Raw genomic sequence first — 71641 nt, 5'->3', positions numbered from 1 at the left:
GTGTGTGAAGGTGAGGTGAGGACAAGAGGATCTTTTCAAAATTCGAAATATAAAGCGTTTGGAGATACCGGGGATTGAACCCGGGACCTCATACATGCAAAGCATGCGCTCTCCCACTGAGCTACATCCCCACGCAAAAAAGCCCTCCACTTTCGAATAAAAAGTGGGCTTTCCGCTCTGTCTCTCCCGGACAACGCGATGCCCAGTCGTTCCACGAGCTCACAATGTTCAACCTCTGCTTCAGTTCACGGGGTTTCTCCTCCTCTTTACTTCGAACTTTCCAAAAAAAAAGTCAGCGGAAATAAAAAAATACAATTGCCAATAGTCAGTGACGAGGCTGACATCCAACCTCTGAATCATAAAGTGAGATGGATGAATGACACAGCGTCAAACAAGAGCTGGGACTGCTCGCTCGACATTGCACCGTCACACATTCCAGTCATGTCGGCGGCTGCTGTGAGCTGAGCTGCTGAGGGGACCGTGAGATGAAGTCCTGCTCCGAGACAATTTAATGCTTGTGGAGCCTCAGAAGTTGGAACTCGCTGCGCTCAGAAAGCGCGATACGCCTTACCGTGCGGACTTCTGATGAAAAATGTTGCTGGAGATGCTGGGGATTAAACCCACGTTCTCATACATGCAGAAGCAAACGCTCTACCACTGAGCTACATCCCCAAATGAAAATTCAGTCTAACCAGGGAAAGAAGAGCTGATTGTTCTCATTTTATGAGACCACCCAAGGTGGGTCTGCCACGTGAGAAGAAAGGCTGGGAGAGGGGGAGAGACTCCTTTGGCTGTGCTGTAACCATCCTCCCGATTTCAGGGCACATTTTAACGAACGCTCCCGTTATCAGTCACTTTGCTTACGGTTGGACAGGACTGGAAATGCTCAGGCACATTGTGGTAGAGGCCGGCAAAAATATTTCGAGTCCCTGAGCTTGAGAGGAGGGTAAGGTGAGGCACAGACAGCATTGAGGATAATTTCACTATAGACGGATGCAGGACTTGCCCCAGGTGTGATTTTGTGTTTAACGATCACTTCACTGAAAACATCTTGACGATCTGGGGTTACAGACGGACACGATGGTCAGGAAAAGACCAGTTGGTTCATCAATCCTGCCCCACATGCCTGGAGCATCGTGACCAGACACTTCCTACCGACACCACCCGCCCCTCCCACCGGAAACATGAAATCTCCTGGGCGCGGCGACAAACTAGAAACAAATCCAGCGCCAATAAGGAGGGGAAATTCTGGGAAATTCCTCCCCGACTCCCTCAGGCGATCGAATCGAGTTCAGTGGATCACACTGATCATGCGTGGGTTAACTGTAAAACCATTCACCTTCTATATGATGCGATCTCTGCCTCAGTCAAGAACTGGTCCAGATCCATCCAGAAGGCAAAGAGAGAGTCAGCACCCACCACACCAGCCGGCAATGCATTCCAGAGACTCAGTACTCTCTGGGAAATGAAGAACCGCCTCACATCCAGACTATTCCTACCTCTGTGTAGTCTGAACGCCTGTCCGCTGCTCCTCCCCGATCTGTGAAACTGGGAATAATCTATTTCTTCACTCAGAGGGTGGTGAACCTGTGGAATTCTCTCTCACAGATGGCTGTGGAGGCCAAGTCACTGAATATATTTAAGAACGACAGATTTCCACACACAGAAGGCATCAAAGAGTATGGAGAGAGAGCGGGAATGTGGAATTGAGAAAGAGGATCAGCCATGATCATATATAACGGCGGAGCAGGCTCGGAGGGCCCAATGGCCGACTCGTGATCCTATTTTCTCTGTTATTATTACTGGGCCCGCTCTCCAGCCCCGGGATGGGAGCCATTTCAAAGGCGCGTGCGTGCTTCCATTGAATTTTATCGGGTGCAGAGCGTTCGGTTTTTCTCGAGGTGAAGAAACCCTTTCCTGTCCTTGTGTGTGAAGGTGAGGTGAGAACAAGAGGGTCTTCTCAAAATTCGAAACATAAAGCGTTTGGAGATACCGGGGATTGAACCCGGGACCTCATACATGCAAAGCATGCGCTCTACCACTGAGCTACATCCCCACGGGCACAAGACCTCCACTTTAGAGTAAAAGTGGGCTTTCCGCTCTGTCTCTCCCGGACAATGCGATGCCCAGTCGTTCCACGTGCTCACCATGTTCAACCTCTGCTTCAGTTCACGGGGTTTCTGCTCCTCTTTACTTTGAGCCTTCCAAAAAAAAAGTCAGCGGAATTTTAAAAAATACAATTGCCAATAGTCAGTGACGAGGCTGACATCCAACCTCTGAATCATAAAGTGAGATGGATGAATAACACAGTGTCAAACAAGAGCTGGGACTGCTCGCTCGACATTGCACCGTCACACATTCCGGTCAGTCGGCGGCTGCTGTGAGCTGAGCTGCTGAGGGGACCGTGAGATGAATTCCTGCGACGGGACAATTGTGGAGCCTCAGAAGTTGGAACTTGCTGTGCTCAGAAAGCGCGATTCGCCTTTCCGTGCGGAATTCTGATGAAAAAAGATTTTTTGGAGATGCTGGGGATTGAACCCAGGACCTCATACATGCGAAGCATGCGCTCTACCACTGAGCTACATCCCCATATGCAATAAATAGCTAACCAAGGAAAGAAGAACTGACCGTTCTCATTTTCTGAGCCCGTCCAAGGTGGATCTGCCACGTGATAGATTATTTGCAGTTTCAAAGATTGGGGCGGAGCACGGGACAGGCGTTTAGACGACACAGAGGGAAGAATAGGCTGGATGTTAGTCGGATCTTCATTTCCCAGAGAGTAGTGAGTCTCTGGAATGCATCAGCTCTTCTTTCCCTGGTTAGACTGATTTCTTGTGTGGGGATGTAGCTCAGTGGTAGAGCGCATGCTTCGCATGTATGAGGTCCTGGGTTCAATCCCCAGCATCTCCAAAAATATTTTTCATCAGAATTACGCACGGAAAGGCGAATCGCGCTTTCGAAGCGCAGCGAGTTCCAACTTTTGAGGCTCCACAAGCATTAAATTATCCCGGAGCAGGACTTCATCTCACGGTCCCCTCAGCAGCTCAGCTCATAGCAGCCGCCGACTGACTGGAATGTGTGACAGTGCAATGTCGAGCGAGCAGTCCCAGCTCTTGTTTGACGCTGTGTCATTCATCCATCTCACTTTATGATTCAGAATTTGGATGTGAACCTCGTCACTGAGTAGTGGCAATTATATATATTTTTTATTTCCGCTGACATTGTTTTTGGAAAGTTCAAAGTCAAGAGGAGCAGAAACCCCGTGAACTGAAGCAGAGGTTGAACATTGTGAGCACGTGTGACGACTGGGCATCGCGTTGTCCGGGAGAGACAGAGCGGGAAGCCCACTTTTGTTATTCTAAATTTGAAGTAGTTGTGGGTAGGGGATGTAGCTCAGTGGTAGAGCGCATGCTTTGCATGTATGAGGTCCCGGGTTCAATCCCCGGCATCTCCAAACGCTTTATGTTTCGAATTTTGAAAAGAGCCTCTTGTCCTCACCTCACCTTCACACACAAGGACAGGAAAGGGTTTCTTCACCTCGAGAAAAACCGAACGCTCTGCACACGATAAAATTCAATGGAAGCACGCACGCGCCTTTGAAATGGCTCCCATCCCGGGGCTGGAGAGCGAGCCCAGAAATAATAACAGAGAAAATAGGATCACGAGTCGGCCATTGGGCCCTTCGAGCCTGCTCCGCCATTATATATGATCATGGCTGATCCTCTATCTCAATACCACATTCCCGCTCTCTCTCCATATGCTTTGTTGCCTTCTGTGTGTACAAATCTGTCTTTCTTAAATATATTCAGTGACTTGGCCTCCACAGTATCCTATGGTGGAGAATTCGACACGTTCACCACCCTCTGAGTGAAGAAATAGATTATTCCCAGTTTCACAGATCGGGGAGGAGCAGCGGACAGGCGTTCAGACTACACAGAGGTAGGAATAGTCTGGATGTTCGGCGGTTCTTCTTTTCCCAGAGAGTACTGAGTCTCTGGAATGCAGTGCAGGCTGGTGTGGTGGGTGCTGACTCTCTCTTTGCCTTCTGGATGGATCTTGACCAGTTCTTGACTGAGGCAGAGATCGCATCATATAGAAGGTGAGTGGTTTTACAGTTAAACTACACATGGTCAGTGTGATCCACTGAACTCGATTCGATCGCCGGAGGGATTCGGGGAGGAATTTCCCAGAATTTCCCCTCCTTATTGGCGCTGGATTTGTTTCTGGTTTGTCGCCACTCCCAGGAGATTACATGTTTCCGGTGGGTGGGGCGGGTGGTGTCGGTAGGGAGTGTCCGGTCACGATGCTCCAGGCATGTGGGGCAGGATTGATGAACCAACTGGTCTTTTCCTGACCATCATGTCCGTCTGTAACCTCAGCTGGTCAAGGTGTTTTCAGTGAAGTGATCTTTAAACACAAAACCACACCAGGGGCAAGTCCTGCATCCGTCTGTAGTGAAATTATACTCAATGCTGTCTGTGTCTCACCTTACCCTCCTCTGAAGCTCAGGGACTTGAAATATTCTTGCCGGCCTCTGCCACAATGTGTCTGAGGATTTCTAGTCCCGTCCAACCGTAAGCAAAGTGACTGACAACGGGAGCGTTCGAAAAATGTGCCCTGAAATCGGGAGGATGGTGACAGCACATCCAAAGGAGACTCTCCCCCTCTCCCACCCTATTCCTCCCTCTGTGTCGTCTGAACGCCTGTCCGCTGCTCCTCCCCGATCTGTGAAACTGGGAATAATCTATTTTTTTACTCAGACGGTGGTGAAGCTGTGGAATTCTGTCCCACAGAAGGCTGTGGAGGCCAAGTCACTGAATATACTTGAGAAGGCGATAGATGGATTTCCAGACACAGAAGGCATCAAGGGGTATTGAGAGAGAGCGGGAATCTGGGGTATTGAGATCGAGAATCAGCCATGATCATATCCAATGGCGGAGCTGGCTCGAAGGGCCAAATGTCCGACTCGTGATCCTATTTCCTCTTATTATTACTGGGCCCGCTCTCCAGCCCCGGGATGGGAGCCATTTCAAAAGCGCGTGCGTGCTTCCATTGAATTTTATCGTGTGCAGAGCGTTCGGTTTTTCTCGAGGTGAAGAAACCCTTTCCTGTCCTTGTGTGTGAAGGTGAGGTGAGAACAAGAGGGTCTTTTCAAAATTCGAAACATAAAGTGTTTGGAGATGCCGGGGATTGAACCCGGGACCTCATACATGCAAAGCACGCGCTCTTCCACTGAGCTACATCCCCTCAGGAAAAAACGCTGCAACTTTAGAATATGAAAGTGGGCTTTCCGCTCTGTCTCTCCCGGACAACGAGAGGCCCAGTCCTCACACGTGCTCCAAATGTTCAACCTCTGCTTCAGTTCACGGGGTATCTGCTCCTCTTTACTTTGAACTTTCCAAAAAAAAAGTCAGCGGAAATAAAAAAATACAATTGCCAATAGTCAGTGACGAGGCTTACATCCAACCTCTGAATCATAAAGTGAGATGGATGAATGACACAGTGTCAAACAAGAGCTGGGACTGCTCGCTCGACATTGCACTGTCACACATTCCAGTCAGTCGGCGGCGGCGATGAGCTGAGCTGCTGAGGAGACCGTGAGATGAAGTCCTGCTCCGGGGCAATTTAATGCTTGTGGAGCCTCAGAAGTTGGAACTCGCTGCGCTCAGAAAGCGCGATTCGCCTTTCCGTGCGTAATTCTGTTGAAACTTTTTTTGGAGATGCTGGGGATTGAACACTGGACCTTGCGCTCCACCACTGAGCGATATCCGCAGATAAAATGCTTTTTTGAACAGGGAAAGAAGAACTGATTGTTCTCATTTTATGAGACCATCCAAGGTGGGTCTGCCAGGTGGTAGATTATTTCCAGTTTCAAAGAAGTGGAAGTGTCCGGGGATATGCTTCTGACAGGCAACATGTCAGAGTCCATGAGGAAAGGCATCATCATCCTCATCTACAAGCGGAAGGGCGAGAGGGAAGAAATCAGAAATTAGGCACCCGTTTCCATGCTAAATGTTGACTACAAGATTCTGTCTGAGGTCCTCCCACCCGGCTCTGCTCTGGAGCTGCTGATCCACCCGGATCATACCTGTACTGTACCTGGCAGGAAGATGCCTGATAGCCTGGCACGACTCAGTGATACGATCGCCTACGTGCAGGATGCGGGGTGAACACCTGGCTCATCAGCCTGGACCAGCAGAAGGACTTCGACTGAATATCCCACATGTACATGATGGACGTGCTCTTTAAAATGTAGTTTGAGGAGGCAATCTGCGATTGGATCCGAACGCTCTACACAGAAATCTATAGCGCAGTCCTAATCAATGGTTGGGAGTCCGAGAGCTTTCCATTCACATCTGGAGTCAGGCAGGGCTGTTTCTCTCTGTGGTCTTGTTTGTGTGTTGTATCGATCCGTTCGCTGCATCCATCAGGAAGGTCGCAGGCATGGGGGAGGGGGTGGGGGGTGGGGTTGGTGACGATCCCAGGCAGTGGAGGCTCTCAGGTTAAAGGTTTCCGCTACATGGACGACGTCACCGTCTTCTGCTCTGATCAGCGGTCGGTTCACAGACTGATGGGCATCTGCGACTGTTTCGAGCTGCCCTCGGGGTCTAGAGTGAACCGAAATAAAAGCGAGGCCATCTTATTTGGCAAGTGGAGGCCAAGTCCTTTGTCCCCTTCACTGTTAGGTTCGACTATATGAAGGTGCTGGGCATGTTGTTCGGGGGGTCCCTGGCCTGCACCATGAAACGGGGAGAGCGGGTCGCCAAGTCCAAACAGAAGCTTGTTATGGAGGTGGGGCTCTCCCTCTCCATAACCGGCAGGGACCTGGTGATAAGGTGTGAGGTACTCGCAGTTTTGCTCCACGTGGCCAGGGTGTGGCCCATACCCCGCTGATCCGCCGTCACAGTCACCCGAGCTATCTTGCACTTTGTCTCGAGGTCCAAGGCAGAACTTTTCCGCAGGGACACCACGTCCAAGACCCCTGACAAAGGGGGGAAGACTGTCCCCAAAACTACTCTGATGCTGATTGCCACCTTTGTGTGTGGCTGCCTGGGGATATGTGTAGAGCCCCAGTACGCAAACACCAAGTGTCACTACGTGCTGCGTTTTTACCTGTCCCCCACACTGAGAAGGCTGGGTCTGGCCACGCTGGCCGAGCAGACGCAAGACGTCTCGGCCAACTGAACCGTAATCCCCCAACCCCACCTGTCCCAGGTGGAGAGGACCCTGACGACCACAAGGCCGCCAGACAGTGGGAGTCCTGCAGGTAAAGGAGAGGGCGGATCTGATCCAGCAGTTCCCCGACCAGACCGTCGATGCCATTTGGCAGAATGACTCATTGCCAGAACTGACCAACCGGCGCCAGGATGTAGCCTGGATGATGGTGAGAAGGGCCCTGCCACTGCGGTCCTTCCAAAACTCACGCAATCTCAGAACCACCGCGAGCTGCCCTCGAGACTGCAGCAAGGAGGAGACCATCGTCCATCTCCTGGTGGGCTGACCCTTGGTGCAGAAGATGTGGAGACAGATGTATTTTTATCTGTCCGGGTTCATCCCCAACACCTCAGTAACACAGGACATTGTGCTCTACGGGCAGTTCCCCAGGACGCACACCAAGACAGAAATCAACTGCTTCTGGAAAACCATCAAGTCGGTGAAGTTGGCCCTTTGGTCCGCCCGAAACCTGCTGGTCTTCCAGCTGAAGGAGCTGTCCATGATCGAGTGTTGCCGACTGGCACACTCCAAGTTCCAGGAGTATGTGCTGAGGGATGTAATGAAATGAGGTGCGGCCTACATAAATGCTCTATGGGGAAAGGCCACTGTATAAGGCCATTTCACATTGTATTGTACAGCATGCATTAGAAGATATGTTCTGTGATTTGAATTATAATAATGAGGTCATTGTGTGAACGATCTGTATTGTTTTGAACGGTAATTGTGATTTACATTGAAATGTGTATATCCTTAAATTTTAAGAAATAAAGTATATTTTGAAATTTTAATAAAATCTTCGGGCACAAATACACAAATCACGAAAAGTAGCGACGCAGGTGAAAAAAAGGCAAATCAAGCACTGGGTTTCAAATCTAGAGAAATAGAATTGATAAGCAAAGAAGTTACGTTAAACCTGTATGAAGCCTTGGTTAGGCCACACTTGGAGTATTGTGCACAGTCTGGTCGCCATATTATAGGAAGGATATAAAGGCATTGGAGATGGTGCAAAAAAGATTCACAAGGATGATACCATAACTGAGAGGTTATCCTTATCAGGAAAGGCTGAACAGGATGGATCTCTTTTCCGTAGAAAAGAGAAGACTGAGGGGTGACCTGACAGAGGTCTTTAAGATAATGATAGGTTTTGGGAGGGTAGATGTAGAGAAAATGTTTCCACTTGTGAGGGAGACCAAAATTAGAGGTCATAAATATTAGATAGTCACTAATAAATCCAGGAATTCAGGTTAAACGTCTTTCCCTAAAGAGTGGTTAGAATGTGGAACGCGCTACCACAGGGAGTAGTTGAGGCAAATAACGTAGATGCATTGAAAGGGAAGCTAGATGAGGAGAAGAGGGAGAAAGAAATATGGTGTCCTGATAGGGATAGATGAAGTAGGGAGGGAGGAGGCTCGTGTGGAGCCTAAAAGCTGGCATAAACCAGTTGGGCCGAATGGCCTGTTTCTGTGCTGTGGTTTCGATGTAACTCAATGTACTGTTTTGAGGGCGGCGGAAGAGAAGTCGGACCTGGGGGTGCATATTCACAAATCTTTGAAAGTGGCAGGGCAAGTTGATAAGGTGGTTAACCAAGCGTATGGGATACACGGGTTTTTTACATAGGGGCATTGAATACACAAATAGGGAAGTCATGTGAAACCTTCACAAAAAGACTGGTTAGGCCTCAGCTGGAGTATTGTGTACAGCACTGAGCATCACACTTTAAGAAGGATGTAAAGGCCTTGGAGAGGGTACAGAGGAGACTTACCAGGGTGATGCCAGGGATGAGTGACTTCAGTTATGTGGAGGGATTGGAGAAGCTGGGATTGTCCTCCTTAGATCATAGAAGGTTAAGGGGAGACCATGAGTGGTGTTCAAAATAATGAGGGTTTTTTATAGAGCAAGTAGTGGAAACTGCATACTCTGGCAACTGGATTGGTAATCAGAGGTAATAGGTTTAAAATAATTGCCAAAAGAATAGAGGGGAAATGTGGAGCATATTTTTTACACAGAGGGTTTTTAAGCACTGCCTGAAAGGATGGGGTCCCTTTTAGAGACTGTCTTCGTGTCAGAGACTCAAAATTCATACTTTAACTGGGAAACTGCAGGAACAGAGTGAAACGGGTTTACTTGTGTCCCTGGATTCAATGCACATTGTGGAGAAATCTGTAAAATTTATAATTGAATCGGCAGGAGTGAACATGGTCAATACAATTATATGAAAACTGTAAATGGAGCCGCTCATTGTTGGACCAGTCCTTTCTGAGCACAGCTTTTAACTTTATTCCTGAGAGAGGTCTCATTAAGACAAGGTTCTGAACTTTGAGATGTTTGTGATATATCCACGTCATCATTTACAAGGAGTCAAAGCTGCTGATCTAATGTTTGTTCAAATGACTGTAACTAATAGCAATGATCAGGGGTACAACCGTCTCAGTGGAGATTTACCCCCTGTATAAATCAGGGATCGCTGTAATGAATCCACACAGACTGCCTGCCGGAGCTGCGCTTTCCAGGCCAACAGAAGTCATTGCTTCACAGGGAAATGGGATATTCAGTAAGGTATCAGATAGAATGTATCTATTTTCCTGTTCTTGCAGCCGTTGGAGTTCCAGGTAAGCCATTATCTCAGCTGTTCATGGTGCAAATCGGTATTAAATCTGCTGCTCCACTTGGCACTCTTTTTCTCCCATCCTGTATTACACAGTGGACTGTTCTGTACTATCAGTTGATCGACTGTCCGAAGCCCCTGGTCTTTTTGTCTTGTGGCAGCTGCATTGTATGCGGCATGATCTTGTATATCTAACCTTGGCATTGTTACTGGATTATTCTCTGTGCTGATTGTATTGGAATCAGGTGTCTGGGCTAAGAGCTGGTCTCAGACCATCAGGAGCTGTGAACAGTTTCATGTTGTGGAACTAACCTGTCCTGGAATATTTTTTCATCAATGTGTTTTCAGTGATTGTTCATGAGACAGCTCACGGTCTCGGTGTTACAAGGAGGCAGCGCAATGTCCTCCCTCCCCGATAACATGGTTCAGTTTAACAGGGTTTTCAATGTATTTATTGGTTATCACTGTTATGGAAGATTATTTCATTGTGTGTGTATCCGACGCCGCTTCAGATGTCTGGTTACTGAACTGAGTTTGCTGCTGAATCTTTCACATCTCATTCTCTGATTCACTGTGGATAAATTCACTGTAAAATGTCATATTTTGAGGTTATGTTCTATCAGTTTGCACTTTATCAGTTGGAATCAGGAGCCCTTCTATTTATCTGCAGATTATAAGCAGCAGCGGTGATGTTGGCGTTTTGTTCATTGAACAATGCCGCCATCTAACGCTGTACTTTGTAATTACAGGAGAAGGAATTTCAATTATTGTGAGGTGTGTCTGGAAGAGGGATTCGATTCTGTTCATTCCATGCATTGTAGATGAAGTGAACAGTGTAGGTGAACAGGTGGAGACTTGTATGATCTGCAGAAACATTAAACTGTTCACAGAGGCTTCACCATTTAACAAACTGACACTAAGAATAGGATCGTTGGAACACGGGGCTGGTGAAGAGAAAATAGGCGCAGGATGTTAGGATTTACTCGGATGTGAAAAGCGACATTGAGAAAGAGAGTAGAGACAGTGCGGAGACATAGAGAGGAGCGATAGAGAAAGAAACTGAGAAGGAAAACGAGAGGGAGGGGGAGAAGAAACGAGAGAAAGAGAGAGACAGAGAGAGAGATACACACACAGAAAACGAGAGATGGGGGGAGAGAGAGAGCAGCAGCGGTGTGAATAATTCATCGGAATGAACTGCTGAAACTTCCAGTACAATTATGAAGAGGAAACGTGATTGAAGGTGTTATTAGGATGTTGTCAGATTGTGAGAGTTTTATTGTACTCGCGCCGGGTGTGTTTATCACTATCAGGTCCTCAGTCTGTTTATGTGAATGTTACATTTACTTGTTTACTGATTGAATAAATAAACATAATTGAAATGTAATTAAAGAACAAAATCAGTGATTTCTCTATCGCATTGCATTATTGTGATACTGTATTCTAGAAGCTATGTGTCAGCTAAACTCAATAAAGAACGATGCTAATTCAATGAATGCATTTTAATGTAATTTTAATTGAATATGCAAAGTAAATTTATTGAACACATTATGTAACCAACGAGCAGCTCATTGACACCAATAACCACAGAAATGAAAGGTTGAATTTATTGAATGGATTGTCTTACTGGGACCTATAGATCAGATTTCCTCCAACACTCTGCTGCAGTCTCTCCCTGTGAATCCCAGCCTCTCCTCACACTGCATTCAATCCTCTGTCTCCTCATCCGTTGCTTCTGTTTATTCGCTTCCCCAAGCAATCTGCTACTGACTCCCCACCAGCTCCTACATGTCCTTCTCCTTGTCTTCCTCCCAATCTCACTCACTCGTTCGGCCTCCAGCTGCCTCTTCCAATCCAATCCGAAGCCTCAAACTCACCCCCACGGATCTCGGTCTTTCCCGTTTTGTGCCGGTCCGTGTCGGCTCTCTTCACCCAGGGCGTGATGTGGAGATGCCGGTGATGGACTGGGGTTGACAATTGTAAACAATTTTACAACACCAAGTTATAGTCCAGCAATTTTATTTTAAATTCACAAGCTTTCGGAGGCTTCCTCCTTCGTCAGGTGAACGATGTGAAATGAAATCCTCGAAATGAAATCGCATTTATAATTCACAGAACAATGCTTGGTGAGTACAGACAGTTTTTTCAACTGCCCGTTGCCAAGGCAATCAGTGTGCAGACAGACAGGTGTTACCTGCCAGGTCTGATTGCCTTGGCAACGGGCAGTTGAAAAAACTGTCTGTACTCACCAAGCATTGTTCTGTGAATTATAAATGCGATTTCATTTCGAGGATTTCATTTCACATCGTTCACCTGACGAAGGGGGAAGTCTCCGAAAGCTTGTGAATTTAAAATAAAATTGCTGGACTACAACTTGGTGTTGTAAAATTGTTTACAATTGTTCACCCAGGGCAACAAACCAGCAGCACCTTCTCCTGTCATCTCACCTTTCCGGCTCTACGCTCAATTTCTCGTTCACCTGGAGCCCAAATCCGGCCTTTATCACTGGATTCCCGGTGTGTAATACTCCGACTCCCTTCCACACCGGCTCGACGCCCTCATTTGGCCCTTCCAGAGGATCCGGTGTTCACTTTATTCACTTTCAGCATCAATTTCCCAATTCATTATTGATAATAGTTTTTAAAAACATTTCTCTGCCCGAAAGCGCTGCCCAGGTCAGTGAATAAGTTTCCACCGTTTGATGCAGCAACAAAGCTTGAAAATTCACCCCAGATCCTTCAAACTGCTGCTTTGGCTCCAGGTCTGATCAGTAATTTCTCTGCATCTGTTTCTGTCTCTTGCAGTTAACTTGATGGCGATTGTGATCCTGTCCCGAGGAAAGTGCGGACTCTCCAAATGTATCACTCGCTACCTGGTGGGAATGGCAGCGGCCGATCTCCTACTAGTTATCACCGATGTCATACTGTGGCGAATTGTTAATATTTATTTCCCAGTTTCATTCTTGACCATTACCCCCGTGTGCCGTCTCATTGTCACCCTGAGTTTTGCAGCCACAGCGGCCTCTGTCTGGTTCACGGTGGTTTTCACCTTTGATCGATTTGTGGCCATTTGTTGTCAGAAGCTGAAAACAAAATATTGCACCAAGAAAACGGCGGCTGTTGTTATCGGGGTGGTGAGTGCGCTGAGCTGTTTACTAAACATTCCCTGGTACTTTGTAATTGGCCCGGAATATATAATGGACAATGTACCCCGGGGTTGTGTCTTCAAACCGACCTTATTCACTTCACCCGCATGGGCAGCGTTTGACTTGTTTAATCTTGTGTTAATGCCTTGTCTCCCATTCATTCTGATTTTGCTGTTCAATGTTCTCACCGCCAGGCACATTTTAGCGGCCAATAGAGTCCGCAGGGGACTCCGGGGCCGCAGCAATGGAGAGAATCACAAGGATCCAGAGATGGAGAACCGAAGTAAATCCATCATTTTACTCTTCAGTATATCAGGCAGTTTTATACTGTTATGGAGCACACTCGTTTTCTTTGTTATCTCTCTGCATATAACAAACGCCCAGTACGATACGGCCAATGATATTGAGTCAGCCGGATTCATGCTTCAACTTCTCAGTTCCTGCACCAACACGTGTATTTATGCTGTGACCCAGACTAAATTCAGAGAGGAGCTGATAAACGGGGTGAAATACCCACTGAATCTAATTGTTACATTCGTTAAATCATAGAAACGTCTCAAGACTTTTTATCCGACATTAAATAAAGATTCAATTGGATTAGATTTTCCGGTTTGGCGGTGGTGCAAGACGGGCGGTAGCTGATCGGCCGCCTGTTATTCACTACGCCTGATTTTACTATCCATTGACATCAATGAGTTCACGAAAGTAACTGATATCAATCTAATACTTTAAATAAATTTGGAAATACCAGACAGGAATTATACTTTACCCGACAAATGCGGTGTTGTGAAATGATACAAGATGTGATTCCAACATGAAATGGTTTGCTGTTATTAATCTGGAAATAATATGATTTCAATATTAAATGTTTAATCCTGAAATGAATGAAATCAAATCCTCCTTTTTGTTTGATGATTATTTCCCATCACACACACTGCCCGGTGGGATGGACTGAGGGTGAGCTGTCAGGGTCAGACAGCGTCCTGTTCATTGGGACATTTGTTTTGACCAGAACAGAATAATAATGGACCAACACTCAATAACTGGTAAAATATTAATGTAATTTCAAACTCCAGTGGAGAGTTCCGGAGATCGTTTCCTCTCTGAGCTGCTGTGCAGCAATGTTTACTCACTGAAGGGAGTTTAATGGGATATGAGGCTGGGCCTGGTTACACAGATCTACAAGGAAACCTTCTGATACATTTCTGAGATGATCAGGGGGCGGGAGATTTCTCACGGCCGCAGCAGGCCAAGGGAAAGCTCTCCTGCTCCTCCTTGCCCCACAAAATATAAGTTAAAAAGAAACTTCTCAGTGTTCTGGATCACTCAATGCCCATCGAAAGGGCGGCTCCTCCTCCCATTTGTCACCAACATTAAATGGTGTCCCGTGTACGTCATAAATATCCGATTTACTTATTACACGTGGCCTGACCGGAAACAGGTGGGTGTTGCTCCGGCCACTCTTCTTAGGACTCTAGCAACCATGGCAGAGGCAGGAACGCCAGCGTTAAATGGGCGGTAAGTGGCCTGACACCATTTACAAGCCTTGTCCACCCAACTTCCGTCAGGTGGGGATATCTAGAATCGGCCACAACTTTCCTGATCTATGCACTGGTTCAAACTTCGAAGCCCACAAACTCGTCCATTGTCTCAAACTGCCTCAGTTCGCAACACGTAGAGGGAAATTTTCACCATTGCTGAGGGCTGAACTGGTCGAGCGGATCACCCGCCCCTGACAGAACCGGCCCGATTTTAATTTCTGCTCCATCAGTTTACGGCCCAAGCAGTGAAGGTGAAATTATCCCCTACGTCTCTGACTCCAAGTTTTGACAGGTTTGTGGAAGACATCAGACAGTGTTTGCCAAACACGAACATGAATGTGGGCGAATGGGTCCGTGTATTCGGGTAAAAGGTGATAACCCCCCCTCCACAGAGACAGCACCCCTATACCATGGAGTCGGAGAGGGGTTCACCCCTCAACAGCTGTGGGACACACTGAAGCGAGGTGCGGCTCACACAAAGGCTCTATGGGGAAATGTCACTGTGTAAGGCCATTTCACTTTGTATTGGACATCATGTCTTCGAAAATATGTATTGTGTATTGAATTGTAAAAATGGAATCCGTAGTGCGTACGATCCGTATTGTATTGTTTTGAATTGTAACTGTGATATTTACATTGAACTGTGTGTATCTAAAAAAAATTTATGAAACAAACTATATTTTGAAATACAAAAAAAAGTTCCAGTCTCACCGTCTCTGTTTTCAGTGGACAGTGAAGAGAGTAAAGACTAAAGATGTGGGGAGTAATAGAAAGAGTATCTATAGGGACTGTAGAGCAGCAAAGGGGTTTTGGTGTCCAGGTACACCAAACAATAAAGGTCTGTTATTATTGGATGGTGAAGAGTGGAAAGCTAGCGCACCATGTACCAAAAATAACATTGAAGATCCCAATTTCTAGGCTGTCATATCCCAAGGAATGGAAATATATGCTGATAGGGTGAGATGAAGAAGGGTGACAGGAGGCTCATGCAGAGCACAAACCCCGGCATGGACCTTCTGTACATTCTGTATAATTCTACTGCTGGCACCAAGTGAGAAATAGTAGAATTTTCTTAATGGTGAGAAATTGGGGACTGTAGAGGAGCAAAGGGGTTTAGGTGTCTAGGTACAGCAATCACTAAAAACTAGTGCACATGTACCAAAAATTATTTTAAATTTCGAGGCTGTCATTTCCCAAGGTATCACTATCAGGTACTTCGCCAACTCTCTGGAATTTGCTGATACAATCAGGCCCCACTGCCTCCCTCGCTGGTCCATTCCATCCATCCAGCACCCTCTGCATTAAAAAAGTTATATTCAAGCATTCTGCTCATCCAATGCCCCAGGGAGAGAAGACTAATAGTGGCGGGAGGACCCAGACCATCAGCCAGATGTGAGTTTAGACATTTCTGTTTTAAATTCAGCTTATTATATTTGCAGTTTTTTTTTTCCTTTTTTGGTACATTTCTAATTTTATTTCATTCTTGCACATTTTGCATTTTAAACAAATTCTCCAAACCCTGTGCGCAGTGAGTGCTGAATCCGGGCCCTTTGATTGACAGCTCTCTCCTCCCCCCGTCTCCTGGGCTGACACCTTCGACCACGTGACACTCTGAAGCGTCACCCACCTTTGCGCGCTGACGTCACGAGGCGTAGGTGCCGCTCGGGCCAGAGGGATGCCGCACATGCGCCGCGCGGTTCCTGTGCCGCGTTCCCTCAGCAACAGGCCGGCGCCGGGAAGATGACGGCGGGCGGGCGGTGCTGTGGGCGGGGGCGAGGCCGACAGAGGGAGGGCCCGCACCCGGGAGTGGCCTGAGAGGGGAGGGTGGGGTGACGGGGGAAGTTACTCGGGGCCTCCTGCGGGCCCCGTGAATCTCCACTCTGGCAGCGGCCGGTGTCGAGCTGGGCTCGGGGGGGAGTCACTCTCCCGCCTCCCCGTCAAACGGGCCGTGGGTCGGAGCCCAAAAGTGAACGAGAATCAAACAGCACAGAGAGAGGCCGCTCGGCCCATCGCGCCTGTGCCGGCCCTGTGAAAGAGGCCGCTCGGCCCATCGCGCCTGTGCCGGCCCTGTGAAAGAGGCCGCTCGGCCCATCGCGCCTGTGCCCGCCCTGTGAAAGAGCGATCCCATTAGTCCCACTCCCCCTGCTCTTTCCCCACAGTCCCGCAAATTTCCCCCCTTCAAGGATTGACCCGATTCCCTTTTGAAAGTTATTATTGAATCTGCTCCCACCGCCCTTTCAGGCAGTGAATTCCAGATCAGAACAACTCGCTGCCTAAAAACATTCTCCTCATCTCCCTCTGGCTCTTTTCCCAATTCCCTTCAATCTGTGTCCTCTGGTTACCGACCCTCCCGCCAGTGACAACAGTTTCTCCCCATCGACTCCATCAAAACCCCTCCTCATTTTCAACCCCTCTATTAAATCTCCCCTTAACCGTCTCTGCTCGAAGGAGAACAATCCCAGCTTCTCCAGTCTCTCCCGGTAACTGAAGTCCCTCATCACCGGTCCCATTCCGGTAAATCTCCCCTGAACCTTCTCTGCTCCAAAGAGAGTAATCCCAGCTTCTCTATTCTCTCCACATAATTATTATTATTTATTAAGTGGGTTGTGTTGGGTATCTGGAAGCTGTAATTCGGTGAGTAGAAAGCAGTGGGAGGATAAGTCTGCAGATTGATTTTGGGAGATGGTGAAGACGGCGATCGTGGATTCAGACAAGGGAGGGAGGTGGTCTTTGAGACCGTCCGTGCTGTGTTGTAAGATCTCACTGTGTGTGTCTTGTTCCAGCCGTTCCCATTTGTACCTGTGACCTGACTGGCGGAGTCTGCGAACTCGACTGCTGCTGTGACCCTGACTGTTCCTCCGCGGACGTCAATGTCTTCTCCACATGTCTGCCGGGCAGTGAAACGTAAGTTTCTGTTCGTGTGTTACTACATTGGCTCCCGGCCCGGCAAAGCCGAGATTTTAAGACCCTCATCCTATTTTTCAAATCCCTCCATGGTCCTCGGCCTCTCCCTATCTCTGTAACCTCCTCTAATACCGATTTAATCTCGACCAAAAACCCGATGTCACTCCACCCTATCATGGATTCTACCCCACCCATTTACCTCCTCCACAGCCCATGTACACTGGAAGAACAGTCAGTGCTGGGACACTCAGTCCTGTTATACACACAGTCAGTGCTGGGTCAGTCTGTCCTGTTATACACACAGTCAGTGCTGGGACATTCAGTCCTTTTATACACACAGTCAGTGCTGGGAAACTCAGTCCTATTATACACACAGTCAGTGCTGCGACACTCAGCCCTTTTATACACACAGTCAGTGCTGGGACACTCAGTCCTGTTATACACACAGTCAGTGCTGGGACACTCAGTCCTGTCATACACACTGTCAGTGCTGGGACACTCAGTCTTATTATATCACGGTCAGTGCTGGGACATTCAGTCCTGTTATACACACAGTCTGTGCTGGGACACTCAGTCCTGTTATACACACAGTCTGTGCTGGGACACTCAGTCCTGTTATACACACAGTCTGTGCTGGGACACTCAGTCCTGTTATACACACAGTCTGTGCTGGGACACTCAGTCCTGTTATACACTCAGTCCTGTTATACACACAGTCTGTGCTGGGACACTCAGTCCTGTTATACACACAGTCTGTTCTGGGACACTCAGTCCTGTTATACACACAGTCTGTGCTGGGACATTCAGTCCTGTTATACACACAGTCATTGCTGGGACACTCAGTCCTGTTATACATACAGTCAGTGCTGGGACAGTCAGTCCTGTTGTACACACTGTCAGTGCTGGGACAGTCAGTCTTGTTATACACACAGTCAGTGCGAGGACATATTGGATATAATGACCTTGGAGGGGGTACAGTGCAAATTCACCAGAATGAAACTGGGGCTTGAAGGGTTCAATTATAAGGACCGGTTGTATAGACTTGGTTTGCATTCCCTTGAGTTTAGAAGTTTGAGGGGTGATCTGATCCAGATATTTAAAATTATAAAGGGATTCGATAGGGTAGAAATAGAAACTATTTTCTCTGGTGGGGGAATCCAGAACAAGAGGTCATAAACTTAAATTTAGAGCTGTGAGGTCCAGGAATGAAATCAGGAAACTCTTTTTCACACAAGGGTAGTGGAAATCTGCTCAGGCTGATTGAAGTGGACCGTGTGATATAATAAAATTTTCTGTCCTGTCAGACTTGGACATCTTGTAGATCCATCTTTTAAAATGGTGGAGGAACTCAGTTCCAAGATGGATTCCACTCACTTCATCATCAGTCCTCAATCAGCTTGTCTTATCATCGAGATATCAAGCACTAGAAATACTGTGTTTAAAAGAAAGCTGATTTATTTGACACTTGTACAGAATATTAAACGCCAGCCCAGTTAAAGGGATCATTAACATCAGAAACAAACCCCAACTGTCAGAATGAACATGGTTCAGTCCTGGATGTGATTAACATCAGCAATAACAGCAGAATCCAACCCCTGCAGTCACATGTGAACTCGCTGGTGACTCAGCAGGTGGGATGATTGAGTGAATCCCATCCCACACACGGAGCAGGTGATGGGCCTCTCCCCAGTGTGAATACGTTCATGTCTCAGCAGATCCCACGTTCTTTTAAAGCTCTTCTCACAGTTTGAACATTTAAAGGGTCTCTTATCAGTGTGAACAAGTTGGTGTTCAATGAGGCCGGATGAACAAGTGAATTCCTTCCCAGACACGGAGCAGGTGAATGGCCTCTCCCCAGTGTGAACTCGCTGGTGTGTCAGCAGGGTGGATGACTGAATGATTCTCTTCCCACATATGAAGCAGGTGAACGGCCTCTCCCCATTGTGAACTCGCTGTTGTGTCAGCAGGGTGGATGACTGAGCGAATCCCTTCCCGCACAGGGAGCAGGTGAATGGCCTCTCCCCGATGTGAACTTGCTGATGTCTCAGCAGGTGGAATGATTTTGTGAAATTCTTCCCACACACGGAGCAGGTGAACAGCCTCTCCCCAGTGTGGACTCGCTGGTGTATCAGTCGGCTGGATGACCGAGTGAATCCCTTCCCACACACGGAGCAGGTGAACGGCCTCTCCCCAGTGTGAGTACGTTGGTGTGTCAGAAGATCACTTTTTCTTTTAAAGCTCTTCTCACAGACAGAACATTTAAAAAGTCTCTTATCAGTGTGAACAAGTTGATGTTCAGTGAGGTGGGACGACTGAGTTCATCCCTTCCCACACACGGAGCAGGTGAACGCCCTCTCTCCAGTGTGTCTGCATCGATGAGTTTCCAGCCGGGATGAGTAACTGAATCCCCTCCCACAGTCCCCACATTTCCACGGTTTCTCCATGGTGCGGGTGTCCTCTCTCTCCACGTTGGAGATCAGTCGAAGTCTCGTCTGCACAGAGAACACGTGTCTCGTTTCTCCCCACTGTGAATGGTATGATGTTTTTTTCAGGCTGTGTAACTGGTGAAAGCTCTTCCCACAGTCAGTGCACTGGAACACTCTCAATCGGGTGTGTGTGTCTCGCTGCTATTGCAGTCACAGTGATGTTTGAAATGTTTTCCCACAGATCGAACAGATCAACATTTCTCCTATATTTTAAGGCCGATAATCTTCAGGTGCTGGTGAATGGAGTCAGATCTTGACGTGATGTTTGGTTTGAGTTTCTCGTCTGCAAATCCTCCCTTTTGTAATACCCTGTAAAAGGAGATAACAAAAGTCCTCACTGTGAATACAGGATAGAAATTCAGAACAGGCAATTCCAGTTCCTATGGAACATTCTTCCCGCTCATTCCCCCAGACTGTAAATCCCCGTCCACACACTCACCCTCCTCCCTCTGCTGAAAGCCAAACCGATCGCACCACCTCCAACATTTTTCCTTCTATTTAAGTTTTCGCTCTCTCCTGAAGATCCCGACTGTGACTGGGTTCAGTTCTACACTCAGTGGTTCCCCTCCCTCTCCTCCCCTGAAGGTGCTGACTCTGACTGGGTTCAGTTCAACACTCACTGGTTCCCCTCCCTCTCCTCCCCTGAAGTTGCTGACTCTGGTTGGATTCAGTTCTACACTCACTGATTCCCCTCTCCTCTCCTGAATATGCTGACTCTGGCTGTGTGTATATGCTCTGCCCCTCATTTCCACACAATGTCCCTCCCTATAGCTGCCTGTATGCCGTCCATCTCCCAATTTTGGCGACAGACTCTCCCTGACCAGTCACCATTTCTCCTTCATTTAAAGATTTTCCTTGACCTATCACAATTTCTCCTTCATTTTCAGACACTCCCTGATCAAACACAATTTCTCCTACATTTATAGACGCTCCCTGACACTTCAGCATTTCTCCTTCATTTGCAAACTCTCCCTGACCCGTCAGCATGTCCCTTCATTAATAGACACTCCCTGAGCCATCACTTTTTGTCCTTCAGATATCGACACGACCTGACCTGTCAACAATTCTCCTGCATTTACAGACACTCCCGGACCAATCACCGTTCCTCCTTCATTTACAGACTCTCCCTGACAGTCATCATTTCTCCTTCATTTACAGACACCCCCTGACCAATCACCATTCCTGCTTCATTGACAGACACTCCCGGACCAATCACCATTCCTGCTTCATTGACAGACACTCCCGGACCAATCACCATTCCTGCTTCATTTACAGACACTCCCGGACCAATCACCATTCCTGCTTCATTTACAGACACTCCCGGACCAATCACCATTCCTCCTTCATTTACAGACACCCCCTGACCAGTCACCATTTCGCCTTCATTTACAGGCACTCCCGGACCAATCACCATTACTGCTTCATTTACAGACACCCCCTGACCAATCACCATTCCTCCTTCATTAACAGACACCCCCTGACCAGTCACCATTTCGCCTTCATTTACAGACACCCCCTGACCAGTCACCATTTCGCCTTCATTTACAGACACTCCCGCACCAGTCACCGTTCCTCCTTCATTTACAGACACCCCCTGACCAGTCACCATTTCTCCTTCATTTACAGACACCCCCTGACCAGTCACCATTTCGCCTTCATTTACAGACACTCCCGGACCAATCACCATTCCTCCTTCATTTACAGACTCTCCCTGACCAGTCACCATTTCGCCTTCATTTACAGACACTCCCTGACCAATCACCATTCCTCCTTCATTTACAGACACCCCCTGACCAGTCACCATTTCGCCTTCATTTACAGACACTCCCTGACCAATCACCATTCCTCCTTCATTTACAGACACCCCCTGACCAGTCACCATTTCGCCTTCATTTACAGACACCCCCTGACCAATCACCATTTCTCCTTCATTTACAGAAACCCCCTGACCAGTCACCATTTCGCCTTCATTTTCAGACATTCTCTGATCAAACACAATTTCTCCTACATTTATAGACGCTCTCTGTCCCTTCAGCATTTCTCCTTCATTTACAAACTCTCCCTGACCCGTCAGCATTTCCCTTCATTAATAGACGCTCCCTGACCAGTCACGATTTCTCCATCATTTACAGACTCTGCCTCCTGTCACCATTTCTCCCTCCTTTATAGACACTCCGTAACCCGTCACCATTTCGCCTTCATTTTTAGACACTCCCTGACCTGTCACCATGTCTTCTCCCATTTATAATACTCCCTTACCAGAAACCATTTCACCTTCATTCATGGACAATCCCTGACCTGTCACCATTTCTCTTTCATTTATAGATATTCCCTGACCCTTCACCGTTTTTCCTTCATGTATAGACACTCCCTTACCAGACACCATGTTTCCTTCATTTACAGACACTCACGAACCAAACAATTTTTCCTGGCACTTTACATGATTGTGGGGTTTATTCTGTATCTGTCAGTCTCTGATCCTGTACAAGAGTTTGGTGTTTATTCTATATTTTTCAGTCTCTGGTACTGTGTATGAGTGTGGGGTTTATTCTGTGCCTGTCTGTCTCTGGTACTGTGTGTGAGTGTGGGGTTTATTCTGTGCCTGTCTGTCTCTGGTACTGTGTGTGAGTGTGGGAATCATTCTGCATCTGTCTGTCTCTGGTACTGTGTGTGAGTGTGGGGTTTATTCTGTATCTGTCAGTCTCTGGTACTGTGTGTGAGTGTGGGGTTTATTCTGTATTTATCAGTCTCTGGTACTGTATATGAGTGTGGGGTTTATTCTGTCTCTGTCTGTCTCTGGTACTGTGTGTCAGTGTGGGATTTATTCTGCATCCATCTATCTCCGATACTGTCGATGTGTTTGTTGTTTATTTTGTATTTATCGGTCTCTGGTACAGTGTATGAGGTTGGGCTTTATTCTGTATCTGTCAGTCTCTGGTACTGTGTGTGAGTATAAGATTCATTCTGTATAATTCAGTCTCTGATACTGTACATGAGTGTGAGGTTTATTCTGTATCTGTCAGTCTCTGGAACTGTGTGTCAGTGTGGGGTTTGTTCTGTAATTGTGTGTCTCTGATACTGTAGATGTGTTTGGGGTTTATTCTGTATCTGTCTGTCTCCGATACTGTGAATCCCAAATTCACACATTCCGTATCTGTCAGTCTCTGGTACTGTATATGAGTGTGGGGTTTATTCTGTATCTGTCAGTCTCTGGTGCTGCATATGAGTGGGGAGTATATGCTGTATCTGTCTGTCTCTGGTGCTGCATATGAGTGTGGGGTTTATTCTCTATCTGTCAGTCTCTGGTGCTGCATATGAGTGGGGGGTATATACTGTATCTGTCAGTCTCTGGTGCTGTGTGTGAGTGTGGGGTTTATTCTGTATCTGGCAGTCTCTGGTACTGTGTGTGAGTGTGGGATTCATTCTGTGCCCATCAGTCTCTGGTGCTGTGTGTGAGTGTGGGGTTTATTCTGTTTCTGTCAGTCTCAGATACTGTACATGAGTGTGGGGTTTATTCTGCATCTGTCAGTCTCTGGTACTGTGTGAGTGTGGGATTCATTCTGTGCCTGTCAGTCTGTGGTACTGTACCTGTGTGGGGTTTATTCTGTGTCTGTCAGTCTCACTGTACATGAGTTTGGAGTTTTTCAGTATCTGTCTGTCTCTGATACTGGAAATGAGTGTGTTTTTTGTTCTGTGTCTCTCTGTCTCTGGTACTGTTTGAATGTGGGGTCTATTCAGTATATGTCAGTCTCTGGTACTGTGTATGAATTTGGGATTCATTCTGTATCTGTCTGTCTCTGTCAGTCTCTGGTGCTGTATGTGAATGTGGGGTTTATTCAGTATATGTCAGTCTCTGGTACCTTGTGTGAATTTGGGATTCATTCTGTATCTGTCAGTCTCTGGTACTGTATGTGAATTTGGGATTCATTCTGTATCTGTCTGTCTCTGGTACTGCAAATGAGTGTGGGGTTTATTCTTTATTTGTCTGTTTCTGGTACTGTATATGAATGAGGGTTATTCTGTATCTGTCAGTCTCTGGTACTGTGTGTGATTGTGGGATTCATTCTGTGCCTGTCAGTCTGTGGTACTGTACGTGTGTGGGGTTTATTCTGTATCGGTCTGTAACGGGTACTGTATGCGAATGTCAGGTTTATTCTGCTTCTGTCTGTCTCTGGTGCTGTATATAAGTGTGGGGTTTATTCTGTCCCTGTCTGTATCTGGTACTGTACATGAGTATGGGGTTTATTCTGTATCTGTCTGTCTCTGGTACTGTATGTGAGTGTGGGATTCATTCTGTTTCTGTCTGTCTCTGGTGCTGCATGCAAATGTGGGGTTTATTCTGTATCTGTCAGTCTCTGATACTGTATATGAGTTTAGGATACATTCTGTATCTGTCAGTCTCAGCTAATTTATCTCAGTCTGGGTTTCATTCTATAATTCAGTCTATGAGACAATGTGCAAGTCTGGATTCATTCTGTATTCTTATTTCAGTTTATATTATTGTATATGAAACTATATCTTTAATACTTTAAAGGATATGCAGTTTTTTATCAAGTGTTTAATTTGTAAATATTGATACACTTTTGGATTTTCTTTAATCAAACAATGTGTGTGAGTTTTGGAGTAGTATTACATCTTCATCTCTGAACTCTGTTGTGAATGATAATGTACCTTTCAATCTGTCCATGGTGAAATTACTGGACTAGTATGTCATGTATAGTTCAGTCTGCAATAATGGGATTAATTCTGTATCTGAGTCTGACACTGTGAGATTTTTGGACTGGAATGTAATATATAGCTCAGCCTGCACTAATAGAATTGATAATGTATCTATCAATCTGTTACTGTATGAGATTTTTGGACTGGTGTGTAACATGTAGCTCAGTACATGCTAATGGAATTGATGTTGTATCTTTGAGTCTGATAAGGTCTGACAGTGTTGGACTGCTATATAATGTTTGGCTCAGTCTGCACTAATGGAATTGATACATTATCTTTCAATCTGACACTAAGATTTTTGGACTGGCATGTTATGTGTAACTCAGTCTGCAGTGATTTGACTTTGTGATTCATTCTGATTCTGTCAGCCTGTGGTACTTTGTGTGAGTGTGGGATTCATTCTATATATGTCAGTCCCTTGTACTGTATCTGAATGAGGTTCATTCTGTTCCTGTCAGTCTCTGGCACCGTGTGTGAATTTGGGATTAATTCCATATCTGTCAGTGTCTGGTGCTGTATGTGAGTGAGACATTCATTCCATTTCCATCAATCTCTGATACTGTATATGAGTGATATATATATACTGTATCTGTCAGTCTGTGCTACAGTGTGTGAGTGTGGGATTCGTTCTGTATCTGTCAGTCAGTGGTACATTGTGTGAGTGAGGGATTCATTCTGTATGTCAGTCTCTGGCACTGGATCTGAGTATGAGATTCATTCTTTATCTGTATCTAATTTGTATCTCAGTTTACAGCATGGCGTTCAAACCTGTATCTTTAATACATAAATGTATAAATAATTTTTCCCAGTGTTTAAGTGGTAGATAATTATATACTTTAAAATGTGATGCTGTAGGTTATAATCAGAGAATCACTGCACTTTTTGGCTACTATTAAATCTGCATCAATGTGAACACAATTGTGATTTAGTGTATCTTCCAAACTGAAATGGTGACATTTTTGAACTTATATACAATGTGCAGCTCAGTCTGCATAAATGGAATACTGTATATTTCAGTCTGAATCTGTATTGGTCTTTTGTATTGGTGTTTAATATGTAGCTCAGTCTGCACTAATGGAATTGGTACTGTATCTTTCAATCTGACACTGAGATTTGTGGACTGGTCCCTAATTTGTAACTCAGCCTGCACTAATGTAGGTGACTGTGAGATTCATTTTGTATCTCTCAGTCCGTGATACTGTGTGGGATTCATTGTGTATCTTGTCAGTAGTGTGATTGAGTTTGCGATTCATTCGATATATGCAGTCTCTGATGCTGTGTGAGTGTGGGATTCATACTTTATCTGCCAGTTTCTGGTACATTATGTGAGTGTGGGATTAATTCTCTGTCAACTGTGGTACCATACATGAGGATGGGATTTATTCTGTATCTGTCCGTAATTATTCTCTCAGATTACATTACGGTGTTCAATACTGTAGCTTTAATATCTTCATGTTTAAATAGTTTTTCTCATTTTATTGATAAATATGGATAAACTTTAGGATTTCGTGCTGGAGGTTTTTAATCAGATAATTTGTGTGCTTTTTGGACTACTATTAAATCAATTTTTTTGTGTACTATTGTGAATGATAATATATATTTCAAACTGATAGTGATTTTTGAATTGGTGTATAATGTGTAGCTCAGTCTGTTCTATTGTAATCGATACTGTGTCTTTCAGTCTAATATTGAGAGAGATTTTTGGGCTGGTATGTAATGTGTATCTCAGTCTGCACTAATAGAATTGATACTGTGTATTTACATCTCATACTATGTGTATTATAAACTGGTTTCTAATTTGTTTCTCAGGTTACACTGTCACAGCATTTCTCAGTCTGATACTCTACATGAGTTTTGGACATGTCTGCAATTTGTATCTCATGACACACTATTCGAATGGATGCTGCATGTATTACACTCACATGTGTGAGTTGTGGGGTGGTATTCAATTCGAATCTCAGGGTACATTATTGGGATTCATTCTGTGCCTTTCAATCGGGTACCATGTGTGATTTCTATCTGGTATTTAATGTTGCCCTATTGTGAGATTGACACAGTGCCTTTCAATCTGAGAGTGTGATTTTGACTGGGATTTTTGTATTTCCCTGTCAGCGGGACTGAGTTTGGGAGAAATGGAACAGTATCTACTTCACCTGCTCTGTTGGATTGAAAATGTGTCTCTGGAATTTAAGATCAGTGTGGGACTGACTACTTCTGCTCTCTGAGACTGTGGAACTGATGACCTGTCTGTGACTCCGTGCTCTGTGAGTGATAATGTACTTACTGTGTGTGAGAAGGAGCTGGCTGCACTGTTTCCAGTGCCTCGGGTGGAGGAAACATCACATTTATTCTGGATCCTTCTCGGATTTGCCTGTAGAAAGAAAATTATCTCTTGTTACTCAGGAACAGGTGAGGTAGAAAATACAAAAGTGATCAGTTTAATATCTCTGTTAATGATCATTTTGAATATCCACAAATGAAAACCAGTGATAGAAACGGTGTCAATGTCTGACTCCACTGCAGTACTGCAGCACTCAGCTTCTGCACACCAGGTGTGCTGGACGATTTTAAAACAATTTAGTGACATCCAGACACAACCCAACCACTGCACTGGTCCGTGAATGGGACTACCCGATGGGGCAGGGACCTTTTTACCGGTCAGGTTTCTCAACTCCTCTCCCATGGGACTAACCGTTCACCCGAAACCAAACAACCGCTGTTTAAAATGTGTCCTTCACACTTCTCACTTGATGCCTGCAATGGATACTGCTTGTTTCACTCCCCACATCCTGACTGTTCACTGTCCAGTAACAGGGTGAGACTGGAACTAAACCAGGAACATTCACTTCTGGTTTGGGGAGAGAAAGCAGCAATGATTTTAAATAGCAGGTTCTTCCCATTCTGTCTCCCTTACCCTGGACACACCATGTACACACACAGCCCGAGAATGACCTCTCCCTTCCCCCGCTCACTCCATGTTCCGGGACCAGTTCCTGATCCACTCCGCCTCTTACAAACAGCCCCCGGACTCCCCCTGACCTTCCCCCGGACTCAATGCCGATCTCTGAGCCCATCTGCGGACACGGTCCCGAAGCGATGAGCTGCTGTAACGAGGCTGCTCTTTGCTCCCTTCCCCCGGGGGCCGTGATCTCTCCATTCCCGGCTGTTTTAAACCATCTTCTTCCGCTCACTGAGGGAATGGCGCCCACAGGCCGAGCTGGGGGAGGGCAGCGCGCATGCGCTCTTCTGCTCACCAACAACCAGCGCTGGGGGCGGGGCTGAGTCACGCATGCGCAGATATCTGGTTTAATTCCCAATACAAAAATCGATGGAAACTTTCCCCAATTGGAATTTTTCAGAGTCTGAGCAAAGGAAGTGGGTCTGGGGGAAAGGTCAGAGGGAATGGGGTCCACAGGCAGTGCAGGAACAGGCACCAGAATGGGAAACAGATGGGATTCCACCAGTGCCTAACGCTGGAATCCAGACTGACTTTACAATCTCTAACTATTAAACTAGATGTTTCCATCCCTGCTGTTTCTCTCGGTATCTTTTGATGGTAAAGAGTCTTTCAGTGATAAAGTGGGCGGCTGTGAAATGAGCCTGTGGCATTCTGTTCATTCTTGGACTCTTTACTGATCAAACTGACGCGTGGCTACGAAACTGGAGGGAGGATTTCTCAAACCAATCCTGGAGAAACATGGGAGGAAAGTGTGAGTCGGTGTGTCTGTTGGTACCGTGTAGGATTAATATCAGACAGCAACAGTCCGAGATTAATTTAATCAGACTGAAACTCTCGATTACTGAGTGTAACACCGAACGTCCCTGTGCTGCAAAACCGAATATAGTAGAAGAGGCAAGAGAGGGTTAAATGTTGCCCATTGTTTTTGTCATTCTCTGCACTGTCCCTGAGTGTGGGTTTAATAGTATTTCTGTCTCTGGTACAATATCAGTGAGAGATTAGATTACATCTTCTCTCTCTCCAAAAAAAATTTTCTGGATAAAGCTTAACTTTGCAGGTCAGTCTGATACTGTGGCACTGTGTCTCTCCGCTCTCTCTCTCACCGTGTCTGTCGTCCCCTCTCTCTCTGGTGCTATATATTAAGGATGACACTGCTATTGCGCGTGATATGAGCACACTGATAAGAAGTGTAAGACTGACAGAATGTGTGTGTCTCTCTCTTGTGCTGGAAATGATGGTGGGATTCTGTCTGATAACCCAAAGGCTCTTTTCAGAGCCACCCACTGTATCTGTGAAAGGGCCGGTTACTGTCTGAAGAGAGTCAGGAATCAATTTAATAAGGACTTGATTCCGATTGCAGAACTAACAATAACTTGTTAAATACAAATGATCCATATCGGTCTGTGGAAGTACTTGCTTCCGGACAGCAGATGTCGCCAACCTCCAATTGATTGAGATTTGCAGTTTGTGTGGGGAATGAGACAAAATACCAGAATTGTCATTAAACTGGGCGGGTGGGATACAGAAATAACAGGGACGTTTGATCAACGGCATCAAGCCGGGCCGGGCTTCACTGTAACTGGGGGTGTGTTCGGCTCCAGTTCCAGTTCGTGGTCATTATCTTTTCACAGATTCAGGGTGAGCGTCTCTGTGAGACGGTAACACTGGCGGAGAAACTCCGCGTCACAACTCAAACCCCGACACATGAGATTCTCCAAATCAGCTGGAATAAAGTGTTTGTAAACTGCTGAACCCGTCTGGGAGGGGATGTGTGGGGAGATGGAATCGGGTCTGGGACTGAAATGGAAGGAGGCGGGTTGACTTGTTATAGAAGGGACTGTATTTAGGCAGGAATATTACTGACTGTTAATTGTAACGGGGTTTATTTAAAAGCTCCGGGTATCTGGGAATCCTTGAATATGAAGCCCGAGTCTGTAAGGGTTTGTGCGGAGCGCTGTGTTTCGGTTCAATTATCGATAAACGGTTTGAAATTGGCGGGTGGCGAAAGCTGGAGGTGGAGCTGGAAGATCAGAAGCCGCTCTCCTCTCTGTCCGTCACTCTGACTCCTCCCCTCCCGCTTTCTCTGTTTAATCCCCCACATGGAACCAACGCGGGTAGGTGGACTGTAAACACGGTTTACTTGTTAACAGGACGAAAGGCGAGTAATGTTTCTGATCTCCTGGGCACCAGACAATTCACTGTTATTTGTTTCTGTGATTCCCAGTGAGTTTGATGCGTTATGTAAATAATCCAACAAAATAGAACAGAAATGGAGCGAAGCGCTGAATTCCACAGATGTAGAAAGGTTAGTTGATCAGTTCTGGTGATGCTTTTAGAGACCAGCATGGCAAGTAGTTTAAATAAATACAAGAAATCTGGTGATGTGCAGACTGGGGTCCATAAGTCACCATTTAAATTACCGGACTGTGGTCGGTGCCCCGACTCCAGTCCCATTAATACCTCATCTCGTCCACAACGAGAATAAAGCTGCTCAAAGCAACACTGGTAGCATGATATCAGCGTCTGCTTTCAGACAGTAACCAGTCCTTTCACACATGCGGTGGGTGGCTCTGAAAAGAGCCTTTACATCGAGTTACATCGAAACTACGGCTCAGATAAAGGCCATTCGGCCCAACTGGTCAATGCCGGCTTTTATGCTCCACACGAGCCTCCTCCCTCCCTACTTCATCTAACTCTATCAGGATACCCTTCGATTCTTTCCTTCCTCATGTGTTTATCTAGCTTCCCCTTAAATGCACCTGTGCTATTTGCCTGAGCTGCTCCTTGTGGCAGCGTTTTCCACATTCTAACCACTCTTTGGGTAAAGCAGTTTCTCCTGAATTCCCTATTGGATTTATTAGCGACTATTTTATATTTATTACCTCTGGTTTTGGACTCCCCACAAGTGGAAACATTTTCTCTATGTCTACCCTATGAAACCCTATCGTAAGACCTCTATCAGGTCACCACTCAGTGTTCTCTTTTCCAGAGAAAACACCCCCAGTCTGATCAGCATTTCCTCATAAGAATATTCTCTCATTTCTCGTATCATGAGATTCATTTTCCACCTTCTCCAATCCCTCTCCGTCCTTTCTATAATATGGAGACCAGAACTGTGCACAATACTCCAAGTTTGGTCGAACCAAGGTCCCATACAAGTTTAACATAACTTCTTTGCTTTTCAATTCTATCTTTCAATAAGTGAATCCTAGTGTTTGAGTTTCCTTTTTATGAACTTTTTGAGCTGCGTCGCTACTTCTAGTAATATTTATATCTGTACCACCAGATCCCTTTGCTCCTCTATCACGTTCAGACTCTTATTATCCAAGCAGTGTGTGACCTCCTTATTCTTCATTCTGCAAGTTTATTAATGTCCTCTTTGCATCTTCCTTTGTATTAACTACATCCCCCAATTTGGTATCGTCCACAACTTTTGGAATTGTTCTTCCGATTCCCGAATCCAAATCGTTAATGTAAATTGTGAACAACAGTGGTGCCAGCAACTGAAACATCACTTCCCACCTTTTGCCAGTCTCAGTCGCGACCCGTAACCTCCATTCTCAATTTCCTGTTTTGTAGCCAACTGACTATCCATTCTGCCACCTGACCCTGACTCCACGTGCTCTGAACTTAGCCATGAATCTACAATGCGGTATCTTATCGAAGGCCTTCGGAAAATCCAAATATATTGCATCTACTGCATTAATCTCGTATTCAATTTCTTTTCCTTCTACAAAGATTTCTATAAAGTTGGTCCTGTCCTTTGGGTTATCAGATTAATTCTTGGCCGCTTTACTTGCTCTTGGAGCTCACATTGCTGGTTTTCTTTGGCAGCAGCACGTCCTGGATATCAGGCAACACCCTGAGCAATGGTCACCCGTCCCAGCAGCTTGTTGAGCTCCTCGTCGTTGCGGATGGCCAGCTGCAGGTGTCTGGGGATGATGCGGGTCTTCTTGTTGTCGCGGGCCGCGTTGCCGGCCAGCTCGAGGATTTCAGCCGTCAGATACTCGAGCACAGCAGCCAGATAGACCGGGGCTCCGGCACCCACACGTTAAGCGTAGTTCCCCTTACGCAGGAGCCTATGAACACGGCCCACAGGGAACTGCAGTCCGGCTCGGGATGAGCGAGACTTGGCCTTGGCCCGAGCTTTACCGCCGGTTTTTCCTCTTCCAGACATTTCCACAATCTCACAAACACTTTCACAAAGAATGAAGAAATCCTCCCCCACTCGCCCTTCTTACACCTTCTGGAGGAGTACAGTGGGGACATTTGTGATGGGTCTCTCTCAGAGTGTTTACACTGCCCGCTCACCCTCACTGATATTCTATCTTTGAACTGCTGTAATATTGTCCTTTAGCAATATTGCTGCTCCTCCTTCTTTCCCTACTTCTCTGTCCTTTCTGAAGATCTTATAGCCTTGAATATTAAGCAGCCATTCGTGCCCAACTGGTAGTCCGGTCTCCGTAATGATTTAATATAATTATTTAACCTCACTGAATGGGTGATGCGGCCGATATCAGGTGAAGAATTACTGGCTGTTGTGTAATTTCCATTGATTGGGGGTTGGCGACATCGACTGGGCGGAAACGGGAACTGCAACAGAGCGAGAAAGGATCCGTCAGAAACCAGTTTCAATGAAGAACAAAATCCAACAGCCTGCAGTGTCTGTTCAGGGTCTGATGTTTATCAACTATTTTAGTAACGTGCATTGTCAGCGATGGTGGTATAGTGGTGAGCATAGCTGCTTTCCAAGCAATTGACCCGGGTTCGATTCCCGCTCATCGCAATTAAGTGTTCTTATTAGTTTGTTTCCTTCAGAAACTCTAAAGTTTATAATCGAATTTGATGCAGTTCAGTTGCATATTGTTTCCAAAACATAAACGGGTGTAATTATAGTAAAATGATTTCAGTCTTCATTTCTTTTCCCTGCAGAAGGAATAGAGGAACAATATGCTGGAAATAGTGAGCTACAAAGGGTCTAATGCGAGTGAGGAAAGCAAATGATATGTTAGCCTTTATTGTAAGGGTGTTGCAATATCAGAGTAAGGAGGTCTTCCTGTATGAGGAAATATTGTGTAAAATTGGCCTATATTCTGTGGAGATAGAAAAATGAGAAGTATTCTCATTGAAATGTATCACATTCTTAGACGGCTTGACAGGGTCGATGCTGAGAGGCTGATTCCCCTGGCTGGAGAGTCAAGAACTGGAGCTCATAGTCTCAAGATAAGGGGTCGGCCATTTAGGATCGACATGAGGAAAAATTTCTTCACTCAAAGGGTTGTGAATCTTTCGAAGTCTCTACCCCAGAGGGCTGTGGATGCTCAGTCGTTGAGGATATTCAAGGCTGAGATCGATAGATTTTTGGACGCTCGGGGAATCAAGGGATATGGGGATCGGGAGGGAAAGTGGAGTTGAGGTCGAAGATCAACCCTGATCTGATTGAATGGCAGAGTGGGCTCGTGGGGCCGTATGGCTTCCTCCTGCTCCTATTTCTTACGTTCTTATGTAGAGAGCCTTATATCCAAATGTGCTGACGACACTAAATTATGTGGCACAGTAAGCATTATAGATGGAAGCAGAAAGTTGAAAAGGGACATTGATAGATTCAGTGAGTGATTGAAACTGTGGCAGATGGAGTTCTACGTGGGGAAATGTGAGGTCATCCACTTTGGACCATAAAAAGATAGACAGAGTATTTTCTAAATGGCAAGAAACTAGGAACTGCGGATGAGCAGCGAAATTTATGGGACCAAGTACAGAATTCACGAAAAGGTGCAAAAAAAAGTTAAAATGGTAATGGAATTTTGATCATTATCTCAAGGGATCTGGAATAAAAAGGATTGGAAGTTATGTCACAGTTATACAGAGCTCTGGATAGACCTCATTTAGAGTACTGTGTTCAGTTCTGGGCACCGCACCTCTGGCAGGATAAGAACATATGAAATGTGAGCAGGAGTAGGCCATACGGCCCCTCGAGCCTGCTCTGCCATTCAATAGATCATGGCTGATTTTTTAACTCAACTCCACTTTACCGCCCTATCCCCATATCCCTTGATTGCCTTGTCCAAAAATGTATCAAACTCAAGCTTGGATACACTAAACGACTGAACATCCACAGCCCTCTGGGGTGGAGAGAACAGCCTCGACGAAGATAAAGGGAATGCAATGAAATGTGTCATACAGTTACATCTCGCTGCTCTGTCTGACCATTTTGATCGCTACTTCCCTGCAGAGGGATTTGAAAATTCGATGGAAAAGCGTTGGGTGAAAGATCCTTTTGCTTTCGAAAATCCTGAATCCATAATGAAGCTAAACTTGATGCCTGAGCAAGAAAACGAGCTGATGCGACTCACCTGTGAGCACACTGAAAACACGCCACAAGTCATTCAGTTTGTCATCTTTTTCGATCAGTGCTTTCAAAGAATATCCTCTGTTGAGTAAGATTAGTGTTCTGTTGTTGCTGCTGCTCACAACAACCTACATCTGCGAACTGGGATTGTCGACTTTGAGAACAAGAGAAAGAAACCGACTGAAGAGCGCACCTGATATGCGTGTAGCGCTTTCATCTTGTGATCCAGATTGGAACGAGATTATGAACAACAGGCAGACCCATCCGTCACATTAAGTAATGAAACTCAACCAGACCTCTTTCTTACTGTATTTATACTGTATTTAAAACGTTTTTCAAGCAACGTCGATGTTTAATTTAAGTTATGACTTTAAGTTGAATTAAGTGAAGTGAAGAGCGAGCATGGATTCACCTTTATTGGGATTTGATGAAAACTCCAGTCAGAAGATATTATTGTTTTGGGACCCTGGGGGAAGTGTTTTTCTTCCACTGGGTCGCGAGGAAAACAATTTGAGAAACACTGTTCCACGGTCAGTGTCTGTTCACCAAACAGGTTCTGAATCCCTCAGTCTGTATTTCTCCACACGGTTCTGTGGGCCACGCCGGCAATAAAACACTGACCAATACCCGGTGAGTAATGGCGACCGCATGCTCCACAATCCCCCGCGCCCCAGGAACCCCTCCATATCTACAAGGCGCTCATTTCCTGATCAGACTGCGCATGCTCCCAAGGCCCGCCTTGCATTCCAGAGCGCCTCGGCCCTGTCGCTTGTCGCGAGTCGGACTCGGTGGAAACCGGAGAAGAAACCGGAAAAAGGCGGGTAGGACGGGCGAGGCGCTGGATGAGGGGTTTGATGGAGCCCGGGGAGCCCGCCCGCCCGTCCCCCCGGTTCCCCGGCTCTGATTCGGGGCCTGAGCCGCACTGGGTGTTGCTGAAACTCCGCTCAGTGCAAATGCAGGTTGTTGTTGATCTGCTCCCATTGGCCTCAGCTTTGGCGGACGGAATCAGACAGGGACTCTGGCTGTGCAGCTCCCCATGGTTGAAATACCGATAGCTCGGTGTATAGGTTCACAGGTGCAGAATTAACACTTGGCCGGGTACTGGAGGGTAAACAGTGACTGGGCCCGAACCCCACCATCACGCAGCACCTTCAGGAGAGAAAGGGAGAAAAATAGAGGCTGCGATGAATCTGGATTTCAAACAGTGAGGACGTGTCAAGGAGGGAGAGTGTGTGGGACGGGGGATTTACAGCTTAATAGGGGCAAGGAGGGAGAGTGTGTGGGACGGGGGATTTACAGCTTAATAGGGGCAAGGAGGGAGAGTGTGTGGGACGGGGGATTTACAGATTAATAGGGGCAAAGAGGGAGAGTGTGCGGGACTGGGCATTTACAGCTTAATAGGGGCAAGGAGGGAGTGTGTGTGGGAAGGGGGATTTACAGATTAATAGGGGCAAGGAGGGAGAGTGTGTGGGACGGGGGATTTACAGCTTAATAGGGGCAAGGAGGGAGAGTGTGGGACGGAGGATTCACAGATTAATAGGAGCAAGGAGGGAGAGCGTGTGGGACGGAGGATTTACAGATTATTAGGTGCAAGGAGGGAGAGAGTGGGACGGGGGATTTGCAGCTTAATAGGGGCAAGGAGTGAGAGTGTGGGACTGGTGATTTTCAGTTTAATAGGGGCAAGGAGTGAGAGAGTGTGGGACGGGGGATTTACAGTTTAATAAGGGCAAGGAGCGAGAGTGTGTTCGATGGGGGATTTACAGCGCAATATGGTCAAAGGAGAAATAATGTTTCAGAGAAACTCGAACTGTCTGTTCTGAATTTCTATCCCGTGCTTACATAGATCACTTACGTAAATGATGAGGATAGATTGCACAGACAAGGCTTGTATTCTCTTGAATATACAAGATTAAGGGGTGATCTATTTGAGGTGTTTAAGATGATTAAAGGATTTAATAGAGTAGATGGAGGTAAACCACTTACTCTGGTGCGAGAGTCTGGACCAATGCTGGGATCACCTTAAAATTAAATCTTGGCCATTGAGGGGTGATGTCAGGAAGCAATTCTTCACACAAAGGGGAGTGGAAATCTGGAACTCTCTTCACTCCAAAAAGCTGTTGAAACTGGGGGTCAATTGTAAATTTGAAAATTGAGACTGATAGATTTTTGTTTGGCCAGAGTATTAAGGGTTATGATACCAAGGAGGGTAGATAGAGTTAAGATACAGATCAGCCATGGTCTAATTGAAAGACGGAACAGGCTCCTGGGGTTGAATGGCCGACTACTGTTCTAGTATTGTTAATGCAGCCATCCGCAATAAGACTGTGGGAGGCAAGGGCCTTGTTCACAATTGAACGGACGAGGGAGATGCTGAGAGGGATGGTGATTAGTCAGGGAGTGTTTGTAAATGAAGGAGAAATGGTGACTGGTCAGGGAGTGTCTGTAAATGAAGTAGAAATAGTTACAGGTCAGGGAGAATCTGCAAATGAAGGAGAAATAGTGACAGATCAGGGGCCGTCTTTAAATGGAGGAGAAATGGTGACTGGTCAGAGAGAGTCCGTCGCCAAAATTGGGAGATATCACAGATGGACTGCTGACAGGCAGCACTAGGGAGGGATATAGTATCGAAATGAGGGGTCGAGGATAGACACCCAGCTAGAGTCAGCATCTTCAGGGGAGGAGAGGGAGAGGAACCAGTGAGTGTAGAACTGAACCCAGTCAGAGTCAGCACCTTCAAGGGAGGAGAGGGAGGTGAACCAGTGAGTGTAGAACCGAACACAGTCAGAGTCAGCTCCTTCAGGGGAGGAGAGGGAGGGGAACCAATGAGTGTGGAACTGAACCCAGACAGAGCCAGCACTTTCAGGAGAGGAGAGGGAGGAGAACCAGTGAGTGCAGAACTAAACCCAGCCAGAATCAGGACCTTCAGGGGAGGAGAGGGAGGGGAACCAGTGAGTGTAGAACTGAACCCAGCCAGAGTCAGGACCTTCAGGGGAGGAGAGGGAGGGGAACCAGTGAGTGTGGAACGGAACCCAGTCAGAGTCAAGGTTTTCAGGGGAGAAGAAAAGCTTAAATAGAAGGAAAAATGTTGGAGATGGTGCGATGGGTTTGGATTTCAGCAGAGGGAGGAGGCTGAGTGTGTGGGACGGGGATTTACACTCTGGGGGAATGAGCGGGAAGAATGTTCCATAGAAACTAGAATTGCCTGTTCTGAATTTCTATCCTGTATTCACAGTGTAAATCCTTTTACAGGGTATTAGAAGGGGAGGATTTGCAGACAGGAAACTCAAACTAAACATCACGTCAAGATAAGACAGTCACTCAATTCACCAGCACCTGAAGATCATCGGGCTTTGAATATAGAAGGAGCAATGTTTGTCTGTTCTGTCTGTGGGAAAAGATTTCATAAATCAGTTTAACTGGAAAAGCACCGAGAAACACACACCCGAATGAGAGTGTTCCAGTGCACTGACTGTGGAAAGAGCTTTAACCAGTTACACAGCCTGAAAAAAGCATCACACCATTCACAGCAGGGAGAAACCATACACGTGTTGTGTGTGTGGACGAGACTTCCACTGATCGTCCAACCTGGAGAGAGACAAAGACACCCGCACCACGGAGAAACCGTGGAAATGTGGGGACTGTGGGAAGAGATTCAATTACCCGTCCCAGCTGGAAACTCATCGACGCAGACACACTGGAGAGAGGTCGTTCCCCGGCTCCGTGTGTGAGAAGGGATTGAATGCGTCATCCAGCCGACTGAAACACCAACGAGTTCACAATGGGAAGAGGCCGTTCACCTGCAATGAGTGTGGGAAGGGATTCACTCGATCATCCCACCTGCTAACACACCAGCAAGTTCACACCGGGGAGAGGCCGTTCACTTGCACTGAGTGTGGGAAGGGATTCACTCAGTCATTCAACCTGCTCACACACCAACGAGTTCACACTGGGGAGAGGCCGTTCACCTGCTCTGTGTGTGGGAAGGGATTCACTTGTTCATCCAGCCTTCTGACACATCAACTTGTTCACACTGATAAGAAACCTTTTAAATGTTCTGACTGTGAGAAGAGCTTTAAAAGTACCAAGGATCTACTGGCACACCAACGGATTCACACAGGGGAGAGGCCGTTCACCTGCACTGAGTGTGGGAAGGGATTTACTTTGACATCCAACCTGCTGACACATCAACGTACTCACACTGGAGAGAAGCCGTTCACCTGCACTGAGTGTGGGATGAGATTCACCCAGTCAGCCCACCTGCTGACACACCAGCGAGTTCACACTGGGGAGAGGCCGTTCACCTGCTCCAAATGTGGGAAGAGATTCACTCGTTCATCCTACCTCATTGAACATCAACTTGTTCACACTGGTGAGAGACATTTTAAATGTTCTGACTGTGAGAAGAGTTTTAAAAGTAAAAGACATCTTCTATCACACCAACGTACTCACACTGGAGAGAAGCCGTTTACCTGCTCTGTGTGTGGGAAGCGATTCACTCGGTCATCCCACCTCATTGAACACCAAATTGCTCACACTGATAGGAGACCCTTTACGTGTTCTGACTGTGAAAAGAGTTTTAAAAGAATGGGGGAGCTGCTGAGACATCAACGCACTCACACTGGGGAGAGGCCGTTTACCTGCTCCGTGTGTGGGAAGGGATTCACTCGATCATCCCACCTGCTGACACACCAGAGAGTTCATGAGTGAGTCCAGGGGTTGGATTCTGCTGTTAATCATATCCAGGACTAAACCACGTTCATTCTGACGGTTGGGGTTTGTTTCTGATGTTAATAATCCCTTTAACTGGGCTGGAGATCTCCTATGCTTGAATACAAGGACGTGGGGACATAGTCTAACATTTAGAGCCAGGACTTGCAGGAGTGAAGTTAGGAAACAATTCTACACGCAAAGGGTGGGAGAAGTTTGGAACGCTCTTCTGCAAATGGCAGTTGATGCTCGCTCAATTGTGAATTCTAAATCGGAAATTGATCGAATTCTGTGAATCAATGGTATTAAGGGATATGGGGCTAAGGCAGGTATACGGAGTAAGGTCACAGGTCAACCATGATCTCATTGAATGTCGGAACAGGCTCGAGGGGCTAAATGCCACTGCTAAGTGTTGCCTTCTGGTATGCGCCACCTTCTCCTGCGAGAAAGCGGGACATGTATCTGGGTGATGTGCCTGTCATGGGTGAATAGCTACCAGTATGTGTGTCCTGTGGCTTGCAACATGGTAATGTGTAAGGGTGAGAGGAAGCATCTGACTGGAAGGGTTGAGTACTGATTGAAATTGTTTGTTGGTATGTGGGTGATGGGGGGTACAGTGCCTGATGCAGTTGGTAGGAGACGCCACTTGACCGTTGACCTTACTCACTTTGACCACTCGTGTCAAAGTATTGAACTTCTTCCTGCACGGCATCCATGTTCGTGGTGTTGTGCGCCTGGCATTGACTTCGTCCCCTGCTGCCTCCCACTGCCTTTTGGGCATTTGTCTGGAGGGCGTCTTGCCCCCCTGCGGATAAAGGATGTCCCTCCTTCTGTCCACCTCCTGCACCAAGGTGCATCAACAGAGAGCCTTGGTGCACGCACTCTTTCAGGCACAGATTGGCAGATCGGAGAGGTCTGACATACAGATTGGAGAATGTGGGATTTAGTAGGGCACAACCTTTATTCAATGTTTCAACATAACTCATCAGTTTGTAAACATAGGGTTAGGGTAACACAGGGTAAAGCATCTGCGCTTTACATGTGTGATGTCTGATATCCGTGCAGACAGCAAACTTATTTTTAGCAAGTAACAGGTACCGGCTACCTTTAAGAGACTTTAAGAGACATCCTCCCTTTAAGAGTTAGGAGCCACTGCCCCGCCACCCCCTGCCCCCCACCACCCACACCCCGCTGGTGGAAAATGCGCATTTCTATTTCTACCCAATCGAATCCCATCATAATTTCAAATATCTGGATCACATCACCCCTCAACCTTCGAAACTCAAGTGAATGCAAATCAAGTTTCTGCAACCGGTCCTCATAATTCAACCATTCAAGCCCCAGTGTCATTCTGGTGAATCTGCACTGTCCCCCCTCCAAGGCCAATATATCCTTGGTGAGGATCAATACTCCAGAGGGGCTCTGACCGAGGCTCTGTAGAACTGAAGCATCACTTCCTCCCCTTTGTATTCCAGGCCTCGAGATAAAGGCCAACATTCCATTAGTCTGTGGTTCATTTTTGTATCTGTGCACTTGATTTAGTGATTTGTGTACATGGACACCCAAATCCCTTTGCTCCTCCACCGTTCCCAGTCTCTCAGTTTAAGAAAATACTCCAATGTTTCCTTCTTGCATCCAAAGTGAATGATTTCACTCTTCCCCACATTGAACTCCATGTGCCACAGTTTGTCCATTCACTTAAATTATCTCTTTGTAACTTCCTGCTCCCATCTACACCACTTACTGTGCCTCCTAACTTAGTGTCACCTGGAAACTTGGATCCACAGCTCTCTATTCCTTTATCCAAGTTATTGATAAATATGGGGAAAAGCTGAGGCCCCAGTACGGATCCCTGGGTACACCACTTGTCACATCCCACCAATCAAAGAACTTTCCCTTCATCCCTACTCTCTACTCCGACCTCCCAACAAATTGCAACCCAAATCACAAGGTCACTTTCAATTCTGTGTATTTTTATTGATTCTATTAATCTCTTGTGCTGAACGTTATCAAATGCCTTCTGGAAGTCCATATAGACAACATCGATAGACACTCCCCTGTCCACCTTGTTAGTTACCTCAAAATATCCAACTAGATTAGTCAGACATAACCTGCCCTTCACAAATCCATGTTGACTCTCTTTGATCAGCTCAGACTTGTTCAAGTGCTCAATCATTTTGTCTCTGATGATAGATTCCAGTAACTTCCCCACAACTGACCTTAAACTGACAGGTCTGTATTTTCCTGGTTTCTTCCTCCCTCCTTTCTTAAATAACGGAGTGACGTTTTCAATTTTCATCTCCAAAGGCAGAATTCCTCAGTCTGGAGAGCTTTGGAAATTATGACCAATGCATCTGCAATTTCCCCACCGGTTTCCTTTAATACCCTGGGATAGAAACCATCAGGTCCCGGAGATTTCATTCTTTGTTTGCAGTTATTTATTTATCAGATTGTGTACAACAAGACTGAGTGTCCCAGCACTGACGGTGTGGATAGCAGGACCGAGTGTTCCAGCACTGACAGTGTATATAACAGGACCGAGTGTTCCAGCACTGACTGTGTATATAACAGGACTGAGTGTCCCAGCACTGACAGTGTATGTAACAGGACTGAGTGTCCCAGCACTGACGGTGTGTATAACAGGACTGAGTGTCCCAGCACTGAATGTGTGTATAACAGGACTGAGTGTCCCAGCACTGACTGTGTGTATAACAGGACTGAGTGTCCCAGCACTGACAGTGTATGTAACAGGACTGAGTGGCCCAGCAGTGATTGTGTGAATAACAGGACTGAGTGTCCCAGCACTGACGATATAACAGGAATCTGTATCCCAGCACTGACTGTGTGCATAAGAGGACTGACTGTCCCAGCACTGACCGTGTGTCTTACAGGACTGACTGTCCCAGCAGTGACTGTGTGGATAAGAGGACTGAATGTCCCAGCACTGATTGTGTGTATAACAGGACTGAGTGTCCCAGCACTGACTGTTCTTCCAGTGTACATGATTGTGCGTAGAATGTACATGGGCTGTGGAGGAGATAAATGGGTAGGGTAGACTCCATGATAGGGTGCAATGAAATGCGGTTGACGGTGGAGATGAAATCGGTTGGAGGAGGTTACAGAGATAGGGAGGGGGTAAGGACCATGGAGGGATTTGGAAACCAGAATGAGGATTTTAAAATCGAGACGTTGCCGGATCGATAACCAATTTAGTAACACACGAACATAAACTTATGGTTCACTGCCCGGCAGACAGGTGGAGAAGACATTGATGTCCACGGAGGAACAGTCAGGGTCACAGCAGCAGTCGAGTTCGCAGAATCCGCCAGTCAGGTAACAGGTACAAATGGGGACGGCTGGAAGAAGACACACACAGAGATCTTACAACAGAGCACGGACGGTTTCAAAGACCACCTCTAGAATCATAGAATCATAGAATCATAGAAGTTACAACATGGAAACAGGCCCTTCGGCCCAACATGTCCATGTCGCCCAGTTTATACCACTAAGCTAGTCCCAATTGCCTGCACTTGGCCCATATCCCTCTATACCCATCTTACCCATGTAACTGTCCAAATGCTTTTTAAAAGACAAAATTGTACCCGCCTCTATTACTGCCTCTGGCAGCTCGTTCCAGACACTCACCACCCTTTGAGTGAAAAAATTGCCCCTCTGGACCCTTTTGTATCTCTCCCCTCTCACCTTAAATCTATGCCCCCTCGTTATAGACTCCCCTACCTCTCTCCCTTGTCTGAATCCACGATCGCCGTCTTCACCATCTCCCAAAATCAATCTGCAGACTTATCCTCCCACTGCTTTCAACTCACCGAATTACAGCTTCCAGATACCCAGCACAACCCACTTAATAAATAATAATAATTATGTGGAGAGAATAGAGAAGCTGGGATTACTCTCTTTGGAGCAGAGAAGGTTCAGGGGAGATTTACCAGAATGGTACCGGGGATGAGGGACTTCAGTTACCGGGAGAGACTGGAGAAGCTGGGATTACTCTCTTTGGAGCAGAGAAGGTTCAGGGGAGATTTACCAGAATGGTACCGGGGATGAGGGTCTTCAATTACCGGGAGAGACTGGAGAAGCTGGGATTGTTCTCCTGAGAGCAGAGACGGTTAAGGGCAGATTTAATGGAAGGGTTGAAAATGAGGAGGGGTTTTGATGGAATCGATGGGGAGAAACTGTTGCCACTGGCGGGAGGGTCGGTAACCAGAGGACACAGATTGAAGGGAATTGGGAAAAGAGCCAGAGGGAGATGAGGAGAATGTTTTTAGGCAGCGAGTTGTTCTGATCTGGAATTCACTGCCTGAAAGGGCGGTGGGAGCAGATTCAATAATAACTTTCAAAAGAGAATCGGGTCAATCCTTGAAGGGGGAAAATTTGCGGGACTGTGGGGAAAGAGCAGGGGAAGTGGGACTAATGGGATCGATCTTTCACAGGGCCGGCACAGGCGCGATGGGCCGAGCGGCCTATTTCACAGAGCAGGCACAGGCGCGATGGGCCGAGCGGCCTCTCTCTGTGCTGTTTGATTCTCGCTCACTTTTGGGCTCCGAACCACGGCCCGTTTGACCGGGAGGCGGGAGAGTGACTCCCCCCCGAGCCCAGCTCGACACCGGCCGCTGCCAGAGTGGAGATTCACGGGGCCCGCAGGAGGCCCCGACTAATTCCGCCCGTCTCCGTAAACCGAGGGGCTGCAATCAGGGAAAACCCCCCTCGGGCAGAATGTAAAATTCAAATTGCTGTAATGTACCTGGAATGAATCTGAAATGAATCTGTAAGCAATAATCTGTGTTGAGTATGATGCAATGAGACACCCTAGAGTGTCATGAACTGTAATTATGTCCAATGTGTTCATTGAACTGTACTTGACGTAACCTGCAAATTATATAATCTGTATTGTGTACGTTTGGAAAGTGATATGACAACTGTATTGTATGTACTGCTGCAAATTTTATGAATAAAGTATATTTTTTGAAAAAAAAACTCCGCCCGTCTCCCCCCCCCCCCCCCTCTACCCCCGCTCTCCCCTCCCAGGCCACTCCCGGGTGCGGGCCCTCCCTCTATCGGCCTAGCCTCCGCCCACAGCAGCGCCCGCCCGCCCGCCCGCCGGAACACGCCATCCTCATGCTCCCGACGTCGGCCTGTTGCTGGTGGAACGCGGCACAGCGACAGCGCGGCGCATGCGCGGCGTCCCTGGGGCCGGTGCGGCACGTACGCGTCTTGACATCAGCGCGCAAATGCGAGTGACGCCGCAGCGTGTCACGTGACGGGAGGAATCAGCCCAGGAGCATGGGGGGAGGGGAGAGCTGTCAATCAACGGACCCGGAGTCAACACTCACTGCGCACAGAATTTGTTTAAAAATGCTAAATCTGCAAGAATGAAATCAAAATACAATTGAACAAAAAAAGGAAAAAACTGTAAATGAAAAATTCGGAATTAAAAGCTGAAATGTCCAAACTCACATCAGGCTGATGGTCTGGGTCCTCCCGTCAATATTCGTCTCCTTAACCTGGGGCACAGGATGAGCAGAATGTTTGAATGTCACTTTTTTAATGCAGAGGGCGCTGGATGTATGGAATGGACCAGCGAGGGAGGCAGTGGGGCCTGATTGTATCAGCAAATTCCAGAGAGTTGGCTAAGTACCTGATAGCGGTACTTTGGGATATGACAGCCGAGAAATTGGGATCTTCAAAATTATTTTGTGCATGTGCACTAGTTTTTAGTGATTGGTGTACCTGGACACCCAAACACCTTTGCTCCCCTGCAGTTCATAGTTTCCCAATCTTATGAAAATACTCCTATTTCTCACCTGGTGCCTGCAATCGATGCTCTTTGTATAACTCCCCACATCTTTACTGTCCGGCTATATTCCCACTCTTCACTGTCCAATAATAACAGACACGGTGAAACAGGAACATTGTTTTTTGTATTTCAAAGTGTAGTTTATTTCATAAAATTTATGGATACACACAGTTCAATGTAAATATCACAGTTACAATTCAAAAATACACAATACAGATCGTATACACTAAGACTCCGTTATTACATTTCAAAACACAGTACATATCTTCTAATACGTGCAGTACAATACAAGGTGAAATGGCCTTATACGGTGGCCTTTCCCCATAGAGCCTTTGCATCGGCCGCACCTCACTTCAATATGTCCCACAACACTTATTCCTGGACATTGGAGTGTGTCAGTGGGCAAGACTTAGTCGTGGACAGCTCCTTCAGCTGGATGACCAGCAGGGTTCTGGTGGTCCAAAGGACCTCCTTCACCGAGTTGATGATCTTCCAGCAGCAGTTGATATCTGTCTCAGTTTGCGTCCTGGAAAACAGCGCATAGAGCACGGCGTCCTGTGTCACCGAGCTATTGGGGATGAACCAGGACAGATACCAACGCATCTCTCTCCACACATTCTGCAGGGAGGGGCAGTCCCCCAGGAGATAGACGATGGTCTCGCCCCCCTGCAACCTCGTGGGAAGCTCACGGTGGCGCTGAGATGCTGTGTGCTGGAAAGACGGCACTGGGAGGGCCCTTCTCACCACCATTCAGGCTAATTCCTGGTGCCTGTTGGTCAGTTCCGGCGATAAGACGTTCCACTAAATAGTTTCAACCGTCTGATCAGAGAACTGACCAACCGGATCTACCCTCCTCTTTCCCTGCAGGACACTCAAAACATTCTGTGCCGTTCACTGTTTGATGGCCTTGTTGTATAAAGGGTTAACTTCACGACAAGTGGTGGGGTACGGTCTAGCTGGACGAGACATCCTGCATCTGCTCGGCCAGCGTGGCCAGACCCAACCTTCTCAGTGTGGGGACTGTCACTACCTTTGGTATCAAACCCCAAACTTGCTCCATTTGATTACACGGTTTGTGGTTGTAACAGGCAGAGCTGCAGCGTTTCAATTTACACTCATCTGAAGTTCCCTTGAACCACCCCTTTATATAACTATCTTGGCTCAAATTTGGAACTTGACTACTTTCTGTGGGATTTAAACCTTTTTGGATCCGGGTCACTAAAAAATCTCCGAACACCTTCTGCTGGTGGGACCTCGAGGGTCTCGGTGAACAAGGCGGCCAATCAGTGATTCGGGCCAATCAGTGATTCGGGCACTAGACACATTTACGTCTTTAATTCGGTCTTTTGTTTGGAAAAGCCCTGGACTGTGATGGGTGTAAACTTTAACCTTCTGACCTCCAATGATGTGGAGGGACTTAGAGAGGGCGCAATACAGTGGAAGTACCTGCCTCTCTCATTCTGTGTAGATTAGCTCAGCTCCCTGGAGACGAGTTGATGTAAAATTAATGGGATTAGTCTTACCATGATAGACTGGCCCAAGCATGGTGACGGAACTCTCTGATGGGGAAGGGGTAAAGGGCACAGTACTTTGTATAATGGGGGCGGCAAGCATTGGAACAGTAACAAGTCTAGTATTAAGGGTGGTGATGGTGTTGGTGTGGCTCTCCGTTCACTGGCATTCAACTCCTTCCTGAAGTAGCCCATATAGGGGAGCAGCAATTTCTGTATAGTCAGAGATACAATCCCCACACAATCCTGTCATACCCAGAAACGAGTGCAGGGAGGTCTCATCAGTGGACCGTGGTAAGGAGGTGATAACCTTGACTTTATCCTGGTCCATAGACCGGGACACTGCCTCTACGATGACACCAAGGAACGTGATCTGAGGTTTCATCAACTGCAGCTTAGTGACATTGATCCTAAGTCCAGAGGACTCCAGTCGATGGAAAGCCTCACTCACCATTCGCAGGGGATCTTCCCGTGTCTCGGTCTGCATTAGGATTTCATCCACATATTGGATGACAGCCCAGGGATTCGCGGCCCTGTCGAAGCTCCTTTCATGTGAGCAGGGAAAATAGCGGGGCTGTTGTGGGAACGTTGAGGGAGGACGGTCCCAGTGTGCTGCTGTCCTTCGAAAGTAAAGGCGAATTTGCACTGTGAATCGGGTTAGAGCGGGAGATTCCAGAACCCGTTCAAGATATCTGTCACTGAATACCAGTGAGACCGATGGACCATTCGAGATATCTCTCACCGAATACCAGTGAGACCGATGGACCATTCGAGATATCTCTCACCGAATACCAGTGAGACCGATGGACCATTCGAGATATCTCTCACCGAATACCAGTGAGACCGATGGACCGTTCGAGATATCTCTCACCGAATACCAGTGAGACCGATGGACCATTCGAGATATCTCTCACTGAATACCAGTGAGACCGATGGACCGTTCGAGATATCTCTCACCGAATACCAGTGAGACCAATGGACCGTTCGAGATATCTCTCACCGAATACCAGTGAGACCGATGGACTATTCGAGATATCTCTCACCGAATACCAGTGAGACCGATGGACCATTCGAGATATCTCTCACCGAATACCAATGAGACCGATCGATCAGCTTGACTAACATCTCTGGGTATGAGGCCAAAATAGGACTAATTGTTGGAGTATATTTGATTCATTGCTTGTAATTATCTGTTGCTCACAAAGCACCATTTGATTTGCACAGAGTTCCCCCCTGATACACCATAATTTCCTGAACAGCCCTGGTGCTCTAAACTTATTTTTGTCGTTCGCAAGCTCTCCACTGCCTCTCTCAGATAGGGGGTCCTGTCTCTATAGAGGGGGTTATCACCTTTTACCCGAATACACTGAACCATTCGCCCACGTTCATGTCAGTGTTTGGAAAACACTGCCTGATGCCTTTCACACACCTGCCGAACCTTGCGGTCAGAGACGTAGAGGGTAATTTCACCTTCAGTGCTTGGGCTGTAAACTGACGCAGCTGAATTTAAAATCGGGCCGGTTCTATAAGGGGCGGGTGATCCGCTCTCCCATTTCAGTCCCCAGCAATGGTGGAAATTTCCCTCCACGTGATGTGAACGGATGCAGTTTGAGACAAAGCACGACTTGTGGGGTTCGAAGATTAATACTAGGGCGTAGGTCAGGAAAGGTGTGGCCGATTTTATGTATCTCGGCCTGGCGGAAATGGGGTGGATGAGGCTAGTAAATGATGTCAGGTCACTTACCGCCCCTTTAATACTGTCGTTCCTGCCTCCGCCATCGTGGGTCGGGTCCTGAGAAGAGCGGCCTGATCAACACCCACCTGTTTCCGGTCAGGCCACGTGTTACATGTAAATCAGTGTATTATGACTTACGCGGAACTTAATTTAATGTTGGGTACAAATGGTTGGAGGTGCCGCCCTTTCGATGGGCATTGACTGGTCCAGAACACTGAGAAGTATCTTTTTAACTCATATTTTTTGGAGAAAGGATGAGCCGTTAAGCTTTCCCTTGGCCTGCTGCGGCCGTGAGAAATCTCCCGCTTCCTGATCCTCTCGAAAATGGACATGGGGGTTTCCTTATAGATTTGTGTAACCAGGTCCAGCCTCATGTCCCATTAAACTCCCTGCAGTGAGTAAACATTGCTGCACAACAGGTCAGAGAGGAAACGATCTCCGGAACTCCCCACTGGAGTTTGAAATTACATTAATATTTTACCAATTAGTAACGGTCCGGGTGTTGGTCCATTATTATTCTGTTCTGGTCAAAACAAATGTCCCAATGAACAGGACGCTGTCTGACCCTGACAGCTCAACCTCAGTCCATCCCACCGGGCAGTGTGTGTGATGGGAAATAATCATCAACCGAAAAGGAGGTTTTGATTTTATTCATTTCAGGATTAAACAGTTAATATTGAAATCATATTATTTCCAGACTAATAACAGCAAAAAATGTCATGTTAGAATCACATCTTGTATAATTTCACAACACCGCATTTGTTTGATAAATTATAATTTCTGTCTGGTATTTCCAAATTTATGTGAAGTATTAGATTGATATCAGTTACTTCAGTGAACTCATTGATGTCAATGGAGAGTAAAATCAGGCGTGGTTAATAAAGGGCGCCCGATTGCCTACCGCCCGTCTTATGCCACCGAAAAACGTGAAAACCTACTCGAATGGACTTTAATTTTTGAGGAAATGTATTCAGATGTTTCTATATTTAAAAAATGTAACAATTAGATTCAGTGGGTATTTCAGCCCGTTCTTCAGCTCCTCTCTGAATTTCGTCTGGGTCACAGCATAAATACACGTGTTGGTGCAGGAACTGAGAAGTTGAAGCATCAATCCGGCTGACTCAATGTCACTGGCCGTATAGTACTGGGCGTTTGTTACACGCAGAGAGATAAAATAAAAAACTTCTGCGCTCCATAACAATATAAAACTGCCTGATATACAGAAGAGTAAAATAATGGATTTCCTTCGGTTCTCCATCTCTGGATCATTGTGATTCTCTCCATTGCTGCGGCCCCGGAGACCCCTGCGGACTCTATTGGCCGCTAAAACGTGCCTGGCGGTGAGAACATTGAACAGTAAAATCAGAATGAATGGGAGACAAGGCATTAATGCAAGATTAAACAAGTCAAACGCAGCAAATGTGGGTGAAGTGAAAAATGTAGGTTTGAAGACACAACCCCGGGGTACATTGTCCATTATATATTCCGGGTCTACTGCAAAGTACCAGGGAATGCTTAGTAAACAGCTCAGCGCACTCACCACCCCGATAACAACAGCCGCTGTTTTCTCGGTGCAATATTTAGTTTTCAGCTTCTGACAACAAATGGCCACAAATCGATCAAAGGTGAAAACCACTGTGAACCAGACAGAGGCCGCCGTGGCTGTTAGAATCAGGAAGAAAATGAAACGACACACGGGGGTAATGGTCAAGAATGAAACTGGGAAATAAATATCAGCAATGTGCCACATTATGACATCAGTGATAACGACCAGGAGATCGGCCGCCGCCATTCCCACCAGGTAGCGAGTGATACATTTGGAGAGTCCGCACTTTCCTCGGGACAGGATCACAATCGCCACAAAGTTAACTGTAAGAGAGAGAAACGGAAGGAGAGAAATTACTGATCAGACCTGGAGACAAAGCAGCAGTTTGAGAGGATCAGGGTGAAATTTCCAGCTTTGTTGCTGCATCAAACGGTGGAAACTGATTTACTGACCTGGGCAGCGCTTTCGGACAGAGAAATGTTTTTAAATACAATGATCAATAAGGAATTGTGAAATTGATACAGAAAGTTAACAAAGTGAGCATCGGATCCACTGGAGGAGCCGAGTGAGGGGGCAGTGCCGGTGGGAAAGTGGGAGGTGTTTTACTGAGTGGGAATCCAACGGGTGAAATCCAGATTTGGGCTCCTGATGGACGGGAAAGTGAGCGAGGGTCGGGAAGGTAAGGAGACAGGGGGAGGTGCTGGTAATTTGTTGCTCTGGGTTGAGAGAGCTGACAGGAGCTGGCTCAAAACGGGAAAGACCGAGATCCGAGTCGGTGAGTTTGAAACTTCGAATACGCATGGAAAAGGCAGCTGGAGGCGGAGCCAGTGATTGAAATTGGGAGGGAGACAAAGAAAAATGACACGTCGGAGGGGGCGGGGGGAGTCAGGAGCAGTTGGTTTGGGAAAGAGGATAAACTGAAGCAACAGATGAGATGAGAGTGGGAGGAGAGGCGGGGATTCGCAAGGACAGACTGCAACAGAGTGTTAGGGGAAATCAAGTCTACAGGTCTCAGTAACACAAAGCAATTAATAAATTCAACTTTTAACGTCCGTGGTTATTGGTGTCAGGGAACAGCTCGTTGGTTACATAATGTTTCAATAAATTTACTTTGCACATTCAATTGCAATTAAACTCGAATGTATTCTTTAAGTTAGCCTCGTTCTTTATTGAACTAAGTTGACATATAGCTTCTCGAGTACAATATCCTAATAAATCAATGCGATCAAGAAATCACTGATTTTATTATTTAAATACATTTCAATTATGTTTATATATTCAATCAGTAAACAAGTAAAAGGAACATTCACATAAACAGACTGAGGACCTGATAGCGATAAACACACCCGGAGAGAGTACAATAAAACTCTCACAATCTGACAACATCCTGATAACACTTTCAATTCACATTTCATCTTCATAATTATACTGGAAGTTTCAGCAGTTCATTCCGATGAATTATTCTCAACGCTGCCGTTCCCCCTCTCTCCACATCTCATTCTCTGTGTTTGTGTGTCTCTCTCTGTCTCTTTCTCTCCCGTCCCTTCTCCACCTCCCTTCTCGTTTTCCTTCTCAGTCGCGTTCTCGATCGTTCCGCTCTGTCTCTCCGCACTCTCTCTACTCTCTTTCTCAATGTCGCTTTTCACACCCGAGTAAATCCTAACTTCCTGCGCCTGCTTTCTCTTCACCAGCCCCGTGTTCCAACGATCCTATTCTTAATGTCAGTTTGTTCAATGGTGAAGCCTCTGTGAACAGTTTAATGTTTCTACAGATCATTCAAGTCTCCACCTGTTCACCTACACTGTTCACTTCATCTACAATGTAAGGAATGAAGAGAATCGAATGCCTCTTCCAGACACACCTCACAATAATTGAAATTCCTTCTCCTGAATTACAAAGTAAAGCGTTAGATGGCGGCATTGTTCAATTAACAAAACGCCAACATCACCGCTGCAAAAAATCTACAGATAAATAGAAGGGCTCATGATTCCAACAGATAAAGTGCAAACTGATACAAAATAACCTCAAAACATTGCATTTTACAGTGAATTCATCGACAGTGAAGCAGAGAATGAGATGTGAAAGAATCAGCAGCAAACTCAGTTCAGTAACCAGAACTCTGGAGCTTCTTCAGATACACACACAATGAAATAATATTTCATAAGAGTGATAACTAATAAATACATTGAAATCCCAGTTAAACTGAACCATGTTATTGTGGGGGGAGGACATTGCGCTGCCTCCTTCTAACACTGAGACCGTGAGCTGTCTCATTACCAATCACTGAAAACACATTGATGAAAAAAATTCCAGGTCAGATTAGTTCCACAACATGAAACTGTTAACAGCTCCTGATGGTCTGATGCCAGCTCTTAGCCCAGACATCTGATTCCAATGCTTCAAGTGCAGAGAATAATCGAGTAACAAAGCCAGGGTTGGATAAACAACGTTCACTATAGATAAAATGCAATTGCTACAGGTCCGACCGTTTGAAGGGTAGACCATTATTCCACAATAAATTCAGTGCACAGAATAATCCAGTAACAATGCCAGGGTTGGATATGCAAAGATCATAAAATCATGCAGAACCCTGGTTAGAGCACACCTGGAGTACTGTGAGCAATTCTGGGCACCGCACCTTCGGAAGGACATATTGGCCTTGGAGGGAGTGCAGCGTAGGTTTACTGGAATGATACCCGGACTCCAAGGGTTAAATTACGAGGAGAGATTACACAAATTGGGGTTGTATTCTCTAGAGTTTAGAAGGTTAAGGGGTGATCTGATCGAAGTTTATAAGATAATATGGGGAACGGATAGGGTGGATAGAGAGAAACTATTTCCGCTGGTTGGGGTTTCTCGGAGTAGGGGGCACAGTCTAAAAATTAGAGCCAGACCTTTCAGGAGCGAGATTAGAAAACATTGCGACACACAAAGGGTGGTAGAGATTTGGAACTCTCTTCCGCAAACGGCAATTGATACTAGCTCAATTGCTAAATTTAAACGTGAAATAGATAGCTTTTTGGCAACCAAAGGTATTAAGGGATATGGGCCAAAGGCAGGTATATGGAGCTAGATCATAGATCAGCCATGATCTGATCGAATGGCGGAGCAGGCACGAGGGACTGAATGGCCTACTCCTGCTCCTATGTTCCTATAATAGATATAATGCAGCTCCTACAAGACCAAGCGTTTTGAATTTAATGACATACCATTATTCAACAATATATTCAGTACAGAGAACAATCCAGTAACAGTGCAAGGGTTGGATATACAATGTTCATTACAGATATAATGCAGCTCCTGCAAGACTGAAAGAGCAGAGACTTTAAACCTTCCATCATTCAACTGATATAAGAGAAGAGGTGACTGCGCAAAACATAGTGGGAGAAAGAATAATTAGCCAAATACAGCAGCACAGTTAACACCGATTTGCAATATTCACAGATGAGATGACGGCTTACCTGGAACTCCAATGGCTGCAAGAACAGGATAGTAAATGCGTTCGATCTGCAACAATACTGGATATTCCATTTCTGTGAGAAGCGGTGACTTCTGTTGATCTGAAAACCGCAGCTCCAGAAGGCACTCTGGGCTGATACATTGCAACGAGCTTAATTTATACAGGGGATTAATCTCCACTGACACGGTTATACCCCTGATCATTGCTATTAGTTACAGTCACCTGAACAAACACATTACATCAGCAGCTTTGTCTCCCATGTAAATAATGACGAGAATATATCACAAACATCTCAAAGTCCAGCACATTATCTTAATGAGACCTCTCTCAGGAATAAAGTTAAAAGCTGTGCTCATAAAGGACTGGTCCAACAATCATGAGCGGCTCCATTTGCAGTTTTCATATAATTGTATTGACTAAGGAGACAGTAACGGAACATTTAGATAAGCATAATTTAATAGGACAAAGTCAGCATGGCTTTATGAAGGGGAAGTCATGTCTGACAAATTTGCTTGAGTTCTTCGAGGATATAACGTACAGGGTGGATAAAGGGGAACCAGTGGACATAGTGTATTTAGACTTCCAGAAGGCATTCGACAAGTTGCCACATAAAAGATTATTACTTAAGATAAAAAATCACGGGATTGGGGGTAATATTCTGGCATGGGTGGAGGATTGGTTATCGAACAGGAAGCAGAGAGTTGGGATAAATGGTTCATTTTCGGACTGGCAACCAGTAACCAGTGGTGTTCCACAGGGGTCGGTGCTGGGTCCCCAACTCTTTACAATCTATATTAACGATTTGGAGGAGGGGACCGAGTGCAACATATCAAAATTTGCAGATGATACAAAGATGGGAGGGAAAGTAGAGAGTGAGGAGGACAAAAAAACCTGCAAGGGGATATAGACAGGCTGGGTGAGTGGGCGGAGATTTGGCAGATGCAATATAATATTGGAAAATGTGAGGTTATGCACTTTGGCAGGAAAAATCAGAGAGCAAGTTATTTTCTTAATGGCGAGAGACTGGAAAGTACTGCAGTACAAAGGGATCTGGGGGTCCGAGTGCAAGAAAATCAAAAAAGTTGGTATGCAGGTGCAGCAGGTGATCAAGAAAGCCAACGGAATGTTGGCTTTTATTGCTCGGGGGATAGAATATAAAAACAAGGAGGTATTGCTGCAGTTATATAAGGTATTGGTGAGACCGCACCTGGAATATTGCATACAGTTTTGGTCTCCATACTTAAGAAAAGACATACTTGCTCTCGAGGCAGTACAAAGAAGGTTCACTCGGTTAATCCCGGGGATGAGGGGGCGGACATATGAGGAGAGGTTGAGTAGATTGGGACTCTACTCATTGGAGTTCAGAAGAATGAGAGGCGATCTTATTGAAACATATAAGATTGTGAAGGGTCTTGATCGGGTGGATGCAGTAAGGATGTTCCCAAAGATGGGTGAAAGTAGAACTAGGGGGCATAATCTTAGAATAAGGAGCTGCTCTTTCAAAACTGAGATGAGGAGAAACTTCTTCACTCAGAGGGTAGTAGGTCTGTGGAATTTGCTGCCCCAGGAAGCTGTGGAAGCTACATCATTAGATAAATTTAAAACAGAAATAGACAGTTTCCTAGAAGTAAAGGGAATTAGGGGTTATGGGGAGCGGGCGTGAAATTGGACATGAAGCTGAGTTCGGATCGGTCAATGCCCTGTGGGTGGCGGAGAGGGCCCAGGGGCTGTTTGGCCGGGTCCTGCTCCGACTTCTTGTGTTCTTTAGATTTGTGGTTGGGATCAGATCAGCCATGATCTTATTGAATGGCGGAGCAGGCTCGAGGGGCCGATTGGCCTACTCCTGCTCCAATTTCTTATGTTCTTATGTTCTTATGTTCTTATGTTCACTCCTGCCCATTCATTTATAAATTTTACAGATTTCACCGCGTCTACACTGAATCCAAGGACAAAAGCAGACCCGTTTCACTATGTACCTGCAGTTTCCCAGTTAAAATATGTATTTTGAGTCTCTGACACGGGGACAGTTCAAGGTCACGCTTAGGACTGTGCGTGATTTCAGGGGTCACTGAAAGAGTTTCATTGCCATTCCTCTCTCCGTTATTTTCCTGCAGATATTTACCCGTTTATTTTATATTGGTTGAAGGCTGCAGTAAAATTGTTCCCGTGCAACCCCGAGCTGAGCTCATGACCCGATTTGACCTCCATCACAAAGGCCCCGTGCTTCCCTCAGCCGCCTCCATTCCTTCCTCAGCATATTGCCATTCAAACCCTCATTAATGTCTCTGACCCTCCAGACTCCATTCCTCCAATGCACGCCTGTCCGGTCATTCAGCCTCCTCCTTCCAACCAGCACCAGGTCCTTCTTGGCCCCATTACCCTCACTGAATCCCACTTCCCGATTGCCTGACGTTTAACATTTTCAGCATGGGGTTTAAATCCCTCCATGGCCCACCCCTCCCCATCTCCGCCCTCTCCTCCACACCTACAGGAAACCCACCCGTGACCTCCTCATTCATCGATCATTGGCCTCTTTTGGTCGGATATCCCTCGCTTGGTTCCACTCACCTATCTGATCATAGCCAGGAGAAGCTTCTCTTCCCACCCTATCACCGTTATATCTGATGTCTCTAAAGGTTCAATCCTTTGCTCCCTCCTCTTCCTCATCTGCATGATGCCCTTTGGTGACATTGTCCGCAGACATGGACCAGCTTTCAGCTTTACGCTGACAAAACCACCGCCTCTCTTGACCCTTCCAATGTCTTTGTGTTGTCATAGCAGCATTCTGTTTTGGAGGAGCCATAATTTACACCAGTTAAAAATTGTGAAGTCAAGATCTTTGACCCCCTCCCAATCTCCACATCCTTGCCACTGATTCCATCTCCAACCCTCTCTTTTTGATTGGTGAGTCCCTCACCAATCACCCAGTCCTTACTGACCTGCATTGGCTTCCAGTCTCCGAAGCCTGTAGTTTATTTTTTATTGTTCCTTGCACTTAAATCCACTAGGGCCTCACCCCTCCCTATCTCTGTAACCTCCTCCAGCCCTGCAGCCAATGCCAAATACCTCCCTATCTCTGTAACCTCCTCCAGCCCTGCAGCCATTCCCCCACCTCACGCGCTTGTGCATCCACAGTTAATTTGCTCTACTTTTGACAGCCGTGCCTTCAGCCATATCCACGCTCCAGAATGCCCTCCCTATGCCCCTCCATCTCCCTCTACCCCTTTCTGGTATCAGGCATGGCTCAGTGGTAGCGGTCTCGCTTCTGAGTTGGAAAGTTGTGAGTTTTAGTCCCACTCCAGAGACTTGAACACATAATCCAAGCTGACACTACAGTGCAGTACTGAGGCAGCACTGCACTGTCGGAGATATCGACTTACGTAAGACGCGTTAAACGGACGGCCCATCTACCCTCTCAGGTAGATATAACAGATCACACGGCAATATTCGAGAATAAACAGAGGAGTTCTCCCCATTGACCTGGGCAATATTTATCCCTCAACTAACATAACTGAAACCGATTTTCTGGTCATTTATCTCATTGCAGTTTGTATGAGCTTGCTGTGTGCAAATTTGCTGGCGCGTTTCCCACATTACCACAATGACTACACTTCAAAGTGCATTTCATTGACTGTAAAGCATTTTGGGACGTCTGGGGGTCTTGAAAGGCGCTGTATAAAGGCAAGTCCTTTCCTTCTTTCAGACCTTCCATCAAAGCCATCTCTTGTGTCATGATTTTCTCATGGCGCCGAATATCTTCTTCTTCAGCTGGAGTTCCATATTTGTCTGATTATACCTCAGTAAATTGGATTGGTCTAATTATCTATGGGGCGGGGGGGGGGTTAAATGCGCTGTTTAAATGCAAGTAGTTATTTCTATGAGTTGTACATTTTCAGTGCATTTGCTTCTAACAGCCAATCGAAACCTTATAGTAGTGTTGTCACTGTTGCCCACGTGTTCCCCCACACAGAAGCCTGATACGAGTTCAGGCTCATAATAAACACTTGATTAAATATATGGTTACCTCGTGAAGGATTTTGGACTTTTCAATATGGATCTTTCACTTGCTAAAGGAGCAGAGTTTGGTTCAACACAGGATGGAACACAGAACTGTTAGACTTGACTGTTCAAGACTGCATTCTGAGAAGATTGAACAAGTTCAAAAGGTTTTATTATTGCTTCAGATTGTTTAGAAGTCTAACTGAGACGATGTACTTGCACTGAGGTAAGCGGCGAGGTTAAAGTTAAGACAGCTGCCGAGCTCGGAATTGAAAGTCTGTGGGAAACTGTCGTAAACTTCAGATGCTGCAGCATCAGTTTGTTTGAACCATGAGAAAGAGAGAGAGGGAAAGGAGAGAGAGTGAAAAGTTCCAGCAGCTTGTTTTTACCAGCGAGGATGGGAAAACATTTCTCCTCATTGCCGCTCCAGTTCTTTTGCCAATTATTTTAAATCTCTGACCGTTCGTTACTAACCCACTTGTCATCGAAAACAGATTCTCCCTATTTGGCTGCCCAAACCCCTCATTATTTTGAATACCTCTATTAGGTCTCCCCTTAAGCTTCTCTGCTCCAAGGAGAACAAACCCAAATTCTCCAACCTCTCCACATAACTGAAGTCCCTCTTCCCTGGCATCATCCTGATCAAGCTCCTCTGTATCCTCTCCAAGGCCTTGCCATCTTTCCTAAAGTGCACTGTCCAGAATTGTACACAACACTCAAGCTGAGGCCTAACCAGTTCAGCGTGACTTCCTTGTGTTTGTTTTCAATGCCACTATTTAGAAAGCCAAGTGTCCCATTCACTTTCTTAACCACCGAATCAACTGGCCCTGTCACCTACCACGATTTGTAAATATGCACACCCAGGCCCCTCTGCTCTTGGATCCACTGAAAATAGGACCATTTATCAACTTGCCCTGTCACCTTCAAAGATTGGTGAATTTCCACGCCCAGGTCCCTCTGCTCTTCCACCCCCTCAAAATAGTACCATTTTGATGCTACTGCCTCCACACGTGGTTCCTCCAAAAGTGCATCAATTCACACTTATCCGCATTAAATTGCAACTGCCATGTGTCTGCCCATTTTGTCAGTCTGCCTACGTCCTCCTGAAGTCTGCTACTATGTTGTTCACTGTTTATGTTTCGAATTTTGGATACAATTGTGAAACGATCCTCTTGGACTCGCCTCACCTTTAAACACAAGGACAGGCGAGACTTTCGTTATCTCGAGACAAACCTAATGCTCGGCACAGGATAGCATTCAATGGAAGAGCGCACGCTCCGTATCAATGGTTCCGAACCCAGGTCTGGATTGCGGGCCCAGTGAGAGATTATTCCACTTTGACAGATTGGGGAGGATCTGGGACAAGAATTCAGACTGCACAGAGGTAGGAATAGGATGCATGTTGGGCAGTTCTTCTTTTCCCAGTGAGTAGTAAGCCTCTGGAATGCGTTGCTTGCTAATATGGTGGGTATTGACTCTCTGTCTGCCTTCTCCAGGGAGCTGGACCAGATTTCAGCTGGGGTCGTAACATATAAAAGGTAAGAGGATTTGCAGTTAACATCCGTAAAATCCATGTGATCTTCATAGATCACCTGAGGGGGTCGGGGAGGAATTTTCCAGTGTATTGTATCACTTAAAGGCTCTGGCTTTTTCTCAGGATCTTTACCTCTCCCAGGATATCCCATGGCTGCGGGCGGGGTGAGGGGGAGTTAGTGTCAGTAATGATGCTCCAGCCATCATGAGTGAGGGGCAGTCTTGATGGACCAGCTGGTCGTTTACTGCCCGTCATTTCCGTTTTTTCGTCCACATCCCCAGCTCGTCAAGGTCTTTTCAATGAAGCGATCTTCACACAAACTCACACCTGGGGCATGTCCTGCGTCTGTCTTTAGTGAAACGAGTCTCAATGTTTCTGCTTCTGGCATTATTCTCCTCTGAAGCTCAAGGACGCGAACTATTCTCGCAGGCCTCGACTACAATGTGCCTGAGAATTTCTAGTCTCGTCCAACCGTCCGCTCCCTGACTACGTGGCTGTTGTCTGCTTGAAGAACAAGAGGAGATGATTTTAAGCGCAGTAAATAATTGGGTGGTCTTAAGACAGTGAACACTCAGTCCTTATACCCTTGGTTAGAGGTCTATTGGATTCGGGGTTGTCGCTCAGTGGTATAGCGCCTGCTTTGCGTGTATATATTTCTGGGTTCAATATCTAACACCTCCACCGTTTTTTACACCAGAATGTCCCACGGAAAGACGAATCGGGCTTTCAGAGGGAAGCGAGTTCCAACTTCAGAGACAAACATTCAATTGTCCCGAAGCAGGACTTCATCTCACGGTCCCCTCAGCCTTAATGCCTGAGGAGCCTCGGATATTAGAATTCGCGGCGGACCGAAATCAAGGTTTGACTTTCTGTGGGTAATTCTGGTGAAAAAATAACTTTGGAGATGCTGGGGATTGAACCCAGGACCTCATATAAGCAAAGCACGCGCTACATCCCCAGACACAAGCGAATTCCAGCGAAGAGCTGATCTCCTTCATTTTATGAGGCACATAAGTTTTTTTCTTGGTCTTCGATTCATCTCTTTTTCTGCTCCAACCAAACAATTAAACATGAAGTTTGCGGACCTGATGTAATTGTGGGTGAACGGAAGAAACCAGATCTCGGCACTCAGAGGAATGAGAATGGGGGCGTTGAGAAGAAAGGGTGGGAGAGGGGGAGAGTCTCCTTTGTATGTTCTCTAATCATCCTTCCGATTTCAGGGCACATTTTTCGAACGCTCCCGTTATCAGTCACTTTGCTTACGGTTGGACGGGACTAGAAATCCTCAGGCACATTGTGGCAGAGGCCGGCAAGAATATTTCGAGTCCCTGAGCTTCAGAGGAGGGTAAGGTGAGACACAGACAGCATTGAGGATAATTTCACTATAGACGGATGCAGGACTTGCCCCAGGTGTGGTTTTGTGTTCAAAGATCACTTCACTGAAAACACCTTGACGATCTGGGTTACAGACGGACATGATGGTCAGGAAAAGACCAGTTGGTTCATCAATCCTGCCCCACATGCCTGGAGCATCGTGACTGGACACTTCCGACCGACAACACAAGCCCCTCCCACCGGAAACATGTAATCTCCTGGGAGCGGCGACAAACGAGAAACAAATCCAGCGCCAATAAGGAGGGGAAGTTCTGGGAAATTCCTCCCCGACTCCTTCAGGCGATCGAATCGAGTTCAGTGGATCACACTGACCATGTGTATGTTAACTGTAAAACCACTCACCTTCTATATGATGCGATCTCTGCCTCAGTCAAGAACTGGTCCAGATCCATCCAGAAGGCAAAGAGAGAGTCAGCACCCACCACACCAGCCGGCAATGCATTCCAGAGACTCACTACTCACTGGGAAACAATCGCCAAACAGGAGGGTTCTCTCCCTGTCGGGGAACACTTCAGCAGTCATGGACATTCAGCCACCGACCTTCGGGTGAGCATACTCCAAGGCGGCCTTCGAGACACACAACAACACAAAATCGTCGAGCAGAAATTGATAGCCAAGTTCCGCACACATGAGGACGGCCTCAACCGGGATCTTGGGTTCATGTCACACTACACGTAACCCCACCAGCGAACAAATGTTATCAGTTTTTAATATAACGAGTCATTGACTGTCTTCCTTCTCTCTCTCTCTCTCTCTTTTTTGGGGGGGTTTGTATATTCAGTGGCCTTTTAGGTGACACCTTTCTGTCTGCTCACTGTGATTGCCTTGGCAACGGGCAGTAATCACCAGGCATTTTTCTGTGTTTTTCAAATGCGAAGTATTCGAAAATATCATTTCCACACCATTTCCACACCTGACGAAGGAGGAAGCCTCCGAAAGCTTGTGGTATTTAATTTAAAATAAATTTGTTGGACTATAACTTGGTGTTGTTAAATTGTTTACAATTGGGAAAAGAAGAACCGCCTTACATCCAGACTATTCCTACCTCTGTGTAGTCTGAACGCCTCTCCGCTGCTTCTGTGAAACTGGGAATAATCTATTTCTTCACTCAGCTGGTGGTGAACCTGTGGAATTCTCTCTCACAGAAGGCTGTGGAGGCCAAGTCACTGAATATATTTAAGAAGACAGATTTATACACACAGAAGGCATCAAAGCGTATGGAGAGAGAGCGGGAATGTGGTATTGAGATGGAGGATCAGCCATGATTATACATAATGGCGGAGCAGGCTCGGAGGGCCGAATGGCAGACTCGTGATCCTATTTTATCTGTTATTATGACTGGGCCCGCTCTCCAGCCCCGGGATGGGAACCATTTCAAAGGCGCGTGCGTGCTTCCATTGAATTTTATCGTGTGCAGAGCGTTCGGTTTTTCTCGAGGGAAAGAAACCCTTTCCTGTCCTTGTGTGTGAAGGTGAGGTGAGGACAAGAAGATCTTTTCAAAATGTGAAACATAAAGCGTTTGGAGATACCGCGGATTGAACCCGGGACCTCATGCATGCAAAGCATGCGCTCTACCACTGAGCTACATCCCCGCAATAACACGGCTTCCACTTTAGAATAAAAAAGTGGGCTTCCCGCTCTGTCTCTCCCGGACAACGCGATGCCCAGTCGTTCCACGTGCTTACGATGTTCAACATTTGCTTCAGTTCACGGGGTTTCTGCTCCTCGTTAATTTGAACTTTCCAAAAAAAAGTCAGCGGAAATAAAAAACATCAAAATGCCAATAGTCAGTGACGAGGCTGACATCCAACCTCTGAATCATAAAGTGAGATGGATGAATGACACAGCGTCAAACAAGAGCTGGGACTGCTCGCTCGGCTTTGGACTGTCACACATTCCGGTCATCCGGCGGCGACAATGAGCTGAGCTGCTGAGGGGACCGTGAGATGAACTCCTGTTCCGGGATAATTTAATGCTTGTGGAGCCTCAGAAGTTGGAACTCGCTGCGCTCAGAAAGAACGATTCGCCTTTCCGTGCTTAATTCTGGTGAAAAAATATTTTTTGAGATGCTGGGGATTGAACCCAAAACCTCACACATGCAAAGCATGCGCTCTACCACTGAGCTACATTCCCAGATGGAATACAGAGATACCCAAGGAAAGAAGAACTGATTGTCCTCATTTTATGAGACGACCCAAGGTGGGTCTGCAACGTGATGGGTTATTCCCAGTTTCACAGATTGGGGAGGAGCAGGGAACAGGCGTTTGTCAGCACCCACCACACCAGCCGGCAATGCATTCCAGAGACTCACTACTCTCTGGGAAATGAAGAACCGCCTGACATCCAGACTATTCTTACCTCTGTGTCGTCGAAACGCCTGTTCCCTGCTCCGCCCCAATCTTTGAATCTGCAAATAATCGATCAAGTGGCAGACCCACCTTGGACGGGCTCATAAAATGAGAATGACCAGTTCTTCTTTCCTTGGGTATCTATTGATTTTATCTGGGGATGTAGCTCAGTGGTAGAGCGCATGCTTCGCATGTATGAGGTCCTGGGTTCAATCCCCAGCTTCTCCAAAAATATTTTTTCATCAGAATTACGCACGGAAAGGCGAATTTCGCTTTCTGAGCGCAGTGAGTTCCAACTTCTGAGGCTCCACAAACATTAAATTGTCCCGGAGCAGGACTTCATCTCACGGTCCCCTCAGCAGCTCAGCTCATAACAGCCGCCGACTGACCAGAATTCAAAAGGTAAAGTGCTTGGGCATAGAAACTGAGACCTCATACACGCGAAGCATGCGGTCTATCACTGAGCTCCAACACCAGATAATAACGACCTCTAACCAAGTGTGAAAGGACTGAGTGCCTCACTTTCCTAAGGTCATCCGAGGATTTACTGTGCTGAAAAGCATTTCCTCTTTTAAGCATAGGAGATACCTGAGGTCTGCGGACCTGATACTAGTATTTTAATTCCAGATTTTATTCAATTAATTCAATTTTTAATCAATTGAAATTGAATTCCCCAGCTGCCGTGGCGGGATTATTAGTCCAGGCCTCTGGATTACCAGTCCAGTAAACTAACCACAATAATACCGTACCCGCTGGGTAAACAGAAGAAACCAGGTCTCGTCACTCAGAGAAATGAGAAAGGGAGCGTTGCGAAGAAAGTCTGGGGGCGAGGTGAGTCTCCTCGGGCTGTGCCGGCCATCATTTCTGTTTCAGGTCACTGTTGCCGACTCGTGATCCTATTTTCCCTGTTATTATTACTGGGCCCGCTCTCCAGCCCCGGGATGGGAGCCATTTCAAAGGAGCGTGCGTGCTTCCATTGAATTTTATCGTGTGCAGAGCGTTCGGTTTTTCTCGAGATGAAGAAACCCTTTCCTGTCCTTGTGTGTGAAGGTGAGGTGAGGACAAGAGGGTCTTTTCAAAATTCGAAACATAAAGCGTTTGGAGATGTCGGGGATTGAACCCGGGACCTCACGCTCTTCCACTGAGCGACATCCCCTCACCGCAACTACTTCAAATTTAGAATAACAAAAGTGGGCTTCCCGCTCTGTCTCTCCCGGACAACGCGATGCCCAGTCGTCACACGTGCTCACAATTTTCAACCTCTGCTTCAGTTCACGGGGTTTCTGCTCCTCTTTACTTTGAACTTTCCAAAAAAAAAGTCAGCGGAAATAAAAAAAATACAATTGCCACTCGTCAGTGACGAGGCTGAAATCCAACCTCTGAATCAAAAAGTGAGATGGATGAATGACACAGCGTCAAAGAAGAGCTGGGACTGCTCGCTCGACATTGCACCGTCACACATTCCAGTCAGTCAGCGGCTGTGAGCTGAGCTGCTGAGGGGACCGTGAGATGAAGTCCTGCTCCGGGGCAATTGAATGCTTGTGGAGCCTAAGAAGTTGGAACTCGCTGCGCTCAGAAAGCGTCATTCACCTTTCCGTGCGTCATTCTGATGAAAAAATATTTTTGGAGATGCTGGGGATTGAATCCAGAGCTCTCATACATACGAAACATGCGCTCCACCACTGAGCAATATCCCCAGACTGCAGCCTATACTAACCAAGTAAAGAAAAACTGATTATGAGGCTACCCATGGTGGGTGTGAAACGTGATGGATTATTTCCAGTTTCAAAGATCGGGGAGGAGCAGCGGACAGGCGTTTTCGACCACACAGAGGTAGCAATAGTCTGTATGTTCGGCGGTTCTTCTTTTCCCAGAGAGTACTGAGTCTCAGGAATGCATTGCCGGCTGGTGCGGTGGGTGCTGACTCTCGGCCATCTGGATGGATCTGGACCAGTTCTTGACTGAGGCAGAGATCGCATCATACAGAAGGTGAGTGGTTTTAAAGTTAACCTACACATGGTCAGTGTGATCCACTGAACTCGATTCGATCGCCTGAGCGAGTCGAGGAGGAATTTCCCAGAATTTCCCTTCCTTCGTGGCCCTGGATTTTTTCCTGGTTTGTCACCGCTCCCAGGAGATTACATGTTTCCGGTGGGTGGGGCGGGTGGTGTCGGTAGGAAGTGTCCAGTCACGATGCTCCAGGCATGTGGGACAGGATTGATAAACCAACTGGTCTTTTCCTGACCATCATGTCCGTCTGTAACCCCAGATCGTCAAGGTGTTTTCAGTGAAGTGATCTTTAAACACAAAACCACACCTGGGGCAAGTCCTGCATCCGTCCATAGTGAAATTATACTCAATGCTGTCTGTGCCTCACCTTACCCTCCTCTGAAGCTGAGGGACTCGAAATATTCTTGCCGGCCTCTGCCACAATGTGCCTGAGCATTTCTAGTCCCGTCCAACCGTAAGCAAAGTGACTGATAACGGGAGCGTTCGAAAAATGTGCCCTGAAATCGGAAGGATGGTAACAGCACAGCCAAAGGAGTCTCTCCCCCTCTCCCAGCATTTCTTCTCAACGCCCCCTTTCTCATTGCTCTGAGTGCCGAGGCCGGTTTCTTCCGTTCACCCACAATTATATCAGGTCCGCAAACTTCATGTTTAATTGTCTGGTTGGAGCAGAAATGGAGATGAATTGAAGCCCGAAATAAAGCCTTATGTTGCCTCATAAAATGAAGGATATCAGCTCTTCGTTGAATCGCTTTCCTATCTGCGGATTTAGCTCAGTGGCAGAGCGCGTGGTTCGCATATATGAGGTCCTGGGTTCAATCCCCAGCATCTCCAAAACTATTTTCTCACCACAATAACCCACAGAAAGGCGAACCTTGATTTCGGTGTGCCGCGAATTCTCACCTCTGAGTATCCACAAGCATTAAATTGCCCCTGGGCAGGATTTCATCTCACGGTCTGCTCAGTTCACAGCAGCCGCCGACTGATCGGAATGTGTGACGGTGCAATGTCCAGCGAGCAGTTCGAAGAACAGCGACCTGAAACAGAAATGCTGGTCGGCACAGCCCGAGGAGACTCGCCTCTCTCACAGACTTTCTTCGCAACGCTCCCTTTCTTATTTCTCTGAGTGACGAGACCTGGTTTCTTCTGTTTACCCAGCGGGTACGGTAATATCGTGGTTAGTTTACTGGACCAGGAATCCAGAGGCCTGGACTATTAATCCCGCCACGGCAGCTGGGGAATTCAATTTCAATTAATTAAAAATTGAATTAATTGAATAAAATCTGGAATTAAAATACTAGTATCAGGTCCGCAGACCTCAGGTATCTCCTATGCTTAAAAGAGGAAATGCTTTTCAGCACAGTAAATCCTCGGGTGGCCTTAGGAAAGTGAGGCACTCATTCCTTTCACACTTGGTTGGAGGTCGTTATTATCTGGTGATGGAGCTCAGATGATAAACCGCATGCTTCGCGTGTATGAGGTCTCAGGTTCTATGCCCAAACACTTTTCCTTTTGAATTCTGGTCAGTCGGCGGCTGTTTTGAGCTGAGCTGCTGAGGGGACCGTGAGATGAAGTCCTGCTCCAGGACAATTTAATGTTTGTGGAGCCTCAGAAGTTGGAACTCGCTGCGCTCAGAAAGGGAAATTCGCCTTTCCGTGCGTAATTCTGATGCAAAAATAGCGTTGGAGATGCTGGGGATTGAACCCAGGACCACATACATGCGAAGCATGCGCTCTACCACTGAGCTACATCCCCAGATAAAATAAACCGCTCCGCAAGGAAAGAAGAACTGATCGTTCTCATTTTATGAGAGCGTCTAAGGTGGGTCTGCCACGTGATCGATTATTTGCAGTTTCAAAGATTGGGGCGGAGCAGGGAACAGGCGTTTGGACAACACAGAGGTCAGAATAGGCTGGATGTTAGGCGGTTCTTCATTTCCCAGAGAGCAGTGAGTCTCTGGAATGCATTGCCGGCTGGTGTGGTGGGTGTTGACTCTCTCTCTGCCTTCTTGAGAGATCTGGATCGGTTCTTGACTGGGACAGAGATCGCATCATATAGAAAATGAGTGGTTTTACAGTTAACCTACACATGGTCACTGTCATGTCCTGGACTGGTTTCAATCGCCTCAAGATGTCAGGAAGGAACTTTCCAGAAATTGGCCCTGTATTTTTTCTGGTTTGTAACCGCTCCCAGAAGATTACATGTTTCAGGTGGGTGGGGCGTGTGGTGTCGGAAGGAAGTGTCCAGCAACGATGCTCCAGGCATGTGGGACAGGATTGGTGAACCAGCTGGTCTTTTCCTGACCATCATGTCCGTCAGTAACCTCAGCTCGTCAAGGAGTTTTTTGTGAAGTGATCTTTAAACACAAACTCACACCTGGCCCTTTATAGTGAAATGAGACTCAATGCTGTCCGTGTCTCACCTTACCCTCCTCTGAAGCTCAAGGACTCGAAATATTCTTGCCGGCCTCTGCCACAATGTGCCTGAGCAGTTCCAGTCCCGTCCAACGGTAAGCAAAGTGGCTGATAACGGGACCGCTCGAAAAATGCGCCCTGAAATAGGAAGGATGCTTCCAGCACGGTTCACGGAGTCTCTCCCCCCTTTTCCAGCCTTTCTTCTCAACTCCCCCTTTCTCATTAGACTAAGTGTCGAGGCCTGGTTTCTTCCGTTCACCCACAGTTGTATCAGGTCCGCATACTTCACCTTAAATTGTCTGGTTGCAGCAGAAAACTAGACGATTTTAAGCCAAGTATAAAATGTGTCAGCACCCACCACACCAACCGGCAATGCATTCCAGAGACTCCCTACTCGCTGGGAAATGAAGAACCGCCTAACATCCAGACTATTCTTACCTCTGTGTAGACTTCACGCCTGTTCCCCGCTCCTCCCCAATCTGTGGAACTGGAAATAATCGATCACCTGGCAGACCCACCTTGGGTGGTCTCATAAAACGAGGACAATCAGTTCTTCTTCAATTGGGTAGCGGCTTGCTTTATCTGGCGATGTAGCTCAGTGGTAGAGCGCGTGCTTCGCATGTATGAGGTCCTGGGTTCAATCCCCAGCATCTCCAAAGATATTTTTTCATCAGAATTAACCACGGAAAGGCAAATCTCGCTTTCTGATCGCAGCGAGTTCCAACTTCTGAGGCTCCACAAGCATTGAATTGTCCCGAAGCAGGACTTCATCTCACGGTCCCCTCATCATCTCAGCTCATCGCCGCCGCCGACTGACCGGAATGTGTGACAGTGCAATGTCGAGCGAGCAGTCACAGCTCTTGTTTGACGCTGTGTCATTCATCCATCTCACTTTATGATTCAGAGGTTGGATTTCAGCCTCGTCACTGACTATTGGCAATTGTATTTTTTTATTTCCGCTGACATTTGTTTTGGGAAATTTCGAAGTGAAGAGGAGCAGAAACCCCGTGAACATTGTGAGCACGTGGAACGACTGGGCATCGCGTTGTCCGGGAGAGACAGAGCGGAAAGCCCACTTTTTATTCTAAAGTGGAGGGATGTCTTTTGTGGGGCTGTAGCTCAGTGGAAGAGCGCATGCTTTGCATGTATGAGATCCCGGGTTCAATCCCCGGCATCTCCAAACGCTTTATGTTTCGAATTTTGAAAAGACCCTCTTGTCCTCACCTCACCTTCACACACAAGGACAGGAAAGGGTTTCTTCACCTCGAGAAAAACCGAACGCTCTGCACACGATAAAATTCAATGGAAGCACGCACGCGCCTTTGAAATGGCTCCCATCCCGGGGCTGGAGAGCGGGCCCAGTAATAATAACAGAGAAAATGGGATCACCATTCGGCCCTTCGAGCCTGGTCCGCCATTATTTATGATCATGGCTGATCCTCTATCTCAATACCATATTCCCGCTCTCTCTCCATATTCTTTGGTGCCTTCTGTGTGTTGAAATCTGTCTTTCTTAAATATATTCAGTGACTTGGCCTCCACAGCCTTCTGTGGTGCAGAATTCCACAGGTTCACCACCCTCTTGAGTGAAGAAATAGATTATTCCCAGTTTCACACATCGGGGAGGAGCAGCGGACCGGCGTTCAGACTACACAGAGGTAGGAATAGGCTGGATGTTAGGCGGTTCTTCTTTTCCCAGTGAGTACTGAGTCTCTAGAATGCATTGCCGGCTGGTGTGGTGGGTGCTGACTCTCTCTCTTTGCCTTCTGGATGGATCTGGACCAGTTCTTGACTGGGACAGAGCTCGCATCATATAGGTGAGTGGTTTTACAGTTAACCTACACATGGTCAGTGTGATCCACTGAACTCGATTCGATCGCCTGAGGGATTCGGGGAGGAATTTCCCAGAATTTCCCCTCCTTATTGACCCTGGATTTGTTTCTAGTTTGTCGCCGCTCCCAGTTGATTACATGTTTCCGGTGGGTGGGGCGGGTGGTGTCGGTAGGGAGTGTCTGGTCACGATGCTCCAGGCATGTGGGGCAGGATTGATGAACCAACTGGTCTTTTCCTGAACATCATGTCCGTCTGTAGCCCCAGATCGTCAAGGTGATTTTAGTGAAGTGATCTTTAAACACAAAACCACACCTGGGGCAAGTCCTGCATCCGTCTATAGTGAAATGAGACTCAATGCTGTCTGTATCTCACTTTACCCTCCTCTGAAGCTCAGGGACTCGAAATATTCTTGCCGGCCTCTGCCACAATGTGCCTGAGGATTTCTAGTCCCGTACAACCGTAAACAAAGTGACTGATAACGGGAACGTTCGAATATTGCGCCCTCGAATAGGAAGGATTGTAACAGCACAGCCCATGGAGGCTCTCCCCCTCTCCCAGTCTTATTTCTCAACGCCCCCTTTCTCATTACTCTGAGTCTCTGAGTATATATCAGGTCCGCATACCTCGGTATAGTTGTCTGCTTGGAGTACAAAAGGAGATGCTTTTCAGCCCAGTAAATCCTCGGATGGCCTTAGGAAAGTGAGGCACTGAGTCCTTTTATATTTAGTTAGAGGTCTTCACTATCTGGTGATGTAGCTCAGTGATAGATCGCGTGCTTCTCGTGTATGAGGTCCTGGGTTCTCTCTCCAAGCACTTTATGGTTCGAGTTTTGAATTCTGGTCAGTCGGCGGCTGTTATGAGCTGAGCTGCTGAGGGGACCGTGAGATGAAGTCCTGCTCCGGGACAGTTGAATGTTTGTCTCAGAAGTTGGAACTCACTTCCCTCTGAAAGCACGATTCGTCTTTCTGTGGGATATTCTGATAAAAATAAATGTTGGAGGTGTTAGATATTAAACCCAGAAATTTATACACTCAAAGCAGGCGCTATACCACTGAGCTACAACCCCGAATCCAATAGACCTATAAGCAAAGGTAGAAAGACTGTGTGCTTACTGTCTTAAGACCACCCAATGATTTACTGGGCTTAAAATCATCTCCTCTTGTGCTTCAAGCAGACAACAGCCACGTAGTCCCGTAGCGACGGTTGGACGGGACTAGAAATTCTCAGGCACATTCTGGTAGAGGCCCGCAACAACATTTGGCGTCCTTGAGCTTCAGAGGAGAATAATGTAAGACGCAGAGACATTGAGACTCGTTTCACTAAAGACGGACGCAGGACATGCCCCAGGTGTGGGTTTGTGTGAAGATCGCTTCATTGAAAATACCTTGACGAGCTGGGGATGTGGAGGAATAAACGGAAATGACGGGCAGTAAAAGACCAGCTGGTCCATCAAGCCTGCCCCTCACTCCTGATGGCTGGAGCATCATTAATGACACTTACTCCCCCTCACCCCGCCCGCAGCCATGGAATATCCTGGGAGAGACAAAGATCCTGAGAAAAATCCTGTGCCTTTATGGGATAGAATACAGTGGAAAATTCCTCCCTGACCTCCTCAGGTGATCGAAACCGGTCCAGGAGATCACATTGATCGTAAAAAAGTAAACTGTAAATCCTCTTACCTTTTATATGTTACGCCCTCTGTCCCCGCCCAAAAATCGGTCCAGCTCCATGGAGAAGGCAGACTCCCTGGAGAGTCAGCACCCCCACGCCAGCCAGCAACGCATTCCAGAGGCTCACTACTCACTGGGAAAAGAAGAACCGCCTAAAATCCAGCCTATTCCTACCTCTGTGCAGTCGAAACACTTGTCCCAGGTCCTCCCCAATCTGTCAAATTGGAATAATCTCTCACTGGGCCCACAATCCAGCCCTGGGTTCGGAACCATTGATACGGCGCGTGCGCTCTTCCATTGAATGCTATCCTGTGCCGAGCATTAGGTTTTTCTCCAGGTAACGAAAGTCTAGCCTGTCCTTGTGTTTAAAGGTGAGGCGAGTCCAAGCGGATCTTTTCACAATTGTATCCAAAATTCGAAACATAAATAGTGAGCAGGATAATAGCAGACTTCAGGAGGACATAGACAGACTGACGAAATGGGCAGACACATGGCAGTTGCAATTTAATTTGGATAAGTGTGAATTGATTCACTTTAGGAAGAACCACATGTAGAGGCAGTAGACTCTAAATGGTACTATTTAAAGGGGGGTGCAAGAGCAGAGGGACCTAAGGGTACATATTCATGAATCTTTGAAGTTGACTGGGAAAATTGATAAGCTTGTTAAGAAAGTGAATGGGACTTTGGTTTTGTAAATAGGGACATTGAATACATAAACAGGGAAGTCACGCTGAACCTTCACAAATCACTGGTTAGGCCTCAGCTGGAGTATTGTGTACAATTCTGGGCACCACACTTTAGGGAGGATGTCAAGGCATTAGAGAGGGTACAGAGGAGGTTTACTGGGATGAAACCAGGGATGAGGGACTTCAATTACGTGGAGAGATTGTAGAATCTAGGATTGTTTCTCTTTAGAGCAGTGAAGTTTAAGGAGAGCCCTGATAGAGGTATTCAACATAATAAGGGGTTTTGGTGGAGCAATTAGGGAGAAACTGGTTTTTACTGGCAAGTGGGTCCCAAACCCTGGATTGAGATCTAGCTGGAAGGCCATAGGCTGAAAATAGTTATAGATGGATTTGGATCTGTTTGGAGACCGGTCACCAGTGGTGTCCGCAGGGATCGGTGTTAGGACCAATGCTCTTTACTATTTTTATTAATGATCTCAATGTAGGTGTTGGGGGCACGATTTGCAGATGATACTAAGATTTGTACGAGTGTCAGGCCTGTAGACGATTCTCGACTGTTTCAGTTGTACCTTGATGTGTTGGGTGTTTGGGCTCCTGACTGGTTCTAAATAGAGCATAGAGGTCTATTTATACCCCAGCTCCCTATTCTCTTTACCTATCATATCACGGCACATATGAGCACTGCCGTGATGTGATAGTTAAAGAGAATAGGGATCTGGGGTCTATTTGTAGGACATAGGGACAAAGGAACAGAGGAACCAGAGTGGGCATTCAGCCGCACGGGCCTGTTCCGCCATTCCATTACATCATGGCTGATCTGTATCTTAACTCCATCTACCCGCATTGGTTTCAGATCTCTGAATACCCTTGCCTAACAAAATTCTATAAATCTCAGCTCTGAAAGTTTCAATTGACCTCCATCGTCAACAGCTTTTGAGAGAGTTCCTGATTTCCACTACCCTTCTTGTGAAGAAGTGTTTCCTCACATCACCCTGAGCAGCCTAGCTCTAATTTTAAGGATATGTCCTTGTTCTGCATTCCCCCCACCCTGAGGAATGCAG

At 46.6% G+C, this 71641-nt stretch overlaps 12 non-coding genes and 1 pseudogene across 12 annotated transcripts; 7 read left to right on the top strand and 6 right to left on the bottom strand.

The window, feature by feature from the left end:
• Positions 1-59: 59 nt before the first annotated feature.
• On the bottom strand, positions 60-131 carry trnaa-ugc (transfer RNA alanine (anticodon UGC)). Its single transcript has one exon. It is a non-coding gene; the product is annotated as a tRNA-Ala (tRNA).
• Positions 132-1984: 1853 nt separating this feature from the next.
• On the bottom strand, positions 1985-2056 carry trnaa-ugc (transfer RNA alanine (anticodon UGC)). The gene has a single exon. It is a non-coding gene; the product is annotated as a tRNA-Ala (tRNA).
• Positions 2057-2517: 461 nt separating this feature from the next.
• On the bottom strand, positions 2518-2589 carry trnaa-cgc (transfer RNA alanine (anticodon CGC)). The gene has a single exon. It is a non-coding gene; the product is annotated as a tRNA-Ala (tRNA).
• Positions 2590-2838: 249 nt separating this feature from the next.
• On the top strand, positions 2839-2910 carry trnaa-cgc (transfer RNA alanine (anticodon CGC)). Its single transcript has one exon. It is a non-coding gene; the product is annotated as a tRNA-Ala (tRNA).
• Positions 2911-3382: 472 nt separating this feature from the next.
• trnaa-ugc (transfer RNA alanine (anticodon UGC)) lies at positions 3383-3454 on the top strand. The gene has a single exon. It is a non-coding gene; the product is annotated as a tRNA-Ala (tRNA).
• A 1721-nt stretch (positions 3455-5175) lies between these two features.
• On the bottom strand, positions 5176-5247 carry trnaa-ugc (transfer RNA alanine (anticodon UGC)). The gene has a single exon. It is a non-coding gene; the product is annotated as a tRNA-Ala (tRNA).
• A 27038-nt stretch (positions 5248-32285) lies between these two features.
• On the top strand, positions 32286-32357 carry trnag-ucc (transfer RNA glycine (anticodon UCC)). Its single transcript has one exon. It is a non-coding gene; the product is annotated as a tRNA-Gly (tRNA).
• Positions 32358-34655: 2298 nt separating this feature from the next.
• On the top strand, positions 34656-43590 carry LOC137316707 (zinc finger protein 135-like; annotated as a pseudogene).
• Positions 43591-61142: 17552 nt separating this feature from the next.
• On the bottom strand, positions 61143-61214 carry trnaa-ugc (transfer RNA alanine (anticodon UGC)). The gene has a single exon. It is a non-coding gene; the product is annotated as a tRNA-Ala (tRNA).
• A 912-nt stretch (positions 61215-62126) lies between these two features.
• On the top strand, positions 62127-62198 carry trnaa-cgc (transfer RNA alanine (anticodon CGC)). The gene has a single exon. It is a non-coding gene; the product is annotated as a tRNA-Ala (tRNA).
• A 3462-nt stretch (positions 62199-65660) lies between these two features.
• On the bottom strand, positions 65661-65732 carry trnaa-cgc (transfer RNA alanine (anticodon CGC)). Its single transcript has one exon. It is a non-coding gene; the product is annotated as a tRNA-Ala (tRNA).
• A 1243-nt stretch (positions 65733-66975) lies between these two features.
• On the top strand, positions 66976-67047 carry trnaa-cgc (transfer RNA alanine (anticodon CGC)). The gene has a single exon. It is a non-coding gene; the product is annotated as a tRNA-Ala (tRNA).
• Positions 67048-67499: 452 nt separating this feature from the next.
• Positions 67500-67571, top strand: trnaa-ugc (transfer RNA alanine (anticodon UGC)). The gene has a single exon. It is a non-coding gene; the product is annotated as a tRNA-Ala (tRNA).
• Positions 67572-71641: the final 4070 nt, after the last annotated feature.

The sequence above is a fragment of the Heptranchias perlo genome, unplaced genomic scaffold, assembly GCF_035084215.1.
Source record: "Heptranchias perlo isolate sHepPer1 unplaced genomic scaffold, sHepPer1.hap1 HAP1_SCAFFOLD_60, whole genome shotgun sequence".
NCBI classification, from domain to species: domain Eukaryota; kingdom Metazoa; phylum Chordata; class Chondrichthyes; order Hexanchiformes; family Hexanchidae; genus Heptranchias; species Heptranchias perlo.
The sequence above is the reverse complement of the archived record's forward strand: the minus strand, read 5'-3'. Positions and strand labels throughout refer to the sequence as shown.